General features: G+C 42.5%; 2 protein-coding genes and 1 long non-coding RNA gene across 4 annotated transcripts; all 3 read left to right on the forward strand.

Moving 5' to 3' along the window:
* Positions 1-4,433: 4,433 nt before the first annotated feature.
* Positions 4,434-18,763, forward strand: LOC105749602. 2 transcript variants are annotated; one of them, XR_004232706.1, is made up of 3 exons: positions 4,434-4,563; positions 8,548-10,704; positions 18,743-18,763. It is a non-coding gene; the product is annotated as an uncharacterized LOC105749602 (long non-coding RNA). The 2 variants fall into 2 exon arrangements; XR_004232703.1 differs by lacking the exon at positions 4,434-4,563 and having other exon boundaries at positions 4,570-10,704.
* Positions 18,764-24,576: 5,813 nt separating this feature from the next.
* LOC100924466 (zinc finger protein 425-like) lies at positions 24,577-33,311 on the forward strand. Its single transcript, XM_023498290.2, has 4 exons — positions 24,577-24,782; positions 25,478-25,604; positions 28,954-29,112; positions 30,637-33,311. Exons 1-4 carry the CDS (start codon positions 24,759-24,761, stop codon positions 32,034-32,036), a joined length of 1,710 nt encoding a protein of 569 aa, XP_023354058.1. The 5' UTR covers positions 24,577-24,758; the 3' UTR covers positions 32,037-33,311.
* A 7,803-nt stretch (positions 33,312-41,114) lies between these two features.
* Positions 41,115-43,104, forward strand: LOC116422141 (protein ZNF767-like). The gene is made up of 3 exons (XM_031957299.1): positions 41,115-41,425; positions 41,720-42,061; positions 42,840-43,104. The coding sequence occupies exons 1-3, from the start codon at positions 41,402-41,404 to the stop codon at positions 42,864-42,866; spliced, it is 393 nt and encodes a 130-aa protein (XP_031813159.1). The 5' UTR covers positions 41,115-41,401; the 3' UTR covers positions 42,867-43,104.
* Positions 43,105-65,698: the final 22,594 nt, after the last annotated feature.

Consider the following 65,698-nt stretch of genomic DNA (forward strand, 5'->3'; position numbering starts at 1 on the left):
ATTTATATTTACAGATGATGTAATACAGATATTTAAAGATGGAAGAGATAGAGATAGATAGATAGATGGATCTATATAGATCTGAATGAATGAATGAATGAATCTAACAGACTGAATGGCAGTCAGGATCCCAAAGATCTGGATAGAGTAGGATCTAGTTGTTTTACTCTGTTGATATAAAATGTAATAAAGATACATGTAAAGTCTTGCACTTGGATTTGAAAAATTAGCTTCATAAAAACAAGGTAAGGAAAGCATGATTGGATGGACATTTATCTAAAAGAGAAATGGGAATTTAGTGAATCAAAAATGTGATTGTGATATGGCAGTCAAAAAAAGGTAATGTGATCTTGGGCTTTGATTCCAAATCTTCATCTGGATGTATCTCAAATTCAACATGTTCAAAGTGAAAATCATAAACTTCCATCACATTTCCCTATTTCTGTTAAAAAAAAAAAAAAAAAAAAAAAAAACTACCAGCTTATCCCTTTCCCAGGTTCCCAACCTTGGAAACTTAATAGATTCTTTTCCTTCTTAACCTCACCCATATCCCATTAGTTGCCAATGGCGGTGTTTAACACAAATCTTTTCTATCATGAGCAGGACCAGATCATTATAAACTTCAACAACAATACTTATATGATGACTAGTTCAGATGGACCTGGACATCCTCAGCAAGGAGATCAACCAAATCATTTCCAATGGACGTTGACGACCCTATCGAAAAGAACTCTGGGAGATGACTAAAAACCAAACATTAATTCCCAATCCCTTTTTGCCCCCTGCATTTTATTTCCTTCCAAGCTAATTTTACAAACTTCAGAGTCGTTCTTTTGTACACAAAAAACGGTTTTGGTCATTCTTTTTGTATCTAATTTATATTTTAATGTATTAACATCTACTGGTTCCTGCCATCTGGGGGAGGGGTGGGGTAGGTGAAAAATTGGAAGAAGAGGTTTGGCAATTGTTAATGCTGTAAAGTTACCCATGCATATATCCTGTAAATAAAAGGATATTAAATAAATTTTAAAAAAAAATCTTTTCTATCCATCCCCTTCTCTCTGCTCACTAGATTGTAAAGCTCCTTGAGGGCAGAGAACTGCCTGTTTTGTTTTTTTACTTTTATTTGTACCCCAAGCACCGAGCACAGTTCCTGGCACATAAAAGGCTCTTCAAATCGATGTGTAAAATAATACATAATAGTATATGTCTTTATTTATATATATGTATAATTCATAATTGTATTGTATTTTATTGTCTCTCCCACTAGTAGAATGTTAGCTCCTCAAATGTTTGCTTCCTTCCCTCCTCCTTTTCCTCCTCCTGTCCACATAGGGCATTACACCCTTACCTACAAATGCTTAAAAGCATTTTTTCTCTTTTGCACCTCTGAACCATCCCAAAATATTTGAGTTTACTGGCTTGAATTCTTTCTTAAGGATCTTGCCTTAAACCAAAACCAAGGAATCTAGAAGCCACCCCAAAGTCTTGGAAGCAATGAGTCCTTGTTTATCGGGTCTCATTTGTGTAAATGAATCTCTTCTGCTTGGGCCAGGCTTTAGGGTTTCCCTCCCAAGTAATTTTTTTTTTGGGAGGGAGCGACTAGATAAAAGAGATTCTTTGCCCCAATTGCTGCCCAGCCCGAATTACGGAATGGGTGGTTACTTCCGTCAATTTGAAGTCTGGCTTGAAAAGACCCAGGTCTCCCACTGCATGCGGGTCATCTCCGGTCCTCCTGATCTCTGTCTGGCTGCTGGACTCCAGCGACTCTGGAGGGCAAAATGAGGCAGGTGCTCTCGCACAGCACTGACTCTCTGCACCGCTGGCACCACCTCCCTGACGTCACGGCCCTCATCCAGAACAAAGGACGAACAAGACTGAGGCAGGTTTTCTTCCCCACAGGGAACATCATTCTGTGTTTTGCATGTAGTAGGTATTTTACACACTTGGCGTTTTCAATAGAAACTCAAACAGCTTACACAGCTCAGCAGCGAATCCCAAGTGAAAGAAAAAGTTCCTTGGCCCTGGAGGGACCCGGGCATGAGGGGGGCGCCCAGAGGGGCCCGGCCAGGAGGAGAGGGGCTCAGAGGGGCCCAGCCAGGAGGAGGGGGGCCCAGAGGGGCCCGGCCGGGGGCTCAGAGGGGCCCGGCCAGGAGGGGGTGGGCCAGGGGCCTGGCTGAGGCCCGGCCAGGAGGGCAGAGGGGCCCAGAGGGGGGGGGCCCTGGGAAGGGCCCGGACAGGAGGCGGGCGAGCCCAAAGGGGCCTGGGCAAAGGGGGCGGGGCTTAGAGGGGCGTGGCCGACAGGCGGGAGGGGTCAGGGGCCCGGCCAGGAGGGGCCCAGGGGGCCCCGAGGGCCAGCCAGGAGGAGGGGCCCGAGGGGCCAGCCGGAAGGGCCGGAGGAGGGGCCAAAGGGGCCTGGGCAGGGGTTTCCCAGAGGTTCCCAGGCAAGGGGGGGCTTAGGCAGCGTGGCCGAGGGGCTTGGGGGGCAGGGTGGGCTGGAGGGCCAGGGTGGCCCGAGGGGAACCGGGCCGGGGGTAGGGGGGACCAGAGGGACTCGGACAGGAGGCGGGCGAGCCCAAAGGGGCCTGGGCAGGGGGACCCAGAGGGGCCCGCCAGGGAGCCCAGGGGGGCCCTCAGGGGTTGGAAAAGGCCTGGGGAAGGGGGTCCCAAAGGTTCCCTGGGGGGGCGGGGCGTGGCCGGGAGGCGGGCAGGGGGTCAGGGGCCTGGCGGGGGCGGAGGCCCCCAGGGGCCCACGGGTGGGGGTGGGGACCAGAGGACTCGGACAGGAGGCGGCCCCAAAGGGGGCCTGGGCAGGGGGCCCAGAGGGGAAAAGCGGGGACCAGGGTGCCCAGGAGGGGCCCGAGGGTCCCGGCCAGGAAGCAGGGACAACGGGGCCTGGGCAGAGGGTCCCAGAGGTTCCCAGGCAAAGGGGCGGGGCAGGGGGCGTGGCCAGAGGCGGCAGGGTGGGCCAGAGGGGCGCCAGGGTGAGGGCCCAGAGGGGCCCAGGAGGGGTGGGGGCCCGGCCAGGGCCCAGAGGGCCCCCCAAAGGCGGCCCCAAAGGGCCTGGGCAGGGGGGTTTAGGGTTCCAGGCAAAGGGGCGGGGCAGGGGCTGGCCGAGGGCCCAGGCAGGGTGGGCCAGAGGGGCCCGCCAGGTGAAGGCCCAGAGGGGGCCCCCAGGAGGGTCCCAGAGGGGCCCACCAGGGGCCCAGAGGGCCCTCCAGAGGTGGGCGGCCCAAAGGGGCCTGGGCAGAGGGGGGTCCCCAGAGGTTCCGGGCAAAGGGGGCGGGGCTTAGAGGGGCGTGGCCGACAGGCGGGGAGGGTGGGCCGGGGGGCCAGGAGGGTGGGCGTCCCGCCAGGGGCGGCAGCCAAAAGGGGCCTGGGAGGGGTCCCCAGAGGTTCCGGCAAGGGCGGGGCTTGGGGGCGTGGCCGGGAAGGCTGGGCAGGGGGAGAGGGCCCCAGGGGGCCCAGCCAGGAGGGCAGGCCCAAGAGGCCTGGGCAGGGGGGTCCCAGGGTTCCCGGCAAGGGGCCGGGGGCTTAGAAGGGGCGTGGCCTGAGGCCCGGTCGGTGGGGGGCCCAGAGGGCCCCCAGGAGGCGGTAGAGGGCCCGCCAGAGGTGGGCCAAGGGGCCCGCCAGGAGGGTTTGGAGGGGGGCCAGGGGCCAGCCAGGAGGGGCCCAGAAGGCCCGGAGGGGGCCCCAGAGGGCCGGCCGGGGTAGGGGGACCAGGGGGTTCGGACAGAGGCAGCGAGCCCAAAGGGGCCTGGGCAGGGGTCCCCAGGGTTCTGGGCAAGGGCGGGCTTGGGGGGGCCAAAAAAAAATGGGGAGAGGTCCCGCCAGGGGCAGGCGGCCCAAGGGGGCTGGGCAGGGGGGTTCCCGGGTTTCCCAGGCAAGGGGCGGGGCTTAAGGGGGGCCGGGGCGGGGGGGCAGGGGCCCGCCGGAGGGTGGGGTTCAAGGGCCCTGCCAGGCAGGCACCCGGGGCCTGGGGGGGTTCCCTAGGGTTCCGGAAGGGGCGGGGCAGAGGGGCTCACAGGCTGGGTGGGGGTCAGAGGGGCCCGGCCTGGAGGGGGGGGGCCCAGAGGGGCCTTGGCAGGTGGGGGGTCCCTAGAGGTTCCCGGGCAAAGGGGGCGGGGCTTAAAGGGGCGTGGCCGAGCCCCGGGAGGGGTCAGAGGGGCCCGGCCAGAGTGGGGCAGACAGGCCCCTGAAACAGGCGAGCCCACAAGGGCCTGTGCAGGGCGGCAGCTTCCGGTCGAAGGAGACCCCCTAGTCCCGGAGTGGCCTGCTCCGGTAAAGCCGGACCCCGCCTCCCGGGGCTGGGCTGCAGAAGCCGCGGGTGGGGCAGGAGGCCTGGGACCAGTGGGAAGGAGAGGGCTCAGGGGATTCGTCTGGGGGGACTTCCCCAAACCTCCGGCCCTACGGATCCCCAATCCAAAGGGGGGCTCAGGAGAGCCCGTCGGGGCTCCATCCCTCCGGAGTCCGCGCTGACGTCGCCAGAGTGACCGGGCATCGGCGTCTCCGTGACCCAGTGGCCCATGTGCTGCCCCAGAACTTGGGAGTGGGTTGCCGGAGGTGTGGAAGGGGGGGAAGGGAGAGAGGGACCTTGGCCCCACGCCTTGGTGGGGAGGGGCTGGGCCTGCGGGCCTGGGGTGGCGGCCACGTGCACATGGCCTAAGCAGAATGAAACACAATTAAATGACCCGCGGCCTGCAGCTGGGGGGGAGCATGGGAGCGGCTTTGTGAAGCACCCGCTTCAGGGGGCGCGGACACTGACCCCGCCTCCTCCAGCCGTGGGCTCTTAAAGAGAATGTCCCCGGCGCGATGCCTGCCCTTGGTGTCCATCGCAAGTTCGCACTTGGGTCAGCCCTGGGAGGCCTTGGGTTCGGGGAGCTCCTCAGGCATCAGCTGGGGCTTGCCAGGCTTACCTCAGAGGAGAGAAACTGGCCCTTCTTAGCCAGGGGAGCAGATCTCTGTTGCGGAACAGCACCCAGCCCGGTCCAGGGGGCGTTGGCTGATGCTATCCCGATTTTGTCCAGCCCCAAAATACCACAGGGGCAGAAGGAGCTAAAAACCATCCTCTCTATAGATCGTGAGTCGAACTTAGCTAGTGCTTTTATTAAGAGATTCTTTTCTGAACGCCAGCAAGGTGCTCAGAGAAACTGGATTCTGTGGGTTCTGGCATTCTTGATCAGAACAAGACCCAGTGTAGCAGAGCTATGGACGAGTGTTGCACACATGGGAGCTGGCCTGATGTGGAGAGCAGCGGTAAACCAGCGCGTGCAGGGAACAGGAGCTGGCCAGTTTAAGTGGAACTTGGTTGAGGTGGAAGCCTGATTACTGTTTCTGGATTCACTGCTTTGCCATTGACACTGTACACTCCTTGGCTACTCCAGGCAGGAGCACGGGTCCCTAAAACCGACGCTACCCCCCCAAAAATGAAATAACATAACGGGGCAGCGTTCCCGATCCCATCCAGGTGCCTTGGGCAGCGGGAGGTTCTGAGACGGGGGGCCCGGGCGTTGCCCACGCGGTTCGCACTGCGGTGTGATTGATGCTTGTCAGTACAAGAGCTGTGGCACCGGGCGCACACAGCTAGTCTCCCAGTTGAGCGTCCTCGACTGTATAGCCCTCCGCAGGGCCCCGGTGCAAGGTCCACCTCTTCAGGAAGCAGCCCGCTGTGGTCTCTCCCTGTCTATTCCCTGTCTTGTGCTCCCCATAGAGTCTGCCTTTCAGATGAATCCCGTTTTTTGCTTTCTGCTTTTCGAGTGCCAGGCACTCTGCTCAGCCCTAGAGTTACAAAGACCAAAGTGAAACAGCCCCAGACCTCAAAGAGCTTGTCTTCTAATGGAAGGGGCGGTGTACACAGATATGCATACAGACAAAATAGAGACAGAATACTTGGTGACGTTAAAGGAGAAGTCATCCGCAACTGGGATTTGGGGTTTCAGGGGAGAAATTGCAAAGGGCTCTCGCAGAAGATGCACGCTCCGGCTGAGTCTTAAAGGAAGCCGGGGATTCAGAGGCAGAAATGAGGAAGAAGGGCATTCCAGGCAAGCGCACAGCCCAGTGTGAAGACAAGGACCCTGGTACCCTGAAGGGATGTTCTTCACAAAGGAGGCTCTAAGCCGTGGAGCCTCCTTCATGAAGAACAGCCCTTCAGGGTACCAGGAGGTAAGTAATGTGTATCATTAAATTAATAGGAAGGGGATAAGTGAAGCTTATGTCAGATATGTCAGCCAGAGAGAATTTCAGGCTTCGTTTTAAAGATAAGAGGGCACCAATGGAGTTTTTATAGGTAGTGGGCTACTTGAATATGAAAAGAATAAATTACTAAACGTTGAACACAAAAATGATGCGCTCCTTGGATAAATACTACTGGGCTCTGAATAGTGAATCAGCATATACACAGCAAAGAAAATAGAATTCCTATTAGAGCAGAACCACATTTTAAGGCTTTAATGAATCATGATTTGGGATTTTAGGAGAAGCAATCTAAGTAAATTACTTGCCAAAGGCTATTGGAAAGTACTCAAATCTTTTTTAGAAACCTCCCCCCACCCTTTAAAAAATATGAATTGTCTCCTACAATTTTTGTGATTGAGAATTTTAAATCCACTTTCTAATCTGTGAATCTGCTCAGGATTCAATCATTTCCTTGCCAAAAACTTTTTATTTCTATCCAATTTTCTTACTTGCATAGATCAGTTTTTCAGAATACTTAAACTATAGCTGGCTTCCTAATGGACCATTCTACAATTTTAAATGCTTGTTATTTTGGTATCTGTCATCAGCATGTTAGATTTGATTGATGCTGAATAAGGGAAGTGGACTATTCTGTTCTCACCAGAGAACATTAGCTATTTGGGGACTGAGAAAGATTGAAGAGTCAGGATTGACTGCAACATTGCAGACCTAGGTTTTCTGGGAAAATGGTCATATCCCCAAAAGAAATAGAAGAATAGATTTGAGGAATGGAGGGGTGGATAACTAATTCTGTTTTAAGCATGCTTAGTTTGAGATAACTATGAACTGTTTGAGTGGAGCTCTCCTGCAAGCAGATAATATGGAATGAGAGGTCAGTAGATGCAGGATTGTATATGTAGACATGCAAGTTGATAAGATCAACAAAAGTATAGAACAAGAAATACTCAGGACTAAAATTTAGAATACTCTTGCACTCATGTGGAAGGACTCGGATAACAATCTTACAAAAAGACAAAGAAGTGAAAACCCTAAGGAGATGGTAGGATCAAAGGAAGGTTGTTCTTAAAATCTGAATGGGATATAAACATTCTTACTCGGCAGGAAAGGTCAAAAAATTTGTAGGACTAAAGGAACAAACTCTTAGAGAAACCTTGAGGGGGATTATGACCATGGCATAGAGACTTTGGTCTTAGCACTTCTCCTAGGACTAGAAAGTTGAAGGACAGGGCAGATGCCATATTGTGGAGATTTTAATATGTAGGATGTAGGCTGATATAAGGATAAATGGTCTCAGAGGTTTCAGGATAGAGGTCAGATGACCAGAGAATTAGTGTCTGGGCCCTGGACCTGGATTGGGCTTGATAGAGAGGAGCAGATGGAGAAGTCAAAGAAGGATTTTTAAATTTAGAGCCAAAAAGGAGCTTTAATGATTGTATAGAACAATTGCCTCATTTTATAGATGAGCAAAGAGTTATGAAGAGACTTTCCCAAGACTCTCAGATTAGTTTTAGATTAACAGTTCTTGGGTTTTTTCACAATGTAAAACACTGAGCATCTGCTATCAGTGTTATTGGCATTTTTAAAAAAGAGTCCTTGTGTCTTGGAAGATATATTTACACCCCTGCCTTCTTGTGGGCCACAGTCAAAGTCAAATTTAAAATGATTTTTCAAAAATACATCTTGTGGGAATCAGTTTATAATATCCACCATGTGTGAAAGAAAAGCAATTAAAAGCAAATTACTGAACTGATGCAGTGAATTAAGCAGAAAAGCATAAGTAACAACTTAAATGGGATAAATATAAAGAAATTAAATTATAATAACCCCAAAGAAGAACTGGGAAAATCCGTCCCTCTCCCCTTTTTTTCAAAATTAGGGGATTAAAGGTGTCATATTGTCAGATACCTTTGCTATTTTCCTATTGCACTGCCCTCTTGCCTTAGATGTAGCACTCTAGCTTCCACCTTGGAGTCCTGGATTCTATTGCATCAATTAATTACCCTATGATCCACCATCCCAATGATTTTCCCTACCAAAACACTTTTCCTTGTCCATCTGTCCCCTTAGGGGTTGTCCTCCCTTAGGAGAAAGTAAGTACTTTTTGCATTTTTATCCCCAGTGCTTGGCACTATGCCAAATATATCATAAGCAGTTAACAAATATTTTTCATGGGTTGGTTTTACTGGACAGTTGGGTTTTTTTTTTATTCTTTGTTACTAGAGATGGTTTGCTGAGTAAGGGAAAGGAAGATTCAGAAACAGTAGTAGGAAAATGAAAGAAATGGAATTTTAAAAGTTTCTGAAGTAGTAGTGAAGAGTGAAGGTAATGTGTTTCACACATTTGTGGTTCCAGATGCCTGTGACATTTGAAGATGTGACTGTGTATTTCACGGAGCAAGAGTGGAATATCTTAGAGGAGTGGCAGAAAGAGCTTTACAAAGATGTGGTGAAGACCAATTATAGAACCTTAATCTCACTGGGTAAGATGTTTTCATGAGGAATTTTGAGGATGTTTTACAGAATCAGATCCTGAAGAGACCTCCAAAAGTCATCTAGCTTGAATGCTTAGAGCTTACAGTATAGCTAGATAGATAGTTCTTCAATACAGGTGATTGTTCTGTTCGGTTCAATTCATTGCATTTATTGAGATAGTAGGGACTAGGAGTACAAAGACAACCATGAAACTATAACTGATGACAGCTGCCATCAATATTGACAATGATCCCCTCAAAACTGGAAGTGTTGACTACTGTGAATGCTCAGACTATCACACTGATTCAACTTGTCTCCATGCCAGCTCCAATATCTCAAGGGATGTAGCTGCTCTATAGCATTTTTCTAGATTTTTGCTGGTGTCTGGGGCTTTTGTTGGTTGATAGCATTGACCCTCAAGATGTCATCTCAGGCCAGTCTTAGTTGTCTTCTTTCTCCTGTTTGGAGTCATCATCTCCTTTTCAGTTCTATAAATATTTCATGAATTACCCACAAGAACAAATTGACAACTTGGAAGTTTTCTGTCCCAAAGTGCATCTCCTCATACTTTCCTTTTAACAGCTTTATTCTAAATTTTAGGATCCTTTTTGTCAAAAACAGAACTAGAATTTTACACAGGCCTCCTGCTCTGCTTTGTATAGCTGACAAATGTGTCCCTACTGTGTAAAGAGTGCTAAATTCAGTTTTGTGGGAAATACAGAAATCTATGTACGTATACATATATGTTTGTGTATGTGATAAGGAGGGAGGGAGGGAGAAATGGAACCCAGGACTTCCTGACTCCAGGCCTAGCTGTCTCTGCTGTCAATAGGTCTCAAACTTACTGCCATTGGGGAGCAGGTTAAAATGGAATTGAGAAATGTTTGACAAAATAAAAATATGGCACAACATAGATGATGTTAATTTGTGGTTTTCTATGGCAGTATTCTGCCAGCTAGGATCTGTTTCTATTTGAGTTTCAACACCCCTCCTCTCAGCCACTCTGCTTTTCTTATTGGTATAAAACAAACAGGAACTAGTAGTCTTTTTGCATACAGCATTGGATATAAATATACATTTGTAAATAATAGTTGAGATTTTTTGAAGATGGGGAAATGCATGGCTTGAGAATTCCCTACACATGGTTGTGATCTAGTAGATACACTTTAGAGAATTGATCATGTTCCCTATTGTCACTTATACTTCCAAATCCAGCCCTCTGCTCATTCCATTGCCTCTGGTACCTGAACCTCTAGTCTAAAAGTATTATGTAAAACTCAGGTTAGCTCCCCAGATAGTCTCAGTGGTATGCTCTGACTCTTGAGACTTCCCTACCTAGCACTGACCAATCTGCCACACTTTGTTCTAAATTATGTTTAAAATGGCAAATAGTAATATTTGATCTATCTTATAAGGTTTTTATAGACTTAAAAGCACCATATAAATGTGACTTGATGTGAGGCAAGTCCTTACCTCTGAGCAGGACAGTCATCCATTTGAGCCAGATGGTAATGAAAACTTATTACCAAGAGCACTGGGGAATGTTTTACCTAGAACCAGTATTTTTCAAGGCACATTCATTCAAAGATTGATTTTATGACAGTTTCCACATTTTGAGTCAACCCAAATAGCTATCAAGGAACTCAAAAACCAAAAATAATTATAATTTAATCACCATACATAGTACTGAACTTTTAAGAGAGAAGAAATTAACTTACATGCAGCTTAGAACCAGAGATATATAGGGTATCACTCCAGGAACCCAGTATTAGGATATGGACATCTCCATTTGTTATAAGTATTCCCAAAACTTGTGCTTCTAGGGATCTTAAGGAAAATAAGCTTACTTGCTGTTTTGTGACCTCTTGTCCAGGCTATGTCATTCCCAAACCAGACTTGATTGATAATCCAGATTGAACAAGGAGAAGAGCCATATTCATCAGAGATCAGGGACACTTGGGCACAAGGAAACTAACTGTTGGTTCCAGGACTGATGAGCCTCGTGACTTGAAGAACACACAGGATCAACTGTTTTCTTGTGAGTGAGAAGAGGTGAAAGGAGTGAAACTAAAGAGGCCATGTTCAAATTTTCCTGTCCACCTGAGCTTTGATTTGATGTCAGGGCTGCCCTGGGTTTCACCGAGAGCCAGTAGAGAGATCAGTACTAGAGCTCCAGGCCCCAACAAAAATAAAAAGGCCTATGATGTGACTGAGACAACAGACAAGATAAAAGAGAAAAAAAATTCTTAAGTTTTAGAACACAGGTGGTCATGCCATCCTCGACTCCTCAGGGAGGTCAGAGCCCCCAAGAGGAGGTGATCACAGCCTCCCTAACTTCTCAGGGAAGGAGGTGAAAGCACCGAAAAGGAGGTGATCACAGCCTCCCTGACTTCTCAGGAAAGGCGGTGAAAGCACTAAAAAGGAGATGATCACGCCCTCCCTGACATCTCAGGAAGGAGATGAAAAGCACCAAAGGGAAGTGGGGGTTGCTAGCGGGTTTCTGGGCTGAAGGTGCTATATGCACAAACCCATCAGCATGGGAGGTATTACACAAGCACATAGCAATAACACAGAGGCTATTAGGGATGACTCTCCCCACAGTCAGTGCAGGCTCGATGTGGTGTAACAAACATGAATTGTACATTCAAGTAGCAGAATAGCAAACAATATAAATCAACATGGTGTTGGAAAAGATCACCAGAAGTCCTAGAAGGAGGGTATGTAAACAACAGTCCACATACACCTTCTTCAGCAACAGAGATAGTCAAAACCAATCTATTGTCCATTGTTTCACATGTCAGAATCAATGATCCCCTGAGTTTTTGAAGTCCTGCAAAGTCTTTTTTATGTGTTAGGAATCCAATGATTCCAGCAGATTTTGAAGTGCTGTAACAGTCTTATCATTTCTCAGAGAATCCAATGATTCCTGAGGGTTTCAGTCCTATGTCTCAGAATCCAGTGATTCCTGAGGTTTTGAGAGATCCAACAATCTTTGATGTCCATGAGTCAAAGCATGCTGCCAGCTCTTTCAATGGTGAGCACAATCAGCAACAGCACCACCGATATTTCTTGGGTCTTCTCCCTTTGTTTCAAGGGTCTGCTCCGTCTCTCTGTGATGGACAAAGCGAATATGAGCTCGTTAGCACCCATCTGATTCCTTCTCCACCTGTAGAGATACAAGCAAACCCTCTCCCCAAAGCAGTTAGCCTATCTGGTCCTTTCCATTCACCACTTTCTGGGTCTCTCCACATCACCTGGCGATTATCTAAAGATAGTGGAGCTGCTCGCACTGGACACTGACCTTCAGGTGGGTTATAAAACCTGTCTGCTGGAGCCAGTGCATCTTTGTCAAAAGTCAAGAAGTTAATAGTATAAAGAGCTAGATTTAGAAGTTCTCTGGGTTACCTGTGGCTCCCCTTTCTTTTGTTTTGGAGGGCGTCTTAATATCTCTGTTTCTCCTCTCCACTATTGCCTGTCCTTGAGGATTAAAAGGATGCCTGTGGTGTGTAAAATCTTATACTGTGCACAAAGTGTGCAAAATGTTTAGTATAAGCAGGACCATTGTCTGTTTTTTATTGCTTGTGGCACACCCATAGTGGCAAATGCTTGTATGAGGAATTCAGTGACCACTCAGGCTGTCTCTTTTGCTGCTGGAATTGCAAAAGTGAATCCCAAAAAGGTGTCTACCACAACGTGGATGAAAGACAGACGACCAAAAGATTTATAATGGGTCACATCCATTTGCCAGATTTCATTGGGTCTCAAACCACGAGGGTTCTTCCCTGGAGCAGTGTAGGAGCGTGGAAAGGAAGGCAAGCCGTACAGGCTTTTTACTATGCTCCTAGCTTCCTCTCTTGTTATTCCAAATTGTAAACGTAAAGCTCGACCAGCCTGATGATATTTAGAATGAGATGCCTGGGCTTTGTGGAACAAAGGGGTATTGACAACATAGTTAGAAGGCTATCTGCCTTTGAATTGCCATCAAATATGGGACCTGGAAGTCCACTATGAGAATGGACATGTAATATATAGATCCTACCTGGATGCTTTCTCACTTGCTCTTGAAGTTTCTTAAAGAGCTGATGTATATTAGAGGCTGCAAATTTTATTTGGGCTGTGGCAATTCTTTGTACCACACCTACTGAATAGGCCGAATCAGATATTATATTTATGTCTCCTGGATAATAAGTAAGAGCTAGAATGATCGCATACAATTAATTCTGCTGAGTAGACTGAAAAGGAGTTCTGACTACTCTCTTTATAGTTAGATCATGAGAGTACACAGCACAAATATTATGTTTGGATGCATCTGTGAAGATAGTTGGTCCTTTAGAGGAACTTTAGAAACTTTTTTCTTCAAGAATCCATCGTAATTAGTAATAGTCTAGTTATCTTTAATGGAGACCCATGTAAAAAATTTGGAGCCATGGCTAATAAAATTTGCCACTCTGGGATGGTCTCACAGCACACATTAATTTGTGTATTGGTATAAAAGGTGTCTATCTTGTCAGGTCTTGTCCCAGATAATTGTACTGCTCGCTTAGTGGCCTTTAATAAAATTCTAGCCACAAGCACTGGGTAAGGAGTAAGGCTTTGTTCTGGTTGTGCCGGGAGGTTCACCGACTCTATCACACTGTCTCCTTGATGAAGGACTGCTGTGGGTGCCTCTTGTGTAGCAAAACTGATATCTCAAGGGTTTTGAGGTGACTCTTTCAACCACATTGAATAAAGCCAGTTCAACTTCTCTCAAAGCCTCTTGAGCTTCTTTTGTAAGCTGCGTGGTGAATTTAAAGTACTGTCTCCCCTTAAAATGTCATATAATGGTTGTAACTGATAGGTAGTCAAACCTAACACTGGTCGCATCCATTGGATATCTCCTATCAATTTCTGAAAATCATTCAATGTGTTTAGCTTTTCTGTTCTTAAGGACAGTTTTTGTACTGTAAGCACCTTAGGGTATACTTCATATCCTAAATATTGAAAAGGAGCATGTCTTTGAATTTTTTCTGGTGCTATGTATAATTTGTAATTCCTTTGTGTTTCTATGGTCTTTTGTAGACATGCTTCTAACATTTGTTCCTCAGGTGCACATCCCAATATGTCATCTATGTAATGTAATAAGCAACTTTTTGGGAATGCTTTTTCTTACTGAGCAAGGCAGCAACAACATACATTTGACACTAGTAGGCTGTTTTCATTCCTGTGGCAAAACTGTCCATTCATATCTTTATAAGGCTCAGCTAAGTTAATGCTGGGCACTGAAAGAACAAATCTTTTCATATCCTTCTGATCAGAGGGATAGAATAGAAACAGTCCTTAATATCTATGACTCAAGAGGCCATTCTCTAGGCAACTGAGTAGGAGATGGAAGTCTAGGCTGAAGAGTTCCCATGTTTCCATCTGTTCATTCACTTTTCTTAAATCCGTTAACATCCTCCATTTTCCAGATTTCTTTTCACAACAAACTGGAATTCAAGTTCTTAGAGAAGGTTTTAAGTGTCCTTGGTCAAGCTGCTCCTGTACTATATCTAATAAGGCCTGAATTTTATTGTTACTTAAGGGACACTGCTCTATCCACACTGGTGTATCAGTTTTCCATTGGATAGGAACAGGTGAAAGTGTTGGCAGGCCTTCAACAGCAGCCCTGCTTAAAAAACCGAAGTACTCATTTTTAACCCTAATTGCTGTAAAACGTCTCTTCCCCACAGATTGATGGGATTTTTCAACTATAAAGGAGTAAAAACTCCTGTTTGCCTTCAAAGTCCATCTCATAGGAGCAGCACTACTTCAGCTGCTAGTGATCCTCCTACACCGACATGTAGGTGTCTGCTTTAATCTTTGGCCAGTGACTGGGCCAGCTGGCCATCTAATGACGATGATCTGCACCAGTGTCTACCAATCCTTCCAGTGGAAGGCCATTTATATAGATTGTGAGCATAGGTCAGTCAGTTGTTACAGCTGCTGTCCAGTAAATTGCTGGATTTTGTGATCTGAAATCGGAATCTGGGTGACTATCACCAAGCTGCTTATTAGGATTCTGTATGTGTAAACCTGATGCTACTATTTCTCCTGGGTGATAAGTCACATATTGTCTGCCTGTATTGGTGACTGGGATATTATCTACACATTCCCCAGTTTCCCACATCAGTGTGTGGATGGACACTGTTTTGTACGTGCTCTCAGGAGGTAAAATGGTCAAGCCTACTGTGCCTGGAGGCAAGGGATCCATAGGCTGGAGAGGAACAGATTTCACCTCTCCAGGGGGTAGGTATCTCAGTTGTCTCAGCTGCATACAACTCTATTCTCCCTAATTGTAATCCCTTTCTTCCATCAGGTTGCTTCCTGGCTGATTGATTGTATAATCCCTTTCTGCCATCATATGGCTTCCTGGCTGATTGGTCATATTGGGGTATTGGCCGTCTAGGCACTCTCTGGGTGCACCATTGGCTGCCATCATGCCCCAAGTGTTTTTTGCCTGGGGCCCTGGGGCTGGGCCCCTCATCCCGTTTCCCTGAACCTGTCTATATCCTGAGGCCCAATGGAAGCCTCTGTTGCATTTTGGACATGGGGTACTGGGTCTTGTTCTCCCACCCTGTTTTCTCACTCTGCCTCTATACCAACATTGAGCTTTCAGATGCCCTACTTTACCACACTGAAAGCATTGACGTATCTCTCTAGAAGTCCCTTGCCAGAAGGGACCCTGTCTACCCATGTTGGGATCTTGGGAAGTCTGCATCATAGTCTGGCTATAAAAGGCAGTTGTGCCCACTGTGGCTGCGTCTTATGAACTCCTCTAAAGACATCCTTGTGCAGTCTAAGTATAATCCTTCTGCACACCTCATTAGCATTTTCCTTAGCAAGAGTTGCCTTATTAAAACATCTGTTGTTGGATTTTCCCCATTAGTTCTTGTGATAGCAGTCTGCAAGCGTCCCACAAGAGTCACAAAGGGCTCATCTGGCCCTTGCATTATTTTATGAAGGCCTCACCTTTGTCATTTTATTGTGATCGAAGCCCAGCAGCTTTGATACCGTGCTAACAATTGCTCATATGCTGCTACTGAATAATTAACCTGTGCTGTGACGTCTGCATATGGACCTATACCTTGTAATAGGTCATAGGTGATCGCAGCATGAACAGCATTTTGACTATTTTGTTGAGCTTGTATCCTACAGAGCTCACTATATTCAGAAAGCCACATGTAATTTTGTCCAGGTTCTAGGCATACTCTTGCTATAGATTTCCAGTCATTAGGAGTCAAGATTTCAAAAGCCAAATTCTGTAATAGCATCTTAACATAAGCTGATGTAGCCCCATAAAGAGTGCAGGCCTTTTAAGATCTTTAATGATTTCTATGTTAAAGGAGTATCTTGACTTTGTTGACGGAGGCATTAAACTGAAATTACAGGAAATATATGTGGCTGGAGCTCCCTGCGTCCATGCCCTTTTTCTTTGGCCTTCATTAAGCCCTCTTGTAATCTACTCATATGGATGCTGAGAAGGGATGCTGGGGGAGGTGCTTGGTGCTGTCACTGGCCCCCACTACCATTCTCCCTCCATCCGGAGGTGGGTATGGAGGAGAGTCAATCACTTGCTCCTGAGGTGGGGCTGAAGCTGCCTCCTGAGGGGAGAAGTCACCACACCCTTGCTCACTTAAGTCTCCATGCACTATGGGGATATGGTCATTAATCTCTTCATTGTCTTCTCTCCTTAATATCATGGCTAATTTGAAGGAGTAGGAAGAGCCACAGGTTTTCTTTCTTCTAGGGATAGGGTTTCTTAGTGCTAACTGAATTATATTGTATAAATAAAATGCCTCGATGGAATGAATGAGGACCGTTTTCACTGTAATCATTGGACATCTCTTGTCCAACCAGGGACCAGTTCTCTCAAAGAGATCTGCTCCTGCCTCTAGAACCAAGGGGAGATCTGCGGTTTAATGTACCCAGAAGTCCTGCTACCTGTTCCCAAGTTAAAGTAGCCCTTGTCCTTCTATCAGCTTCAGCATGCTTTCTATAGCACCACCACTGGTGTTGGGAGTTGAAGGGAGTTGAAGGGGTTGGGGCAACGAGGGATGGAGAGTTTTTAGCTAGCATTTGTCCCATTTTAGCCAAAAAAAAGATTACTGGTTTAGTTTTTAAGAACAATACTCACCCAAGTTCCTGGTCACCGGAGACTTCTTCAGTCCTTGGTTCCCACCGTTGGGCGAGATGGGGCCTGGATTCCATTCTCCTGGCTTCTCTTCCTGTTCCTCTCTCTGCCTCCACCCACCAAAATCGTCATTTCCTGTACAACTCATCAGGACTTGCACAGAGAGTGGGCAGGGACCATTCTTTATCCAATCATGTATATTAATAGAGTATAGCCCAATTACTATTTAGCCTCATGTACTTGGGACCTAAGTGCATCAACTCAAACTTCAGCCCATTACACTTAAGCATCCAATTTCCTTTCCCAAAGAGTAGTTCCATTTCCTTTAATAGCCATAGCATTCTACAAGAAACATTTGTTCCAGATCAGTAAGAATTTGGGAAAAATTCATTCTTAACAGGCAATTAAATTTTCAGCTTTGAATCTGCAAAGGAAGGAGAATATAATATAACTAGGTAGTTCTTCCTTTTTTTTCATTCAATGTCCCTAAAAGAAGCAATACAGTATTATGGAAGGAGCTTACTGTGCCCAGTAGAACTTGTTACATTCCCACCTGTACCAACTACTACAATCCATTTAATCTTTCTAAGCTGTAATTTCCTCATAGATGAAATGGGGATAGCACTGTTTGCACATATGTCACAGAACTACCATAAGAATAGCATGTAGTCTGTGTAAAGTCCCAAAGACTCACCATTCTTCCAGAGTAAGATCTTTGAGCAAACTTTGTGATAGCATTTTTGAAATTAACATTTTCCTGGAGTCTCCTTAGGTCTAATCTCCATGAGTCACATCAGAGACTGGGGGATGTAGAGGGCTGAAACTCTGAAAAGGTGTACTTGAATCTAAGACAGCAGAGCACTTAAAGCTAATTACTTACTCGATGTGAGATTGGTTTTATAAGCATATATTTATATGATACGGTGATGTGATGGCTCTCCTCACGATTGACGCTTGCTGAATATGTGGTGGAGAAATAATCATAGGCAAAGATAGGAGGGCCAAGGGAGAAAGATCAGATTCTCTCTGCCACAGCATGATGAGGAGAGAAGACTTCAGGCTTCAGACTCCAGAACCCAGGATTCATCCTTGATGAGTCCTGTGGAGATTTGCCTACCTCCTTCACTTCTCCTTCTAAAGACCAAGGACTTTGACTGATCCTGAGGCATTCCAGAAAGATAGTCTGGACATTATAGGGGAAGATGTATCCTTGCAGAATATTTTAGTTGCTATGACTAATTGTCTTCAAGAGGAGAATCTTTGGACTCAGATTTAGAGCTTAATGTTATGAATTAGGTATATTTCTTTACTTTGTATGTGTAATGAGGGATAAGAAGTAGAAAAAGGGGTCTCCACAATTTGTTTGTATTTAGTCATGATAATGAAATAAAAAAGATGAATTTTGTTGTTGTTGTTGAGGCATTTGGAGTTAAGTAACTTGCCCAGGGTCACACAGCCAGGAAGTGTTAAGTGTCTGAGACCAGATTTGAACTCAGGTTCTCCCAACATCAGGGCTGGTGCTCTATCCACTGCACCACCTAGCTGCCCCCAAAAAGATGAATTTAGGAGCAAAGCAAAAGCATCTTGGGCAGTGCACATTTTGTTTTGTGGCCAAAAAATTTGGAATTTTAGAACAGCTTAGAGTCAGTATCTAACTTTGCCAAGGACAAAGAGAAGTTAATTTGGTTCAAAAAATATTAATGCCATATATTTATATAGTGCTTTATAGATTATAAAGGATTGTGTGAAGTCTACTCTTTGATTCACACAGTAGCCCCTTGAAATCGGGAGAGTGAGTGTGTGTGTGTGTGTGTGTGTGTGTGTGTGTGTGTATACATTCAAAATATATGTTTATAATGCTTTGTCCCATAGATTTGACATGGCACAGCCATGAAAAGTAACAGTATTTTTTTGTTTTTAATTCCAGGGAATTCTACATCTTCAAGTTCAAAAGATCAAGAAAATCTCCAAAAACAGAATTCTTCTTGGCTTTTACCATTCCGTTGTAATGAGTGTAATAAGGGTTTCACCCACAAGTCTCAACTAGCCAATCACATCAGGATACACAGATTGAAGAAACCCTTCTTCTGCACTGAGTGCAATAAGAACTATGGCAGGAAGGACCGACTACTCCGGCACCAGCGCCTGCACACAGGGGAGAGGCCCTTCCAGTGCCCTGAGTGTGACAAGAGCTTCCACCAGAAGGGCCATCTGCTTAGGCACCTGCCCCTGCACACGGGGGAGAGGCCCTTCCAATGCCCCGAGTGAAAGCCGACATGAAGGCCCACCAGCGCCGGCACAGTGGGGAAAGGCCATTCTCATGTTCAGAATGTGGCAAGGGCTTCACCAAACAATGCCATCTTACCGAGCACATCAGACTACACACTGGGGAGAAGCCCTTCCATTGCCCCGAGTGTGACAAGAGCTTTCACCTGAAAGCAGACATGAAGGGTCACTTGCGTACTCACAACAAGGCCAAATCATTCTGCTGCAGCGAGTGCGATAAGGCCTTCTCCAAGCAGTCCAAACTCACAGCCCATGTTAAGGTGCACACCAAGAAACAGCACTACAAGGGCCTGCTCTATGGACTGATGGACCTGGACTGGAGTTAAAAGCAGACCTCAAGCACACAAGGACTGGATGTCAAGTGTACACCAGAGCAATTCAATGAGAAAAGATTTCAGATATCATCTAATCCAAACTCTCCAGTTTAGACCAGTAGTCTTTAGACTTCTGCTGGAACATCTCTAGTAATAGGAAACTTACTACCTCATGAGGCAGGTCATATTCCGTTCTGGAATAGCTCTGATTGTTGGGAAGTTCTTACTTAGATTGCACTACAGCCAGGTACCCCATATCTTCCACCCACTTTTCACAGTTCTTTCTGGAGCCAAGCAGAAGTAAGTACCTTATTCATAAGGCAGCTCTTTAGCTGTTCAGTGAAGCCTGGCCAGTAAAGTTGTGATCACATTATGATGCTATTTTTTGTTCAAAAACAAGGTATAACTAAGAATGAGATTGATGTTCTCATGTGCTTCATAAACTAGCTCAGAAGAAGTTGTCACCTTTTCAAATGACACAGTACCCAGCCATTGGCAAATCCCTTCTCACTATCTGCTCCCTAAAAACCAAAGAATTTCCCTTTGAAAGAGTGAGAGAACCCTGAACACAGAATAGTTAGACAGGGACAAGGATCATCCTCTTGCCCTCCTCAGGCCTCAACAGGGAAGACTGAGTCACATGGGAATTTAGAGCCCATAAAATATATAGTCTTGAATGGACATAAGTGCATTCATTGGTTGCTGAAGTTGTTTTTTATTTTGTTGGATTTTTGACTGTAATTTGTTAGATATAACGATAAAACATCTCTGAATTTAAACTGATTGCTATGTATGAAGAGTCAATGAAAGTTTCCACAGTCTCCTCAACTTAAGAAAAACTACTACACTAAGCAAGGAAACAAAGAAAATAGGAGCTAGTCCCTGATTTCTCAACCAGCTGTTAAATCATAGACAAGACACCCAAGAGGTAAATGTGGGGGAAGCACTGGAGTACTCTTGAGCTACATTGAAAAGGACGATAAAAGACATTTCGGGCAGAAATATTGGCTGGGAAAATTTATCAAAGTTCACCAATGTGTCTGAAGAAAAAATATAAAAATTTCCACAAGGGACCTATTGAGGAAACTAGGTTTTTTATAGGGAGATTGGAAGAACAAGCTAGAAGATAGTAAAATACACTGGATTTGAAGTCTGAGAGGCATGAGTGAATCATTTATTTTACTTTGTTAGCTCTGCAACTAAAGGAAAGGCATTGAACCGCAGAACTTAATTTCCTCACCTACGATGCAAAAATACCCGCATACCTACCTCACCAGTTTGTAGACATGATTAATCAAGCAACTGTGAAAATAAAATTAATATTTCATTAACAATTCATTCTTTTCATATTTATGGAGTACTCCTTGTGATCCAGGTCCTTCAATGAACTTAGTACAGGCACAGGCTCAAAATGATGGCTGTCCACAAGCTCTGATCTACTCTGCCTTAAATCTCTTCTTGTGCTAGCCCTTTGGAATAAAATAGCAGGAATGATTTTTCTCAAGCATTTTTATCACATCTTTCTCCGCTTCTGGATACTTCAGTGGTTCCTGGTTGTCTTCATGGCCAATTTGCCATGACCTGTCTTCCTCCATCACCCTAAGTCTTAACAGTCCATTTTGTTCTTCCTGCTTCTGGGACAATGAGTTTTTAGAGAAAATTCTGTCTTATTTCTCATAGCACTTGTTTCAAACTTCCAAGTGTTCTTCATTTCCCTATATATATTCATCCATCAGCAAACATTTATTCTCCTGTGTCAGAAACTGCTCAGCAGAGGGGAGACAAAAGCCCGAGATAGTGCTCACCCTCAGAAAGCTTGTATATCACACCATTCCAAGGAGCAATCATTGGATTTTTGTGTCCTCAGCATTAAGTGAAAGCAGGGATAGGAAAAATATTTGTATAATGATACAGCACAGAGCAAGATGCCCATGATAGCTAGGACCTGATGGGTAGTTATAGGGGATGAAGCTGTCTGGTCTCAAACCATCCAAGGCAGTTGAACTGCTTTTATACTATACAGATTCATACCATCTAGTATGAGGCCCTTCAAAATAGTTGTCTGTTTTCTCCTAATTTATGTCCAGATTGATTTGTCAGGGCTTCTTACATTTTTTTCCATTTCACCCAAGAAATTCTTACTTGGCCCTGGTTATATAGGTGCATAAAATATGCATACAAATGAAACAACCCCCATATTCAGTTATGAGACCCCACATGGGGTCACAAACCACAGTTTAAGAATCTACAATCCATGTGTGTTATGAACCAGAACTTGAAACAAGGAATGGAATTGGAATTCCAATGGAATTGATAGAAACAATGCTAAAGTCAACACCTTTGAGAGTTCACATATTAGTTCACACGTTTGGGAGATTTCAAGGTTCAGTATGAGATATCCAAATTCACACCTCCCATAATCCCACTCTCAGAGGAGAAGTCAACCTTTTGAGTAGACACCTCTAAAAGAGCATAAAAAGAGCTGAGTTAGTGAAACCAGTCAGTTCAGAAGATTGCCAGGAGTCAGAGTTGAGCTAGAGGCGGAAGCTGTCAGAGGCAAAAGACTAGCAACAAGAGCTCTCGGAACCAAAAAAAGCTCAAGTGAATTCAGTTCAGGAGATTGACAAGCTAGAGACTGCAGATGGGCAGAACGAAGGATTCGGAGGAGTAGAACCAAGATTCAGAGGGAGCTGGAGGCGACAAAGGACAAGCTGCAAGAGCTCTTAGAACCAAGGAGGGAGATAAGCCTCTAAGAAAACTAACTGGGCTATTTTAGAAGAGAAAATAAAAGACTGTACTTAAATCCCTGGCTGCCTTTGAGATGATTATTGATCTGAACTGAAACTAAGGCTGCCTCCAGAAACCTCCCCAAGAAACCTGCTCCCAAAGAGAACCATCACGTATTCTAGAAAAGAAGAAAACACCACAGATGTGACCCCTTCAAGCAGCCTCATTTATTCTCTTCACTGATAACACATCTTAAGTTTATCCCTCACTGACCACCCAGAAGCCGTCTCTTCCACCTTTAGTCCAATGTTCACTTTCTTCAAGGTCTAAGTTAGCACATGCAAGTTTAGGGGACTGCCACCTGGGTCAAGTCAGTTACAAATTACACAGTACTAGAACGGGACCAGAATCAGTGACAATAGAATAAAGGAACATGGCCTGCCCTCGGGGAGGGAGTGCAGAGCCAGGAGAAATAAGCAAAGGTGGGGCGTTCTGCATAATAATAATAATAATAAATAAATAAAATATAACAATAAATAGTAAAATTAAATTTTATTAAATTTTTATTACTAATTAATTGGTTAATTAATATTAAATAAAAATTTAAAATAATAATGATAATAATAAAATATAATAATAAAAAAGAATAATAAAGCTGAATGGAATTTAAGGTACAAAAGAGTGTGTAGAATGAAAGGAAGTAAAAGATAAAAGTTTTGGGTTCAAATAAAACATAATAAAATAAAATTCCATTAAATTATTATTAATAATTAATTGGTTAATTATTATTAAATTAAAATTAAAAATAATAATGATAATAATAAAAAAGAATCATAAAGCTGAATGGAATTTAAGGTACAAAAGAGTGCGTAGAATGAAAGGAAGTAAAAGATAAAAGCTTTGGGTTCAAGTAAAACATAACAATAAATAAAATAAAATTTTATTAAATTTTTATTATTAATTAATTGGTTAATTATTATTAAATAAAAATTAAAAATAATAATGATAATAATAATAAAGAATCATAAAGCTGAATGGAATTTAAGGTACAAAAGAGTGCGTAGAATGAAAGGAAGTAAAAGATAAAGTTTTGGGTTCAAATAAAATATAACAATAAATAATAAAATAAAATTCCATTAAATTATTATTAATAATTAATTGGTTAATTATTATTAAATTAAAAATAATGATAATAAAATATGATAATAAAAAAGAATCATAAAACTGAATGGAATTTAAGGTACAAAAGAGTGCGTAGAATGAAAGGAAGTAAAAGATAAAAGTTTTGGGTTCAAATAAAATATAAAAATAAATAAATAAAATTTTATTAAATTTTTGTTATTAATAATTAATTGGTTATTATTAAATAAAAATTAAAATAATAATGATAATAATAAAAAAGAATCATAAAGCTGAATGGAATTTAAGGTACAAAAGAGTGTGTAGAATGAAAGGAAGTAAAAGATAAAGTTTTGGGTTCAAATAAAATATAACAATAAATAATAAAATAAAATTCCATTAAATTATTATTAATAATTAATTGGTTAATTATTATTAAATTAAAATAATAATGATAATAATAAAATATAATAATAAAAAAGAATCATAAAGCTGAATGGAATTTAAGGTACAAAAGAGTGCGTAGAATGAAAGGAAGTAAAAGATAAAAGTTTTGGGTTCAAATAAAATATAAAAATAAATAATAAAATAAAATTTTATTAAATTTTTATTATTAATAATTAATTGGTTATTATTAAATAAAAATTAAAATAATAATGATAATAATAAAAAAGAATCATAAAGCTGAATGGAATTTAAGGTACAAAAGAGTGTGTAGAATGAAAGGAAGTAAAAGATAAAGTTTTGGGTTCAAATAAAATATAACAATAAATAATAAAATAAAATTCCATTAAATTATTATTAATAATTAATTGGTTAATTATTATTAAATTAAAATAATAATGATAATAATAAAATATAATAATAAAAAAGAATCATAAAGCTGAATGGAATTTAAGGTACAAAAGAGTGCGTAGAATGAAAGGAAGTAAAAGATAAAAGTTTTGGGTTCGAGCTGTGGCACAGGAATTCAAAGACAGTATAGCAAATTGGGGAGGGGGCGTCCCTTGGAGGCTGGAAGAAAGCCAGAAGGGTGGCGATTTGGGAGCTGTGGAAATGAGTTTATCTGACTGACTGCAGCCAGCCTGCCTCTGAGGGAGAGCCGCTGCGCCTTGGCAGAAAGAAGTGAGGGAGTGGCGAGAGGGAAAAGGAGGGACCGTACAGAAGTGGGTGGGACGGAGCCTAGAGAAGCCCTAGCAGGAGGGGATGGGCGAGGCTAAGATCCACCCCTGGGTAGGAGGGGCATAGGAGAGGGGGCGGGGCCTAAAGAAACCTGAGCAGGCAGAAGTGGGCGGGAACGAGAGAAACCGGGCAGGAGGGCGGAGCAGAAAGGCGTTCCCCCTCCCGCCCGCAGGCGGCGCTGTGGGGGCGGAGCACGGGAGATGGGGCGTACCCTCCGCTAGGCGGGCGGGGCGGGGCCCCGGATGCAGGTCGCGGCCCGGACCCGAGGCCCCATCTCGGTACTCGGGGCTACCCGCCCGAGGAGACTGGGAGGCCATGGCCCCGGGGGCGCCTGCTCGGGTAAGAGCGGCCTCCACCCGGGACCCAGGCCTCCAGGAAGCTGGGCCGGTAGCTGGGGACGGGGGGGCTGGGGCGAGGGTCGCGCCCACAATAAACCATTTACCTGGAGATTTACAGTTTGTCCCGTCTGTCCTCTACCCGTCATCCCTAAGTGCCTTATCGGGCCCGAGTCATGGATGGGGCTGAAGCCCTTGGGCGGGATGACCCGCGCCCCCCCCCCCGCCCCCCGCACGCTGGGTCCGCGCTGAAGCGACCGGTCCCCGGAGGAGGCCTCGCGGTGCTGCTGCTGCTGCGGGGGGGGAGGGGAGCGCTCCCAGGGGCTCGCGGGCTGTGGCCTGGAGACCTGGGGCACCGGAGAAGGGCGCCCCTACGCCCGGGGACCCGCCGGGTACACGCGCGGGGTTCTCAGATCCCCAGGCGCCCCAAACGGCCGAGCATCCCAGTAACGGGACCTGGAGCCTCCTCCCGCGGGCTCCTGCCTCATGAAAGTCGGCCTGGCTTGCGCTCCGGCCACCAGGGGTCGCATCTGAATAGGAAAGAGGCCCACGCCCCGACAAGAGGCAGCCGGCTTTCTCTTGCCTAGCCCTGAAAACAGCCCTCGTGGGAATCACGCGTAGCCCCCCAGCGAACTGCACGCGGGTGCGCCGGAGTAGCGATGAGAAGTAAAGTGATGCGTTTCCCATCTGTGGTTCCAGGTGCCCGTGACGTTCGAGGACATCGCCATGTACTTCTCGGAGCAAGAATGGAGGAAGCTGGAGGAGTGGCAGAAGGACCTTTACAAGAACATCATGAAGGCCAGTTATGAGGCTCTGATCTTCCTGGGTAAGGGCCTTCAGAGAGGAGCTTGATGGGTGACTCGCGCGGAGTCGGAGGCAGAAAAGAGCGGGAAGAAGCGCCACTGCTTGGCTCTCTCAGTAAGAAAGTCGGAAAGATGGCTGTCAGTATTTGCAGTTTTGCTTGGGTCTTCGTTACCCGAGAGACCGCACGCGATATCCCGGTATGGAGCACGGCACCCATGGTGCCGCAAGGCGGCTGTTGTTCTCTGGACTCTCTCAGGGTTGTCAGATGGTCTGATGCAAAGAAAGGCTTCCGCCACTCACCGAGCGCTTACTCAGCTCCACGGGCCGGGGCACTGTGCTAAGGGGTGGGATGCACAGACAAGATAAGAGAATTTCCGCTCTGCAGGAGCTCTGCAGGAGCTCTGCCTGTGTGTGAAGTGTGTAGCCAACCATGGATGTATGTAGAGCCTATAAATGGATAGACGTATTACTTGTTATACATGGCGTCTGTTCACTTGGGTATGCATAAATCTATAATACATGTTCAGCATTTTTCTTTCCACTCATGTATGCATACACATATTTGTTACATGTTATATAAAATGTCTGTTACACAATTGGGGATGCGCATACACATTACATGTGATATTCATACAATGTGTGTATCCCCTTATACACACATTATGTGCATGTTATATTTTAGTGGATACATACTTTTTTTTGTTATTCGGTCACTTTTCAATAGTATCTGGTACTTCATAACCCCATTTGGAGGTTTTTTTGCAGAAATTACTATAGTGGCTTCTCATTTCCTTCTCCAGCTCATTTTACAGATGAGGAAACTGAGGCAAACTGGGTTAAATAACTTGCTCAGGGTCGCATAGATAATAAGTGCCCAAGGTTGAATTTGAACTCGGGAAGATGTCTTCTAACTCTAGGCCTGGCACTCTATCCACTTCATTTCCTTGTTGCCCCAGGCAGACATTACTTGTATATCATTCATAATATCTATCACCAGTAGTGCATATTATACATAACATATTATATCACTTTGAGAGTGTAAATGGAACCAAAAAGATTTGCTGAGAAGTGCCAGGGTACTAAAAACATGTTGTTGTTGTTGTTGTTGTTGTTGTTGTTGTTGTTGCCATTTTATATAGTGACATTCCCTTTTCTCTCTTCTTCCATTTTGGTCTCTTCAGCACACAGATATTTGAAATGAAAGGAACAATAATGAATAAACAATGTACAATAAACAAAAATAAAATAGATATAAATAAAATAAAAAAGAACAAATTTAATAAGAAAAGAGCAATAATGAATGAAAACACAAAAGTGAGGAAATTTCAAGCAAGTCAATAGATATTTATTCATTGCCTCACTGTCTAGCTAAGAGATAGAGAATTATAAGTCTCTACCATTAAGTAATTTATCATCTTTCTAAATTTTTTTCATTTTCTTTCATACTAGCATCTTAATAAGCATCAATATCCAAACACTTCAGTATACAAAGGAAAAACAAAAAGAGGATCATATAAGAACTGTGAACTGTTACAGAGTTTTGATTTTTTTTCTACTTCATCATTCAACTTGAGGTTTTTTAATTGCTTACTTAAAATTTAACATGAGAGTTTCAATATTGTCGTTCTTGGCTATGACCTATTCTGAGTTTTTCCTTCTGCTTTCTTCCGTTTATTTTCTTGTGATGAGCCATTGACTTCCTTATTTTCTTCATTTTTAGTTTTTGTTTAGCAGTATTTGAAAATGTCTTTTTTATTCTGCACCTATTAGTCTATCACTGATCTTGCCAAAGGAGGGGAGGCATGATACATCATCAGTCTTCTAGAGTCATGATTGATCATTGCATTGACCATAGTTCTTCTCTTTCACAGTTGTTTTCTTTACCATATATAATCATTGTATGAGTCTGCCCAGAGTAACTTACAAAAGACTTACATATATGAAATCTATGGCAAACAGTACTAGAGAGTAAATTATGCAGTGTTAAATTTTGGTGGTAGAGATTAAAAGTTTTACAGAAATTCAAAGGAAGCACAATCTATAATAATGTTAGCTGAACTGGTCAGGGAGAGTTCAGAGAGAAGAAATGGATTTCAAGGGAGCTTTGAAGGAAGCAAAGTCAATTTATGCTTGAAGCATGAGGTGATAAAAGAATACAGAGAAAAAGAAACCAAAGAAACATTCTGAAAGAAAATCATGAATACCATCTGGGACTGTTTCTAAAAACTTCGGAAAATTTACATGAACTGATCCAGAGTGAAATGAGAAGAACCAGGAGAACCATTTTTGTGATTTCTTTTTATAAAGAAAGACAACTTTAAAAGGCTTTAGATTTTTGGTCAATGCAAGGCCCAGTCACAATTCCAGAAGACCAATAATGAAGAATACTTCTGACAAAGAAGTGATGGACTCAAAAAGATATATATGTTTTTGGTTAGGGCCAATGTGGGAGTTTTGTTTTTTCAACTATGCTTATTTATTACAAAGATTAGGTTTTTTCTTCTTTCCCCCATCCCCAGCTTTGATGAAGAGTTAGAAGGTTTGAAAAGTTCAGGTAGCAATAGAATTCCCTCTCCCCACCAAAAAAAAAAAAATTTAAGAGAATAAAAGATTTTTTAATGGTCAGAAGAATAAGCAAGCAAAAAGTTATGTATTAAATTTATCACCTACTTAAATGGAAGAGCAATCTATATATAATAGAGATTCACAGTTTTGGGTATAATTGTCTTTTTATGTACTATTTTGTATATGGAAATAATCATTTTGTTTGGTGTTTAAGTTTGATTTTTTTTTTAAAGAAGACTGTGACTGGTTGGGTTCCAGGGATAAAGGAAGAGGAATTAAATAATATATACCTCTTTAATCCAGGAAACTGAGAAAATGGAGATGCCAGAATTACAAAAGCCATTTTAATGTTCTTTTTAAACTACCATATACCAATAGGGGGCAACATGGTCTATGGAATGAAAGATCATGTTTAGTGTCAAAAAACTTAAGTCATCCTGAATCTTCCATATATTGGCTGTGACCATGGACAAGTGGCTTTCTCCTGTGCCCTAGGAAACCCTCTAAGACTAAGTTACAGAAGAGGTGTTGATTTGCATCAGTGAAGTGAGTTTCCACACTAGTAATTCCCTCATTCCAATGAAATCCTTTATCTGGGACCAAAAGAAAATGTACCATGTAGCACATTTCAAGAAGTTAAGAGCATGAGAAGAAGTCAAGTAGAATATTCAAATAGGTTCAATAGAGCATTGGGATGAGATACCTCAGCAACCTAGTTTTAAAAATCTTTCCCATATTGCTTCACACTCAATTTAAGGACATTCAATTTAAGTAAATGTGATTCTTTCTTTGTGGGCTGTGTGCAGGCTGTGCCATTCCCAAGCCAGACTTGATCACCTGGATTGAACAGGGACAAGAGCCATTCATCAGAGATCTGGAAAAGTTGGAGAGAAGAGACCTGGCAGTCAGCACCAGAGCTGATAAGCATCCTGACTTGAAGAACACAGAGGGGCAGCTGTTTGGGGGTGAGTGAGAAAGAATGAGAGCAGTGAAACTGAATATATATTTTGATATCCTCCTAGTTCTGAGACTTAACTCTTCCCCTCATGTTGGGCTGAGTTGTGGTTTGGAGTCTTAAGAGACACTAAATGGACTTGAAGAGGACACAGACCTCAAACAACTTCACTGTCATACTAGGGTCTGTCTTCTCCCACTGAACCTGTAGATGAGCTCTCTTCCGAGATTGGAATCCCATATTTTACCACATCATAACAGTTCTCAATATAAGAACTCTATAATTTCCAGAACACTTTTGCCTATCTTATGCTAGTAATTATTACAGGAATTATTTGATTCTCATAACAATCCGAAATGTTAGGACAGACATGGTTACCTTATAGATGAGGAGGTGGAAACCTAGCAATTCATATTTTTTGCAAGATTAAGCAAGACACAGAACCCTGTATTCTGGTCAGAAATTGAGGGAAACAGCAAGTTCGAATGGGCCATCACCCTAGGGTATGATTAAATTAAGAGAGCTCAGAATTTGAAAAGGTAGGGAAGATGTAGCTATTCATTCCCTGCTTCTATATATTTTTCCTTCTCTCCATGTCCTTAATTTAGGAACAGCACTTTCCTATTTACATTATAAGAATATGAATACCTTAAAAAGTTCAACTATGTTATTCCTTGGGGAGTCCTTGAATTTATTTCTTAGGCTAATATTTCCCCTTTGAAGATCCATACCCATTTTGAAGCTGTTTCGAAATGATAGATGAATATGGTTTTCAAAATTCTTTTTTATATTAGACTGAAAAAAAAATGTAACAAGGATTCAACACTTCAATTCTACGAGTATTTATTAAATGCCTTCTCTGTCCCCTGCATTAGACAGTGAATACTCTGCCTACCATGCAATCTAATTCCTGCTCTTCCTTGAGTCCTCTGGGAGAACCTCTATTCACAGAGTCAGGTTTTTTTTAATAGTATATATATATATACACACTTTTATGACTTTATTGTTCTCTATCAGTTCCCTGAGTCTCTGTAGTCTAGTATTTTTTGATTATGTTAATGAAGACTGAAGTCCCACTTTGAAAAATACCTCATTGTAGTATATGGTTGACCTTGCAAAGGTTAGCTCAGCTGAGCACATATTCTACCACCTAGAAAGGCCTTGAGTGTTATACTGACCTAGTGACATAGAATTGATTTTAAGAGCCACCTACCTAATTTCAAGATTTCGCTCCAGAAGGTCGACTGCCAGATGATAATGCTGGAAGTTCTCAGCAACTAATGACACTATCCATTAGAGAATGAAAGGGTTACCTTGCATTAAGAGAGAGAAAGAACCCACATCAGTAAAATCAGAGACCTTTTGACGAAATATAGAAAGACATTTGAAGAGAGAGAGATAGCTGCCCTAAAAGTGAGATCAAGAACTGGATTCTTCAGTTATCCCAGATCAGAGTCTAAAATGAAGGTGTCTAGAATGTATAATAAATCACCTAGAATGTATAATGATTGTATTTTTTATTTTTTCATTCCAGAGGACCAAAAATCTTTGAGTTTACAAAAGGAAAAGCAATTTTTTTGTGATTTTCAAAACCAGGACTTATCTGATTTACTATTGTCAAGAGAAAAAAGAGAAGATTCCTCTATGTATGATCAATCAGGCTGTTCCTTAAAGAGCCCATGTAAGCAAAATTCACAGTCTTTAGCTCCAAACGTTCATAGCATCCACTTGAACCATAAAACTGGAGGATCCCCTTCCTTCCAGAAAATTCCCACAAGGCAGAGCATCTGCCCCTGTCCTGACTGCAGGAAAGCCTTCTGCCTAAAAGGTCATCTAGGCAAACACCTAAGCTACTCCAGAGACCAGATGGGCCAGTGCCTGAAAGGCAAGAAGCTGTTTAGGAAGCGATCTGCTCTCCAGAGACCCCAGAGCATCCATGGATGGCCAAGGTACTTGCTACAGATGGAGAACAATGAAAAGGACTGCTGCTTAAAGAGTCACACAAAGGCAGAAGAGGGCCTGTACAAAACAGAGGAGGCATTTGTCCAGGACCTTGCCCACTTTGTGGAACATACCAGATTGTACAAAGGCAAGAAGCTCTTCGATTGCCCCAAATGCAGCAGGAGCTTCCCTGGGAAGGGCCTCCTGAAGACCCACCAGCGGCTGCATGGCAGGGAGAGGCCCTTCTTCTGCCCTGAGTGTGGCAAGGCCTTCACTCAGAAATCTAGGCTCACTGAACACAGGAGAGTGCACAGCGGGGAGAGGCCCTTCCAGTGCCCAGAGTGTGACGGCAGCTTCCACCTAAAGGGGCATCTGCTCCAGCACCACCACCTGCACACGGCCGCGAGGCCCTTCCAGTGCCCCCAGTGTGACGGGAGCTTCCGTCTGAAAGCTGTTCTAAAAGCCCACCAGCGCACACACAGAGGGGAGTGGCCTTTCTCTTGCAGTGAATGTGGCAAAGGCTTCACAAGGCAATTCCACCTCGCAGACCACCTCAGAATGCACACCGGGGAGAAGCCCTTCCAGTGCTCCCAGTGTGACAAGAGCTTCTGCCTGAAGGGCACCCTTAAGGTCCATCAGCGTGTGCACAGCAGGGACCGGCCCTTCTCTTGTGGGGAATGTGGCAAAGGCTTCACCCACCAGTATAAACTGACTGAGCACTTCCGAGTCCACAGTGGTGAGAAGCCCTTTCAGTGCCCCGAGTGTGGTAAGAGCTTCCGCCTGAAGAGTGGCCTGAATTACCACCAGCGCTTACACCATAAGGAGAGGCCATTCTCCTGCAGTGAGTGTGGCAAGGGCTTCATTCATCAGTCAAGGCTCTCTACCCACATCAGAGTGCACGCCAGGGGAAAGCCCCACGGTAACCTGAGTGACCCTGGAAAAGCCAAGCCAGGCCAGCTCTTTAGGCTAATAGAGGAAGACTGGAGCTCATAGATCCTACAATGTGAGGACCTTAGAAATCATGTAGCCTCAACTAAGACGGGATGCTGCCCAAGCATCACATAGCCAGTAAGAAGCAGAGATGGAACTAGAACCCAGATCTCTTGGCTCCTGCTATGGCCAGCTGAGCTGCCCTTACAACAGACATACATTCTGTTGAAGGGTCAGTCGTACTTCAGCTCTAGAAGTTTGTGCCCAAAGGCAGCTAGGTAGAGCACTGATAGAGTCTTGCACTTGGAATCAGCAAGATCTGAGTTCAAATCTGGCCTCAGACCCTTACTGTGAAACCCTGGACAAATCATTTAACCTTGATTGCCTCAGTTTCCTCAGCTTTAAAATGAGGATAACAGCCTCCTTCCTCGAAGGGTCATTGTGAAGATCAAGTGAGATAATAGTTCTAAAGTGTTTAGCACAGGGCTTCCCAAACTTCCATATCTTTGGCATTATCTAAATGCTGACTCTCTTCTCTTTCCTGCTTGATTCTTCCTGTTATATTGTTTAAAGACTTAAGATGTTGACCCTCAGATACTGAGGACCAATCTGAGCCTGAGTGAAGAACAGGGAAAGGGTCCATGGATATGGGATGGGAGATTTTCCCCTGCCAGTCCCAAGTTTAAAAGGATGGAATGAGCAGCTGTTTGCCTCTTTTGTTGGCCCAGCAGAATGTGGTCCCAATATCATTGCTTAATCCCTTTGAAAGTCTTTGCAGGCATGAGCATAATTGGCAAGTCTGTTTCTTTAATGTAGTTTGTCAACAACAGCAATAATAAATGGAGTCATTCTGGAAAACTAGGCTGATGTGCATAGTGAATAAGACGACTCAACTGACCCAATGTCCACTCTGTAGTTTCACCAGACAGCAACCCTGCCATTGGCTGGATCCCAAATATACTAAGCCTCTAATGATTTCAATAGTTCATAAAACCTGGAAAGCCCTGATTGTTCCTGCTTGCGTAAGGGAGTGGGAATGGGGATTAGAGCCTTAGTAACAATTGTCAATTAATAAGAAATTAACAAAAGATTGTTTCCCTGTAGTCAGGACCCGGTTGCAGTTAGTATAAATTCTTAGTAGACCCATCAGCAGCCTTTTATAAGAAATATTCAGGGCCAGGACCAGAAGACACACTACTGCTTGGAACTGAAGCTGATCAGACTTCTCATGGACAAGCTGGTCTTTTTCATTCAGTATGACCCATATTTTCTGAGTGCTTCCTCTGGGCAGAGATGACTATGTATGCTGCATCTACCATTCCTACTTTTTTGGGGGGAGAGGGCTTTTTAAATTAAAACTTTTTATTTTTCAAAACATATGCATAGATATTTCTGCAACATTAGCCCTTGCAAAACCTTGTTTCCTCCCCTTCTCCCACCTCCCCCCTCCCATGGCAAATAGTCCAATATATGTTAAACATGGTAGAAATATATGTTAAATCCAGTATATGCATACATATTTATACAATTATCTTGCTGTACAAGAAAAATCAAATCAAACCAAAAAAGAAAATGAAGGAAATAAAATGCAAGCAAACAGCAATTTAAAAAAAAAAAGAGTACCATTCCTACTTTAGTCAGAGGAATATGGTGTCTTGAATTTCCAAATTAATTCTCTGGTAGCTCTTTTCAGAAATACATTCATCAGGAGTTAAATTATACCATGTTTATTCCTGAAGATCTGCATACTCTCTCACTACATAGACGCTCTTTGCTCTGTAGTGACACAGCTTTTCCTCTTGGGCCAGAGGAGTTGTCACAAGCCCAGTCACCCTGCCCTTTGCCTCCAGTTCTAGAGAAATGGAGACTCATTGATGGTGGATTATGGAAACCAGTATAGAAAAATGTGGCTTTCAGCAATTTCCCTTCCCACTTTGGAATATATTTTAAGAATGTTTTTTTCATCATTTAAAAAAATCTTTACAATATTATGTCTATCATTATAGCATTTAGTCATTTGGATAGTAAAAAACAAACAAAAAAATGACCTGTGCCTTCTATTCCTTGTATTAATAGTTAATCTGACTTTCTACTTTGCCAAGTGTTTGATCAAAAACATGATCATGCCAATGGCCTGGAAAAGAGACCAAATTATTAGTAATTTCATAGATGAGAGTACTAAAAAGAACTTAACCAGTCACAGCCACCAAGGGGCAGTAGTTGAATGCAGTGGAGAGTTATGTGACCTCACTGGCTTGCCCCTGACAAAGAAAAGGATAGACGAACCTCCTTGCTTGCCAGCTTAGGCCCAGTCTCTGCTGTCTGAAACTAGTTTAGGCCCAGAGCAGGAGGTGAGGTGATTTCAAGCTGCTTAAAGGCTTTCCACTTAGAACCCACTGTACAAGGGAAGGTAGCCAACACAGACGGGAAGAGATACACAGACACCCCTCAGAACGTCTGAGGACATGGCTTCTCTCTCAAATGCTCAAACCCTGCGCTCCTCCTTGGAAGTCAGCCAGGTTAGAATTGTTCTCTTCAGGAATAGCTTCCTATGCGATTTAAAAGGTCCCTCACCTTTATTTAGTTGGCCAGAGAAGTAGTCCTGTATTCAGTGTTGCCTTTCTATCTGGTGTCAATAATCTGAGCAAAAGAGCCCTGTTAAGGGCAGCTAGAGTGGATAGAACAGCTGGAGTCAAGAGCACTTGAGTTCAAATGCGGCCTTAGACATTTGATACTAGCTATGTGACCCTTAACCCAATTGCCTCCTCCCAAAAGAAGAGCACTACTAAAGTGTCCCACCAAAAAATTATACTAATGTATTCTGTGATTGGGGCACATGTATGCCAGAAACAATTGAATAAATATCCTAATAATTACTACATTGGAGAGAGAGATATTCAAACTATCGTGGTCATGGCTGCCCCAAGATAATTTCAGGTAATATTTATAGGAATCTTGAATAAGGAATAGATCATAATATATTAAAATACAGTTTGGGGTTAACATTCTTGGATGTGGAGTCAGGAAGACCTGACTTCAAATCAAGCCTCAGATACAGTAGCTATGTAACTTTGAGCAAGTCACCTAACCTCAGTTTCCTCATCTAGAAAACGGAAATAATTGCATTTACCTCTCTAAATTGTAGTGAGGATAAACCAAGATGCTGTTTGCAAACATGAAAGCTATTTAAATACTAAAGTTACTATTCCATAATTGAGTTCCTTCCTGGATTATTCATAGATAGATTGATTGAAAACATTCCTAATGGGGCAGTTAGATGGTGCAATGGAGAGAGCACCAGCCCTGAAGTCAGGTGGATCTGAGTTCAAATCTAACCTCAAACTCTTAACACGTCCTAGGTGTGTGACCCTGGGCAAGTCACTTAACCCCAATTGTAACAATTGTCAATAAGAAATTAACAAAAGGTTGTTTCCCTATAGTCAGGACCCGGTTGCCGTTAGTATAAATTCTTAGTAGACCCATCAGCAGCCTTTTATAAGAAATATTCAGGGCCAGGACCAGAAGACACACTACTGCTTGGAACTGAAGCTGATCAGGCTTCTCATGGGCAACCTGGAAAAAAAATGTTCCTGTCATCAGTATCTTAAATTTTGATTTCAAAGTACAGTAAAAAATGACCGGTCAGTCTGAGCATTAATCACTCCCAGTGAGTAAGAAGGCAATCTTTTACTTAAATGAGATCTACTTGGTTATTACCCTTACTCCATTTCAAAGGAAGGCCCTAGCCTTTGTTATTCTTTCCTAAAAGGAAAAGTCTAGAAGGGGTTTTAGGCTGGAGAAAAAATATTTCTTAATAATTCTAGAAAAACTAAAAAGATTTTTAAAAATATGCTTCCATACTTTGCATCCCTTCCATAGCTTATTCAGAATACATTAAAAGTCAAACTACCTTCATCTGGAGGTTAAAACCCATTATAAAAGTACACATAGGAAACAAGACTTAAAAAGTCTGAAGTTCAAAAAAAAAAAAAAATAAGAACTAATGCACATTCATCCTGAAGCAAGGAGGCTGAGGGAGAGGAAGGAATTGGAGAGTGGACAAAGTCTCCCAGCAGCCAGACAAGCACAGCCAGAAAACAGCAAGTTCTGTCCACATAGACTACTCCGTAAGCAGATATGTGAGCCAGATAAGGTTCCAACTGCCCCAAATTCTGTTAATGGGGATTGCAGTGCCTTGGCTGTCAGCTCCCACCAGTGGCAGAAGTCTACCCTCCACACCTTTTTTGTAGCTCTCAACAGCCTGGACTAGAGATATAGGATTTCATGCCACAAAAAATACAAAAAGCACTCAAACCAAGTTCAAATATAAATTTTTTTAAAACTGTTATCTGGAGGGCTTCACTTTCCCAGGGACCTGATTTACACTGCAACCCTAGAGCTGAGTCCTACACTCTACCAGATGAGAAAAAAATTTAAGGTTTCTAGGGATTCAAGCAACCGAATCATCAAGTGAACCCCATCTTCTCCAGGGATTTAGGTAGTCTTTTCAAATTAAGGGTGCTCCCTTGTATTGATTATATAGAGTTCTCCTTCCCCAAAATGAATATAGATCTTGGGTGGTTAAAAAGTTGGATATCATTCCCCAAGATGTGAACACTCATGGGTACTAGTGAAGGAGGAAAGTCTAGCTTTTCAGCTTCACTTTATTTTGGGGCTTCCTTAGCTCAAGTGATGATTCAAGTGATGAAATCATAGTAACAATTCCTAGTTTGAAATATCAATATGACAAATTCACAATGGCCATTCTCTTTGCCAAAAGGGACATCTATTTAAGAGAAGAAGTTACTGACAAAGTGAAGAGATAAATTAGGTACCAGGAGTGGTAAATGTGAAATAGATTTGGGTGGGCATTAGGGTTGCCAAAGGAAAGGAATTTGGAAGAATTCAGTAAAGTAATATGCCATGAGGGGTGAGAGGCCCATCAACTGGCAGGCTAAATGCATAGAGTAGGTTAGCAAACTAACCAGAATTATCTCTAGCAATGAAAAAAGATTCCATTAAATGGAAGACTATGAGGAGGGAAAGAGTACTCCTTAGTAGGTTTAGTCTTGAAAAGGATTTAACAGTCATCATTTATAGGGGAAATATACCAGGGCAGAAAGAGGGATCAATCAAGAGCCAGGCAGATTCCACCTGCCAGACCATGTCCCAGACCTGTCTAAAGATATGCTAACCAAATATCTCAAAAGTTGTTTAAAGATGTCCAGAGGTTGGAGACATAGACAATGGAAGCTAATAAAGAGTTTCATCCTTACAATCACTCTACATAAACAAAATAGTCTAGGTCTTGGCTATACCTGATAATAACTAGATGGGCTTCTTCCTGATATGGAAAGAGAATAAGCTCCAAATCTACATCATAAATATATATTTTGAGTCAAGAACTCGCTGTTCTGAATAGCCCCAAGAAAGCACTAAAAACAACTGAAGAGGAAAGGACAAAGCTGAGAGCCTGGTAGCAGTTGGTCTGGAGTACAATAGCAAAGGCTTAAATTCCTTTAACATATATACAAGATAAATCTGCACAGCCCAAGATCTGGCAGGGTACAGTCTGTGATTGAATACAATAATCCACAGTATCCTTGAAAAGATAATGGAAGCTCTAGAAGTATCTTTTGTACAGTCAAATGGTTGATAGCTTGTTTTTTATAGCCTGTAGAAAGAAACAAATCAAGAGGTTATATAATATGCAGACAAGAATTCATGTCAGAAGGAGAAGGAGAAAATAAGGCTGAAGAAAAAGATTGGAGTCAAGGCCAAGATTTGAATTTCAATTTTAGCTTATTGGATACTAAGAGCCATTAGATGTTTTTGAGCAAGAGAAAGAATTATGTGATGAAAGAAAGTTTTAGATATCAACAAAATGTTGAATGAATGATGCTATACATTTGTAGAGTATTATTTAAGCTACTTTCACATACAATATCTTTTTTGATTAAGGCAACCCTGTAAAATAGGTAGGTCAGCCTACTTATGATAGATAAGGAAATTGAGTGTCTGAGAGACTGATTTGTCCAAAGACAAATGACTAGTAGAGTCATCAGAATTGAAACTCAAATATTCTGACTTTTTGTCCAATGTTCTTTCTACCTAAACACTGAATGAAGGCAAGTATTTTTGGTTTTGGTTTTGTTTTTTTTGGCTGAGACAATTGGAGTTAAGTGACTTGTCCAGGGTCACACAGCCAGGAAGTATTAAGTGCCTGGGGCCATATTTGAATTCAGTCCTCCTGACTTCAGAGCTGATGCTCCATCTACTACACCAACTAGCTGCCCTAAAGACAAGTATTAAAAGTGACTACAGTTTCTAGCCTGTTTAGACATAAAAAATAACTGACATTTATTTATCACTTTAAGCTTGGCAAAGTACTTTACATATGTAATCTCATTTGAAATCCACAACAACCTCAACAGGCAGGTCTTGCACATATCATCTGCATTTTATAAATGGAACCAAGGCTCCAAAGGGTTGTCTCTTGCTTATAGTTACTTAGTATTAGAACCAGAATTCTATTGTAGGTCTGCCTAACTTCCATTCCAGCACACTATCAACTACTGCCTCTTATACCACTTTAAAATGTGGCAAAATCTAAAGAATTAATTTGGAGGAAAAATTGAATTGATTAACTTGAGTTGGTGGGATGCAGGAGAAAATAACCCATCAGACATTTAGAAATAGGAGAGCTTAAATTCAGATAGGATGCAGGACTGGAGAGGTAGACTGGAGTCATTTGCAGAGAAGCAATAGTGCAAGATTCAAAAGTGGATGTGTTTGATCTCTTTGGGAGAGACTGTAGAGAACTGGTGAAAAGAAATCAAAGGGCTGAAATCCTTTTTAACAACTAGAAGGAGAAAGTGGAAAGGAGACAGAGAAAGAATGGATCTAGTTGTATAATCAGGACCACGTCCTGGCATGGGAGGCCTGGGAGGACAAAATGTCCAGAAGGACCCAGTAATCCACAATCAACCAATAAACATGTCAGTGAAAATCCCTATTTCTTGGCCAAGGAATAGAATAAAGGTCAGTGTTTCTGGATTGCAAAGTACATTGGGGATGGGGGATAGTTATGAAAAGTGTAAAAAGACTGGAAAAGTGTGGACACCAAACAGAGGTTTTGTATTTGATCCTAAAGATGCCACTGGAGTTTATTCTGTAGAGTGATGGCATGGTCAGACCTTCACTTTGGGAAACTCACTGGCAGCTGGAGTAGATGGACTGGCGTGGGGAGAGACTTGTGGTAGACCCAACAGCAGATTGTTGCAATGGTCTAGGTGTGAGGTGACGCACCAGGACAGTGGTACAAAGGAGAGAAGGGAATATATATGAGAGATATCCTTGGCAACAAATAGGGGTAAAAGAGAAGGAGATTTCAAAGATGGCATGTAACTTGTGAGCCTAAGTGATGGAAGTTAGGAAGAGGAGAGAGTTTGGGAGGGAAGATGGGTTCAGTTTGGGGTATACTGATTTTATTCATCTAGAGGACTACCAGTTGCCTATGTGCAATAAGTAGCTGAAATTGGGAGCCTGGAGGTGAACAAAGAGAAGCAGGTTTAAGAATCATCAGCTTAAAGAAAATAAGTGAATCTATTGAAGCTGATGAGATCAGCAAGAGAAATAATACAGAGGGAAAAGAGAAAAGGGCCCGCAGGGCAGACACCCGTGGGACATTAAAAGTTGGCTGCTGTGCTGGGGAGGAAGATCCAGCAAAAGAATCAGTTCTGAGAGTTAGGAAGAGGCCCAGGAGACCGCCTCAATGTTGTGGAGACTCAAAGAGAAAGGAGCATCCAGTAAAGACCTCATTTCCAAAATATATAAAGAACTGACTCTAATTTATAAGAAACCAAGTCATTCTCCAATTGAAAAATGGTCAAAGGATATGAACAGACAATTTTCAGATGATGAAATTGAAACTATTTCCACGCATATGAAAAGATGCTCCAAGTCATTATTTATCAGAGAAAAATGCAAATTAAGACAACTCTAAGATACCACTACACACCTGTCAGATTGGCTAAGATGACAGGAAAAAAAAATAATGAGTATTGGAGGGGATGCGGGAAAACGGGGACATTGATGCATTGTTGGTGGAGTTGTGAACGAATCCAACCATTTTGGAGAGTAGTTTGGAACTATGCTCAAAAAGTTATCAAACTGTGCATACCCTTTGATCCAGCAGTGTTACTACTGGGATTATACCCCAAGGAGAGACTAAAGAAGGGAAAGGGACCTGTATGTGCACGAATGTTTGTGGCAGCCCTGTTTGTAGTGGCTAGAAACTGGAAACTGAGTGGATGCCCATCAGTTGGAGAATGGCTGAATAAATTGTGGTATATGAAAATTATGGAATATTACTGTTCTGTAAGAAATGACCAACAGGATGATTTCAGAAAGGCCTGGAGAGACTTACACGAACTGATGCTGAGTGAAATGAGCAGGACCAGGAGATCACTGTACACATCAACAACGATACTGTATGAGGATGTATTCTGATGGAAGTGGATTTCTTTGACAAAGAGAAGACCTACCTCAGTTTCAATTGATCAAGGACGGACAGAAGCAGCTACACCCAAAGAAAGAACACTGGGAAATGAATGTAAACTGCTTGCATTTTTGTTTTTCTTCCCGGGCTATTTTTACCTTCTAAATCCAATTCTCCCCGAGCAACAAGAGAACTGTTCGGTTCTGCACACATACGCCGCTGGAGCTGCCCGTACTCCTGGACCACCGACTCCAGCGCTCAATAAAAAGTTATTAAAAAAAAAAAAAAAGAAAGAAAGAAAGAAAAGAAAGAAAGGCGCATCCAGGAGAAGAGGCGGCGAACAGGTCTAAGGCTGCAGAGCCGCGAGGAAGCGCGCGGAGTGAGACACGTTTGTGAGTTTCACCAGTGAGGGATCAGCGATCACCAGAGGGGAGAGCTCCGGTGCGACGGCACCAGAAGCGCAGTTGTAGAAAATTAGGAAGAGAGGGAGGCAAAGGCGCAGGAGATACAGCGAGCGCCGGGAAGACGTAGGCAAACTTGGCTTTCAACTTCTGGCCAAGTCCCGGGGTCCAGCCCAGCCTGCTTTACACACTGCCCGCAGGGTCCAAAAGGAAGGCGAGAGGCCCCGATTGGGTAGCGGGGGTGCCAATCTCCGGAGGCGAAGGGCGGGGCGGGGCCCGGGGGCGGGGCGGGGCCCGGGGCGGGGCGGTCTCGGAGGAAAACGCCCCCGCCATCTTTGTTCCGCCAATCAGTGAGAGCCCCTGCCTTCCGGGGAGCTACAGGAAACAAACCCTGCGGCTGCCCCGAGGAAGCCCTGACTCGGAGCCGGAGCCCGGAGCGCAGCCCCACCTCCCAGCGCCCGGCCCCTCACTGCCCGGGGACACCGCGCCGAGACCAGCGGAGCCGCCGCGAAGGGAGCGGGCGGACCATGGCCGAGAGCGGCCCTTCCCAGGTAAGCTTCCCGGGAGGCCCGGGCCCGGTCGGGGGGCGTGGAAGGAGCACGTGCGGCGGCGGCCGTTTTCCCCGCCCCCGGCCTCGCCTCTCCCTACGTAGAGGGGGGTGGCGGGGCCAGCCCCCCCCCCCCCCCCCCCCCCCCCCCCCCCCCCCCCCCCCCCCCCCCCCCCCGCCTGAGCCATAAATAAGCGTGCGCCGCGGGCCGAGGTAACTGCCGGAGGGGAGCCCAGCGGCCCTGGCGGTTCTGCGAGAGGCCCCGGTGCGCGCGGCCCAGCCCCTCCCTTCCCCCCAGGCCCCGGAGAGCAAGGCCGACGGCCCCTTCCAGGCCCCGAAGCGCCCCCCGTGGCCCCTGGCAACGGCGATGAAGGCCATGGAGAAGACCCTCAGCAGCCAAGCCAGCCGTCTCAAGTCCCTGGAAGGGCGCGCGGGAGCCGTGGAGAAGAAGCTGAGCGACTGTGAGAAGTCGGCCGCCGAGTTCGGGAGCCGCCTGGACAGCAAGCGCGCCGCGCTGGAGTCGGTGGTCCAGGAGTACGGGCAGCTCCAGCGGCGGCTGGAGAACATGGAGAACCTGCTGCGGAACCGCAACTTCTGGATCCTGCGCCTGCCGCGCGGCCGCCGAGGGGGAGTCCCCCACGTAAGCAGCCCCGGGTGCCCGCGGGCCGGAGCCGGACTGCTGGGCCGCCTCGAGCCCAACCCCCCCTCCCCCCTCCTCCCCCCCAGCCAGAGGGAGCCAAGGAGAGGGGGAGGGGGAGAGGGTGGGGGAGGGGGGAGGGAGAGGGGGAGGGAGGGAGGGGGGAAAGGGAAGGATGGTAGAGAAGCAGAGAGAGGAAGGAAGGAGAAGGAGAGAAATAGGAAATAGAGACAAATACATCCAGAGAGAGGCATAGCCGGAGAGACAGAGAAACACACACACACCCCCGGGAGGAGTGGAGTGTTTGTATACATCTATTCTGGGTCCCCTTTCTTCCCTCTGTATCCTGGGGAGGCAGCTAGAGAAGCTCTCACTGGATCTGGAGCTAGGAAGACCTGAATTCAGATCCCTTTCAGTCTGCCTCAGTTTCCTCATTGGCAAAATGGGAATGATATTAGCACCTACCTCCCAGGGCTATTGAGAGGATAAAATAAAATCTTTATAAAGAGCTTTGGAAACTTCAAAGAATCAGAGAAATGCAAGCTTTATAATTTCCCACCTCCCTCATTCCTTACAAAACAATTTCATTGCATTTGTTTGTATATATGCAGCTAGTCTCCAATCCACAGGCACCATCACACACTTGGTTTCATAGTATTGTGCTACCACAAGTGCTGCTACAAATATTTTGTTATATATGTGGCATTTCTTACCGTCTGCGTTTTATCTGTAAAATGAGGGGGTTGGAAAAAGTAACCTCAGAGATCCTTTCCAATCCTAGATTTGTGATCCAAGAATCAAAGGATAGCAAGATCCAAGTAAAGTTTGGATGGAAACCGCCATCTGCATCGAGAGAGAAACATGGAGGCTGAATGTAAACCAACACGTGCTGTGTTCATTTTTTTTTCTTTTGCGGTTTTTCCCTTTTATTCTGATTTCTCTCTCCCAACATGATTCATGAAGAAATGTTTTTTTTTTTAGATGAATGTACATGTATAACCAAAAAAAAAAAAAAAAAGAAAGAAAGCAATAAAAATTTTTTTAAAGGATAGAAAGAGTTTAGTAACTTCTTTCACGTAATTACACATTGTTTTCCAGAATGGCTGGGCCAATTCAGAACTCCTCCAATAATGTATTGGTGTTTCACCTTCCCAGAGACCCTCTAGTATTGGTGATTTCTACCTCCTTATTAGTCTCTCTGCTAATTTAGTAGGTGTGAGGTGAATTTTCAGAGCTTTTTAAATTCACATTTTTCTTATTAGGGATTTGGAGAATAGATAACAAACTTTTAGAAGAAATAAGTGATGCAGATATGTATTTTCAAGAGTGTTTCTTGACAGGAGATGTAACAATTTTATTATTTAATAAAATCACTGGTTAGAATAGCCCAGGTAGCAGGAGGAAACCACATTGAGCACAGTTGCTCTAGATCAGATTAAAAAGGGATAGCCAGAAGGTAGAGCACTTATCACCAAGCACTGGTGCTTAATGAATGTTCATTGAACAAATGAATTTAGGGATTATAGTTCCTATCCTTGAGGAATTTAATGGAGAAGGCTGTATGTTCTTGACAAGGACATAATACAGAATGATAACAGAGCTACTGGAAATTAATTTGGTTATTAGCAATCTTAACTGACCAGTAAGGAGAAAATGAAGAGAATGGTAATGATTAGATCCAAATGAAATGGCATGGCAGAAGAGGCAAGTGTAGAGGAGGCTTTTTAATCTTTTTGGCATCATGGACCCCTTCTCCAATCGATAATTTTAAATGCATAAAATAAAATATATAGGATTACAAAGAAAGTCAGTTACAATGAAATAATTCTCAAAATAATTGATAAAGCAAATTCATAGACCTCTTGATTCTATCCAGAGGTCCATTAACCCCAGGTTAAGAACTCCTTAAGTAAAGAGGGAGAAGCTGGTGGACAGAAGATGTAGAAGGTAAGAATTTTAGGTGGAAGGAGGTAGGAAAAGCATGAAGGGCAGAGGCAATACAATATATATCTCTCCCGAGGTAATGTGTCGGGTATTTGGTTTTAGGTGCCTGTGACATTTGATGATGTGGCTGTATATTTCTCAGAGAAGGAGTGGGGGAACCTGGACAAGTGGCAGAAAGCTTTACAAGCACGTGATGACAGGCAACTATGAGATGCTTGTCTCCTTGGGTATGGGTTTTCTTTGTGATTTTTTGCTAGAAGGTTGGAAAGGCAGTATGATGGGGGTTAGATGTAGAGTGCCAACTTCAGGAAAACCTGGAATCGTCCCCAGCAATTCCTAGTGTGACTCAAGATTTTTAAAATGATATAGCTCAGGCTGGCTACTCCTTGGGATTTATGTCTCACACTTCATAGATGAATCCCAGTCTGCATTGGTTGGGGTGGGAGCCAGTGCCAGGCATTCCTGCAATATGGAAATAAATCCCAGACTCTTGGAATGTTTGCAGCTCAGACTTTTCCATGGTAGAGTTCAGATTACATTGAATTCAAAATGTAGGAGAGGAGGACAACCTTAGAGCCAGGTGCCCCTTTTCCCTTCTTTTCCTCCCTAGATCTAGAACCCTAGATCAGGGACTCTCCCATCTGCAATCTGTGCAGGGGAGATAGAGCAGGTTTCTTCCATCCACTTAGTCCACATAGGCAGCTCAACAGGAGCTCCACTGGGGAAACCAAATTAAGATCTGAAAGTTTGTCTGTCTTAATTTAAAAAGCTTGATTTCATTAACTGTCTCTTAGATTAGGCTTTAGACTTGCAGTGTTATCACTAAAATTTGAGTAGTTAAATTATACTTATTTTCTTAAGAACGTTTTGTGGATTCAGATATGAGTCTACTTTCTTCCCTAGTAGGATTACCTTATGTTTTATACTTATTCAACTGGACCTGTAATCTCACATATCCTTTTCAGGCAGGTTTATCTTATGACATCATGCTATTTTGTCACCAACAGTTTAATAAAAAGCAGTCATGTCACTTCACAAGTCACAGCAAAAGAAAGACTGTTCTCCTTATTAATTCTAACGTAGGAGTGGCCACAGATCTGGTGGGCAGGAAGACCATAGAAAATTTTGGGTTGCAAGCAGATCTCAAAAGTTCAGGACAAACTGAATGAAGCGATCCCTTCATCAGATAATCGTGTCAAGAGTTTAGGGATTGACAGACTACTGGACTAGCTACTGGTGGGGGTAGAGGTGGGGATGGGGATGGGGATGGGGAGAACTAAACCAAGAGCCTACAACTCTGACACAATTTACTCAGGACTTTACATGGGCTTGGTGTCCATTACATTTTGACTGGTCAAAAATAAAGTTATTCACAAAAAAAGTCACAGAAATTTACCACTGAAGGCAACAGAGAATCTCCAAAATGCAACAATATAAAGAGGCCGTGTGGGGTGATGGTTAGAGAGAGGGCCTCAAAGCCAGGAAGATGAAGTTTTACGTTCTGACTCTGAAACATGCTGGTTATTTGATCCTGGGGTCTCTGTTGTATTTTTACTTTTATTTTGCTTATAATTTCCCAGTTACATTTAATGTGGTTTGCCACTTGAGTTCCACATGAGGTCCTGCCAGTTCTACAACTTCTGTCTAGGAAACTCCCTTATCAATGCAACACCTCATCATTTCCCATTCCTGTCCCACGGACAGCATTGGGGAAATGAATTGGGGGGGGGGGTCCTTCATCAAAGGATGTGTGGAGAGATGGGATTCTTGGAGGACTGAATGAGAAAAGGGAAAAGGGCTAAGAACTGAAATTGGGCATTCCCAAGTGAAAGGAAGTGGAGGTGGGGAGAAAGAGCCAGAGGTAGAGGCAGGAGAATGAAATGGTACTTGCAGCCAGAAGAGACCTCTCAAAACTGAAAAGTCATCTAGATGAACTCCCCCTTCCCCTCACCTCAGTTCTACATTAATACCTTCCTTGTAGAGCCCCCCCTGAGCTTCCAGGGCAGAGCCAGGGGAGGGGACACCGATCTGGCAGGCTGTTTTTGCCCAGCTCAGAGCTTTCCAGGCCTAGACTTGTCCAAAGATAACCTACTGAGTTTAATTCAGCTTATCCAGGCTTACACTAGAATGGTGAGGATCATAATGATAATAGCATTTATAATTAAGGTTTACAAAGCACTTTACACATCTTAATGCATCTGATCCTCACAACCACCCTATGACTTAGGCGCTATTATCCCCTTTGACAGAAGAGGAACCAGAGGCATGTACAAGTTCAGTGACATGCCCGCACAGCTAGTAAGTGAGGTGGATTTGAACCCAGATCTTCATGATTTTAAGCCCTGCCTTCTCTTCCCTGTGCTGCCCACTTGTCCTGCAGAAGACTAGTCATCACTTAAATATTGTTTCTAGGCCAAAGCAACACACCGAGTCTGCTGAGAAATAGAAGCGCTGCAGCTGCATTAGTGCACAAAGTAGCCGTACCAAGATGGCTGCTCTTCCGAAGTTAAAGTTAGGTGGCTCCTTGACACCACAAGTAGGAAAAGGTAATTTACCTTCCAGACGGCACAGGCTCTATGACAAAGTCAGAGCCGTAGGAGCCCCACCTCGCGAGGGGAGGTAGTGGTGCTTAGCAGCAGCCCCAGCCTTTGCAGATGACATCTCAGTTGGGGCTGTCTGCAGAGTCGGTGGGCTGCAGGGGCCGTGGGTGCTGCCCACTTCTCTGGCATTTCATGTTGGATAGTGTCCCTGACAACACGGTTTTGTGACAGGAATGTAATGGAGCCTCTCCTCTCTTCCTACATCAAACAGACTATGCTCTTTCCAAACCTGAATTTCTGACCCGAATTGAACAAGGGGAAGAACCATATATCCAGAATCATTTGGACTCAGAAGAGACAGAAATAGCAGAAAATCTTGACCTTGGTGAGTCTTACTGAACTTTCAAGGCCAAAGCTTCATTTAATGAACTGAAATTCTCTAGGTTTGGGGGCTGATTTTTTCCTTCTCTTTGGGAGCTCCTTATCACTGATGTGCTGACTTAATAATCCCTAATAGCTTCTCAGCTAAGCCAGTTTCAGATTTTTTCTTTCCAATTTCCTGCTCTCCATTGAGAGATCTGTAATGGAATGGTCACTAGCTGCCAGAAACATGGAATATGATCTCCCTTCCCAAGGACAGGACCTCCACTTTCTACTAATACTGTACAACCGTGTGCTAAGCAAGAAGATCAAGGGCCCAGGGATCAGAACAACATAGAGGAAAGCGTCCCTAGTGTAGATCTGAACAGAGGTTAGAAACACAATCTGAGCTCTCTTGGTCTGAAGGGGAAAACTGGGTTTGCTAAGACTACCCTGTGGATGGCTTCTGTTAACAGGGCTCTGACATCTCAGGATTGAGAGCCAGTACTTGCTTGGTTTTTTGAGAGCTGATTTTTCATCTCTTCCCTGGGGACCCCCAGGAGATGCTTTCCTCCCTACATGGGGAACTGCTATATATGCCCTCTCCCAGTATGAGCTCCTAGATCAGGAACTCTTCCATTTTTATTACATCTCCAGCATTTAGCAGTGCCTGGCACACAATAAGCAATTAATAAATACTTCTAAAAAAAGCTTCACTAAATGCATTCATCATAGAGCAAGTGACCTATTACAGACTCAAGTTTTGAGAGTTTTTGAATCTTAGCTCTGATGCAGTTTCATTTTATGACAAGTCAGTTCAAAACATTAAATCCAGTTTCCTTTTCTGTAAATTGGGTGTAATAATGCATGCACTACCTACTTCATTGGGTTGTTGTAAAGAAAGTCTTGATCTACTTTGAAGTATTATCGAATGTGGGTGGCTGCTATTCTTTCTCTCCAGCTGGCTACACGTGGGGCAAGGACAGAGGAACTTGGGAACAGTATTTTTCTGGTTGGCTACTTAAGTGTCCCCTCAGGACGACTTGACCATCCTATAAAAGAGGCTTGGGGAAGGACACACTTATTTTTCCCCAGTTTTTAAGTATTGGTAACAGCGACAATTTTCACAATTAAAATATCCTGAGGGTAAAAGAAACCTGTAGAGGTTACATGTTGTACATGTGCTGCCCTTCATGTGTGTCTAATGAGGATGCCGATGACTCCTTGTTAGTAAGAAACATTCTGAGATGTTTCTGAAGCTATGGGGAAGGAGGGAAATGGTTAATAGCACGTTTATCCAATCCACATCCAATCCACAAGGTGTCTAACCAGGTCCAGAAAGCAACCTTAGGCTTTGCATTAAACCAGTCTGCCCCATAAGGAGATAAATTGATTGCAAGGAGTATAGAGACTAGAACAAGTTTGATTGCAAACTTTTACGTGCTTACTATGTGTCATGCTCTGAACTTAGCACTAAGGAAACTAAAAAAAGCTAAAGCTACTCTCTGCCCCAAGGTACCATCCTCTAATGGAGGAGACAACCAGCAAACAATTAGGCACATATGTGATAAATTATGGCCTGGAGAATGGGAAGTTAGTGGGGAGGAGGTAGGAACCGGGAAAGTCCTGCAGAAGGTAGGATTTGATCTCAGTTTGGAAGGCAGCGGTAGAAAAGGGAAGGAGGGAGAGCTTCGGAGGTACCTCTTAAAAGGCTCCCAGGAGAGAAGGTATCACGTTTGAGGAGCAGCAGAATGCTGGATCACTGGGATGTGAAGGGAATAAAGTGCAGGAAGAGTGCAGAAGCAGGAAAGTGCCGAGTAGGATTTTATATTTAACTGTGAAGGTAATCAGGAACCACAGAAGATCCTTGGGGATGGAGGCAGGGGCTAAGTGGCTTGTGACAAACATTCTTGGCCTTTAAGAAAACCCTTTTGGCTGTTACTGCAAAAAGAATTCAGATTATAGAATATAAAGAACTATAGTGGATAATAAATCTTAAGGACCACTTGAAAACAAGATGCCTTCAGGCATAAAACATAATCGATGCAAAATCTGTGAATAAGTGCCATAAATGGTGCTAACTGAAGAGGGAAGAGACCCCTCACCGTTAGGACTTTTAACAGGGAGAACAAGCTAGTCTTTTCCTGGCAAACTCTTCTGGCTTTAGAATACCACTTCCTTTTGTTTCCTGTTAGAAGGTAAACTTCTTGAAGGCTGGTACTTAATCAATGCTTGTTGATGGGCTGGAACTTAGTTGAGCAACTCTTGGGCTCCTGACTGTTGATTATTTGCATCCATAGACATCAAAATCGGCCCCAAAAGAAGTCATGGAATCTTCCCTGCCTGGCAGTGGTTGGTACTTAAGGGGTTTGGTAAACTTTGCAAAAAAAAAATATATATATATATATATATATATATATTCAAAAATAAAAAAGTGAAGGCCCAAACTGAGCCTGGTTACACCTTTGTGGTACATGCCTAGTTTTCTGATGAGGTTTTCAGCATAAAATGAAGGACGGAGTGATCTTTTCTGATCAGTTACCTGGTATGAATCAGTCTGCAATGCTTAATAAGCCCCAAGCACAAGGGTTACAAAGACAAAAACTACATCTATCCTGCTGCTTTTAGGGAGCTTACATTCTATCCAGGGAACTGTCACTTAAGCATACACAATCACTTAGGTTGGGAAGGTGCTTCTTTGGCAAAGGTGGGAGGTCCACAGTTCAGGTACATTGCATATATTTTTAGGCTTTTCTGTGATGATTCTATTTTGATTATTTTTTCTTCATCTTTTTCCTTTTTTTAATTTAAAAGTACTTGTTATGGGATAGTTTGGGAGGATGGGAAACTGGAAGAATTTCTGGTGATATAAAAAATAACACAAAAACAAAAATTAAAAAAAAAAAACTCATCCAGGCTTGTGTAAGAATGGCCTCTGATAGGGCTGCGCTGCTGCTAGTGCAAATAAATGGCATCTCTGCATCCTCTGGAAGTCAGGGAAAATCGAGAATTTCCTGACCCACTGATGGGAGAAGCCACAGAGGGGCGGCGGGGGGGGGGGGGGGGGGGGGGGCACCGCCGGGAGTTCGCTAGAAAGAGGGGTCAGGAGGAGCCAGGGGCGGCAGGTAAAAGAGGGGTTGGCCGGGGCCGGGAAAAGTCAAGGAAAAAGCAGCAAGTCCGGCGGCTCGGGCTGTCTCCTCTGACTCAGAGCGAGGGGGCTTCACGCCCTTCCCGGTTCCCCGGTGGCAGGGTCAGGGCTCACAGACTGAGTCGGAAGGATCTCAGGTCATTGAGTTCGCCTCATTTAAATGCGCGCCCCGGAGGGTGACAGACCCATCCCGGGCCCGGGTAGGAGCGGGTCAGAGGAGGGAGCCGGGCTCTGCCTCTAGATCCCGTCTCTGAAGCACCGCGCGCGGCCCCCGGAGATCTTGTATCTCCATCACTTCTTCGCCCTCACAGCATCCTGTCGGGCGGGGCCGTTATCCCGTGTAACCACCAGCCAGTGAGTGCGCAGGGCGGCACCTGCACCCAGCCCTTCCCGAGGCTAGAGCGGGGCCCGCGGCCCGATCTCAGGGACGGAGGCGTGAGGCGGTCCGGGAGACGCTGTGGGCTGTACCAAATTCCCAAGGACCTGGCCCTAGTTTTTCCCTGAGATGTAGATGAATCACGCAAATGCCCCGAGGCCCCGCAGGGCTGCTGCTTACAGGCAAGAGGTGATCAGTGTCCCGTGGTTTTTTTTATATATATATATACAAGTTTTCCTATGCAGTTTTAAGTGAAAAAAAGAAAAAGCGAGAGAGGAGAATAAGAGGGCTGAGGCTGCATCCACCCGCCACCGAAACCCTTTGCCGAAAACCCGTTTGCTCGCTTCAAGAAAAAAGCAAAGTAGAAGCAGCAAAACTTTGTTCTATTGTGAAGGGACCAAGGGGAAGAGACAACCTAGCCATACGCAACAGGGTGGAGAGAGCAGTGGAAACAGAAGCAGGAGGGTTGTTTTGATTTTAAAAAAAAAAGGATTTGTCCGGATGCTCCGAAGTAAATTAGGCAGCATCCTTGAGCATCTTCACCAGATTAGACTCCCTTCATCCTGACAGTGCCTTATCCATCTTTTATCGATGTCAATATGACAAGAGTTCTATAAGATTTTGACAAGCTAGAGCAGTGGTCTCTAGGGGTCAGCTATATGAACACAATTACAAAACACTTTTCATACAAATAAAGTCAGATCTAACCAATTGGAAAAATATCAAGTGCTCGTGGATAAGCTGAGCTAATATAATATGCTCAATGACAATATTAATAGCAATAAATAAATAAACAATACTAACAATGAAATGACAACACTACCTAAATTAATCTACTTATTCAGTGCCATACCAATCAGACTCCCAAGAAATTATTTTCTGGAGCTAGAAAAAAATAATAAAGTTCATCTGGAATAACAAAAGGTCAAGAATTTCAAGAGAATTAATGAAAAAAATTAAGTAGTAGATCAAGGCTTGATCTCAAAGGAGTTATTGCTTAATCCAAAGGGATGTGTAATCATCCTGAGAGCCCCAGAAATAGGTTGCCAGTGGGCTTTATCTCCTACAGATCCCTATACCTATCCTTGTTGCCTAACACTCTCCTACTCAGTCCCTCCCGTTAGTAACCTTCCACCTCTCCTCTTCTGAGCCCAACATCAGCCCCTGAGTTGTTCTGACCTAAGTACATAACACTTAGAGCTTAAATAGCAGCAATGTGGATTCCACTCCCTACCTACCTATTCCTGTCTCCCAGATTATCCGTTGACTACAGTGGAGAAAGAACTTTACCCTCTAGGGCAGTCACCAATGAATTAAAGCCCCATTTTCATTTTGAGTGGGATAGAGTAAGACTAATGGAAGTTCTGATATGAATTAACTTACATGAATTAACTTACATTAACTTACAATGGTCAGGCTTCAGAGTGAAAGAAAACATCATTTTATTATTACTATTACTATATTATTAATTATTAAATATTATATTATATTTTTATTATTGAACAGACAAGTGGGTAAAATTAATGGAAGTTTATTTCTTCCCCCACCCCTGCAAGGGTCATGAGCTGAAAACAAAGGTCCTGAATCATGGATGTTCTGGGTATTGGAGGTGATTAGTTCCAAGGTGATATATCTAGGCTGTGGTCTAGAACAAAGTGTCTTAAATAGTAGTGGGAAAGGGGTCGCATAACTGAATGTGGGGGTCATGAGATTATGATTTGTTATCAGTAAATATTTGATTTATATACTTGTTTTATATACCTGTATTCCTGGGGTCACATAAAAATTTCTCAGCTCAAAAGAGTCACTCATGGGAAAAATTTAAGAAGCCCTCATCCAGAGTCCAGAGCAGGCAAGTTCTAGAGCTGGAGACTGTGTTGTAAGCACTGAAGCAGTGTTGTAAGAACTTAGATGGTCCGGACTCAAAGGTGGTGACAGCCAAATCGGTTCAGTTCTACATGCACGACAGGAATTGTGCTAGACTCTGAGGACACAAAGAAAAAAAAATAGATAACGGTCTCTTCAAGGAGAGAGGTTCACCTTCCTCCTCTATAATGGCCAACCCTGAGCTCACAAAGCACAGAAGGATGCAGAGGTCAAGCTAAAGACACTAGACCCTTACAGGTACAAAGACTCGCTGATTGAAAACCTAACTGGAAAAATATTCAAAGAAGCTTTTTCCTGAGTACTTTTTTGGGGTTTCCCATCCAAAGAAATTATGTGAGAAAAGTGGTTTCTCCTCCAGTTTTTTCATTCTTCCCCCCCCCCCATTTATATTCCATTTGTTCCAACAATAATGTGCAAGATATTATAGCAAGAAGATGCAAAAATAGGTAGCTTTTACCCTTCAATCTCTCATAAATAAGATCTGGTTCTTTCCTGCAAAGAGTTAACATTCTAGGCGCAATAAAGTTATACAAAATTCATTTTAAAATATTTTTAAGTTAACTATTCCTCAAGCTTCAGCTATCAAGTTCCCAGCCCTAAAGCTATTGTTTAAAAGGAAGAGAACACCACAGCAGGAATCAGGGAGGGAGCTGGACTGTGCTTATCTATGTAGGAAATGACTGTTATTCTCCAGTTACTGGCAGTCTCTTCCACTCCCCCAAATTGTTTTATTTTTGCTTTACTTGTGTTTCATATTTATCTTTTCTTACTCTAAAATGTAAAACTTCTCAAGGGCAGGATTCATTTTGCCTAGCACTAAGCTTGACACAAGATACTTTGTAAATGCTCCTTGGACTGAATGTTTGGGCCAGCACATTAAACAGCATTATAAGCACTTTATGTCCTTTTAGAAGGAGGCACTGTGTACCTCCTAAGTAGGTTGCATTTGTAATAAAACAGTGAAATCAGTGTATAACCATTACTTTGTGAATACAAAAGTTGAATGGAGAATAATAGGTCATGGCTTTCCTTTCAAAATGCCAACTTATACTTATTAACTTACATAAATAAGAGAGACTCTGTGTTTTTAGTAATGCACTTTTCCTAGGATCATACATTTAGAGCTGAAAAGAAGCTTATAAGCCATCAAGTCCAATCTCATTTTATAGATGAGGGAACTGAGAAGTAGGTGAAAAGTGTTGCCTTCTACAAAGGAGAAGTAAAGCAAAGAAATTTCATAAGAAGGAAATTTAAATTTTTATTATAATGAATGGGTATATGTTGGTATTAAAAGCATGGATTCTATTGATGTAGGCTATAAAAGTAAATTGTAAATTTGATTAAGAGGCCATTTTTGGCTTTCTCACAGCCAACTATCAGAAAGGGACTAGCTGTGATAAAAACCAACATTTTTCTCATTTGAGCAAGCTTCACAAAATGAATTGAGCAAATAGCATGAAAGGTGCATTCAAATCATTAATTTGGTTGTGTTTAGGCGTCCAGCCTTTAGGAGAACCATCCCTGGAAGACGGGCCAGGTCCAAAGGGAGCTATTTGCCCCCTTTCTGGGGGGGGTGCTGACGCCCACTGGACGACAGGAATAGTGCTCAGGACTGTCCACTGCCTCCTATAGCGAAGGGCAAGCTCTCAGAGGAGCTGCCCCTTGGCCCTCCAGGGCCTTCGGGGGCAATTTGGCCCTGAAACCCCGATTCCCCGGGGGGTAGGGGTGCTGATGGTAGAGGGCCCGGGCCTCAAGGCCCCGAGGCAGGGACCACCTTTTACAAATGTGAGAACACTGAGCCTCGGAGCTCGCAAAGGCCGGGCCAGGGGTCATGCAGCTATGAAGGGTCAGAGGCAGATGAGTCGTTCCGGGCGGGAAGGACCCGACTCTCCCCCCCCCCCCGGAGCCGGGCCTGCCCCCCCCCCCAGGCCTTCTGCTCTAGAGCCAAGAGAGAATCGCCCAGGCTCGTGGGGCTTCATTCGACGAAGGGAGCAGAGGCACGAATGAACCAAAGGAAGCTCTTTGAAGGAGGAACGTTCTTCTAATCAGCCCTTCCTCTCCTCCTTCCTCTTTGACCATTTGTTTGGCGGGGCGGCCGAAGACTGGAGGCTGGAAAGGAGAGGATGGAGCCCTTGCTGAGGCCGAGGCCGAGGCTAAGCTGGGGAAAGGGATTTCTGGGTCCAGCCCGGGATTTCCCGGGGATCCGTGTAATGTTTACCTACATGTTATTCCCCCTCCGGAATGTGAGCTCCTTGAGGACAGAGACTGTTTTTGCCTTTTTTTTTATTTTGTTCTCAAGCTCCTAACTACATTTATTGTGGAAAATATTTAATAAATGTTTGTTGAACAATTGAGTGATTGACATAACCTTAAACCTTCGTTTTCCCCAATGAGGCCCAAGTAGCTGTTAAATGTTTGACCCAGGTTTGCAGGTAGTAAAACTCAGGATTCAAACAGCTCCTCTTACTATAAAAATCTTTCCCCCGAACCATTGCTCGTGTGCTGGCTAAATTAATGTTTCAATAATATAATGTCTATTTAGCCATCTGCCCACTGGCATCTCTACAATCCATTCATGGTCAAGCTTTCTCCAGAGATCCCCCAGGTATTCCCAGGTGCTCTTCTGGATCATTTCCCTTTGCCCTGCGGGTCAGGGAGCAATAGTAATTCAGGGCTCCTGCAAACCAGGGGTTTCTGCCTAGGGTCATCCGGATATCCATAACATCATTCCTAGGGCCTGCAAAATGATCATCTTCTAGAACTCCAGCGGGGGATGGTTCTTGTACCCAGCTTTCATCTCATTATTGCCTGCAGTTGATTATGTCTTAGGCAGGCCAGGAAGTTCAGCACCCCTGCTGTAACCCCACTGAGATCCAGTGAATTTGCCCCTGACCTGTCCACTCTGTTAACTCTTCATGCACTCATCAGTCTGAAATTTTTGTAAACTCTTACAGACTATATCAGCTAAATACGGGGAGGAAGGAATAGTGGAAATCACTGAATTTGGGAAAGGACTGGATCCTAGTTCTCCTCTCTGTGTGACCTTGGATTAATCATATAATCTCCCTATGCCTCAGAAGAGTATTGGACTAAACCTTTAAGATTCCTTCCACATCTAAATTTATACTAAACTAATAGTCAGAATTTTAAGATTTTAAAATGAGCACACCCCAGTGATAGATAGCCCTGGGATTACTGCTGTAAATTCCAGAGCCTTTGCTCCAGTCACTTTGAAGACAGCTGCCTTGAAACCTATCCTCTGAAAATGAAGAAAAATAGGCAGCTGTTCAAAGGATCAATTCCTAAGAAATTCATTTGGGGCCAACAAAAAAGAGACAGACTCATATCCCCCAGAACTTGGTGGTCACCTACATGGTATCATCTTTCTTTGTATTTGTGCCCTGAGTGTACTCATCTCAAATTCAGCTTAGTTTGAAGAAGTCTAGGAATGCCCAGACCACTTTTTAATCCCATATCTTAGTGTATCTGTGTGGAATCACTAAATTCATCACTGACACTTATTTTTATTTTCTAAATTATTGTCCATGTCGCAGAAACATGACTGGCTAAGATTAGGTTTAATTTTCGTCCTTTCTTTGCCATCATTTCATGTTATCTACATTTGATGAACTGACTGTACTTGTGTATGATTAGTTTATATGAAAACATCCTAGCTGAAATTTTCTTTTTGACCATTGCAGAGAAATTTTTAATGACAGTAATGAATGTGAATACAAAATTCTTCATAAGGGTATGGGTATTATGTAACATTCATAGGTTCACTTTCTGTGCCCTTTGAGCAAAAGAAAAATAGAAAAGGAACTGATAGGTAGAATTTTAAAATAGGCAACATTGGATGGTAGAATACAATACCACCAAGGTATAAGACTTGGGTTGGACCTTCTCTGTTATTAGCTATGGGACCTTGAACGAGCTTCAATCTCAGTTGCTTCCTCTTACAAAGGTTAAGGGAACCAACTTTTCTCAGGAGCCAAGTACTATGCTAAATGCTGGGGATACAAAGAAAGAATAATCTCAGCTCCCAAGAATTTTGAATTACAGAGGGGCAGCGAGCTGGCACCATAGTGCACAGGGTGCTAGGCCTACAGTCAAAAAGATTTATCTTCCAGAGTCTAAATCCAGCTTCAGACACTTCCTAGCTGTGTGACCCTGGGCAAGTCATTAATCAAGTTTGTCTTGGTTTTCCTTATCTGTAAAATGAGCTGGAGCAGGAAATAGCAAAGCAATAATTTTGCTAATAAAACCTCAAATGGGATCACAAAGATTTGGATATGATTGAAAAACAACTGAACAGCTATGTGCAAGGCACTGGGGATATAAGATAAAATGAAAAGCTGTGTCTTTGAGGAATTTATTAGAGGAAAAACATAAAATTTAAACAAATAAGTAAGTAGAATACAATTTGAGGAGGGAATGATCACTAACAGCTAGGGGAAGTAGAAAAGACTTCCCATAGAACAGGCAGCAGAGAAGAGCCTAGAAGAAAGATCCTGTTATGAGACTTCATCTGCCCAAAGGCAGTGGCTTAGACCAAATGATCCCTCGAGGACCCATCAGTGTTCAGATCAATTATTCTGTGAACTTTTTCATTCAGATAGTGCTCAAAGGTTTGAGCTAAAGTACAAAAATTTAGCATTCCCATTTGGCCTCCTTGCTACTCTAAATCTCACATCATCACCATTTAGAAATGAGAATACAGGAGCATTCTGTCCTTGGGATCCTTTTAGATGTCCTGTTTGGTTTGGAGAACAACAGGCCATGTATCTCACCATTTCCTGCAGCCACTGGCCCTACTAATCTTCAGTCCTGATAACTTGATTGGCTGGAAATGCAGCCAGATTTGGATTTGAGTCCTGCTCTTCCATTCTATAGCTGCATAACTTTGGGCAAATCACTTCATCTCTCTAGGCACCTCAATGTCCTTATCTGTACAATGAAAATAATATTTAGGGAGCAGCTAGTTGGTGTAGTGAATAGAGCCCCATCCCTGAAGTCAGGAGGACCTGAGTTCAAATCTGGTCTCAGACACACTTAACATTATTAACTGTGTGACCCCAAGTCACTTAACCCCAATTGCCTCAGCAAAAATAATAATAATAATATTTATACTGTTTCACAAAGACATAGTTAAGATCTAATATAATAAGGTGCTTTGAAAACTTAAAGCACTATGTTATTATTGCCATTTTCCTGCCTCAGACTATGTCACTAAAAATATTGGAGGACACTAGCACATAGATATTCTTTCCTTTTACTATGGAGAAACATTCTTCCTTTCCCTGAATAAAACCATCCCCTTTTGTTTGTAACCTGGATCTTCAGCCCTTAAATAATAATATCAAGTTTATTTCTCTTTGATTTAGAAGTTACTGAGAATCTCATTCCACTGTAGTTCTTAATTTCAGAAGCTAATGATTGTCAGTGAAGAAATTAAATTTCTAGCACAGTTTTTATCCATGCAATAATTACTCAGTAAAAGATGCTTGTGTAGATAATTGTTGGAAGAGGTTTTTGAGTTGGAAAATAAATTATTAATAGTTCAGAGATTTTTTTAATGAGTATGCCAGAAAAGTCCATCTAGATTACACTGAGAGGTAGAATTTTGTATTTCTCTTAGTAAAATAAGAGCTTATTGAAAGTTTATCTTTCAACTCTTATTATATGCCTTTTTTTAATCATTACACATTCTTCTCTCTACTTTTCTTTCTTTTCAGCTTTTGTCAGCCTTGTTATTTTGTGTCATTTAGCAGATAAATCAGTAAAGAAATCAGACATCCCGGTGTAACCATTTTATATCTATCTTCTGGTTCCTACCAGAGGGTACAATCTTGTGAATCTTTAGGAAGAACATGTTATTTTTATAGTGCTTTTAATTTTTTCAAGGCATTTGCATGTCTGCTACATTTCTTGATCCCCTTTTAACAATTCTAAGAAGCAGAAAAGGCAGATGTTATCCCCATTTGAAAAATGAGGAAACAGATATAGAGAATAAGTGAAATGATTGATAGCACAGTCAAAGCCCAGATGGGAACCCAGATCATCCAGTTATTTCCATTAAACCATGTTGTTTCTAGACTCCCACTACATCAGAAACTTTTAAGAAGAGTAAGCAGGAGATGGTAAAATATTACCATTTTGAATATGTAATGCTTTTTTCTAGTAATTTTATTTATTTTTAGTACATATTGCTTTATGAATCATGTTGGGAAAGAAAAATCAGAGCAAAAGGGAAAAACCATGGGAGAAATGAAAAAAAAAACAGAAAAAATAAGTGAACATAGCATGTGTTGATTGCATGTAATGCTTATTGTTCCAGGATTCATGTACTAGACAAAATATCCAAGAAGGAAAAATCTTAGATGAATGATGGAAAAATATTTACAGAAAAGTGATTAGAGAAACAGTAATTATAAATCTTTGATTTCACTTGGAAAAGGTCAATTTTCACCCATCTATACGAAATTTGGTGATTTTTAACTTGAATTGGCTCAAAGGAGATTTCATAACAGAAATTCTTGAATATTAGGAATGTTAAGTTTCAAAACTCCAAAAGCATCCCCATCCCCTTGTTTTTTCCTGTAAAGTCTTTTTTTTTTTTTTTTTTTTTTTAATAAAATGGCCTTGTTTCTTTGTGGGAGCCAGCACACAGGAACTAATTTTTTCTCCATATTATTGAATTTGAAATGTCTGCTTTTAATGAAATGTGATCATTTACTCTTTGACAAGGATTCTTGTGATTTTTAGTTCTGATCCCAGGAGAAAGAGGTTTGGCTTCTTTATCATTTGAGTTCTGAGAACATAATGTTCCAGGACTCAAAAAGCTATATGACACCACCATGTTGATGTTCTGATGATAAAAAGAAACAAGGCTTTTAGCCTTCTTCCTCCCACTTACTTCTAGGCAAACTCATTCATCTGTAGCATTTTCCAAAGATAAATGCACTCAGATGAGCTGCCTGTCCAAGCTGTATATCAAGGTTCTGTTGTTCGGTTATTATATTACCTTTTTGAGAAACATGATAATTAGTTGTACAATTTTCCCTCATATTTTTTCCTTCACTATCGTCACACAGAACTCTATATTTTAATAAGCCTTATTAAATAGAAACGTACATTTACTTATTTATTTCAGCCATGTCCCCAGGAAGAGCATGAAATATAACCAAAGCACCAGGTAGAAGAAAGGGGCTTCTTGAGTTCTAGCTAAATAGACAAACCTACAAAACAATGGAAAAGGGGCATTTCTTTCAGCACACTCTGGCCTTCCTTGTGGATTATCCTTCTCCTGATCATGGTTCACTTTGGCTCTACTTGAATGCTAGCCGATACCTTCTATTACCTGCATGATAAAAAATGTTTTATCTAAAAAGTTACCAGGTTTCAGTGGAATTATTGATGCTTTCTCAACCTTCCTAACTAAAATCAATATCCACTATAAATAAGCTAAACTTCTGAATGTTGTTTACTTTGCTGTTCTTATCCCTAAGTTATATTCTCTTCCTTCTCATGTTACTCCTATATTTAACTCATAAACTTGCTGTCCACAAATCCTCTTCTCACTTTTCTAATTGTTTTGAGCTGTATCTGTAGATCTGAGCTCATAATAAGTCCTCTTGAGCTTTACCATTTATGCCTTTGCTTTATGTAGTCTGGCTGTAGTAAATTATCCCAGAGCCTTTTACCGGGCTAATATAGTATTCATGATTTTTTTCTGACCTATGGCAACTAGTTTTGTAATTCTTTAATGTACTCACCATTATTGCCCACTATCACCGTTACTATTTAATATTGTATTAGAAACGGTAGCTTTGGCAATAAGAGCTGAGAAAGAGATTAAAGGAATAAGAATAGACAATGAGGAAACCAAATTATCACTCTTTGCCAATGACATGATGGTATACTTAGAGAACCCCAGAGATTCTGCTAAAAAGTTATTAGAAATAATCCACAACTTTAGCAAAGTTGCTGGTTATAAAATAAACCCACATAAGTCATCAGCATTCTTATATATCACTAACAAAATCCAACAGTCAGAGTTACAAAGAGAAATTCCATTTAAAGTAACTACTGATAATATAAAATATTTAGGAATCTATCTGCCAAGGGAAAATCAGAAACTTTATGAGCAAAATTACAGACCACTTTTCACACAAATTAAGTCTGATCTAACCAATTGGAAAAATATTAAATGCTCTTGGATAGGGCGAGCAAATATAATAAAGATGACAATATTACCTAAACTAATCTATTTATTTAGCGCTATACCAATCAGACTCCCAAAAAACTATTTTAATGACCTAGAAAAAATAACAACAAAGTTCATATGGAAAAACAAAAGGTCAAGAATTTCAAGGGAATTAATGAAAAAAAAATCAAATGAAGGTGGCTTAGCTGTACCAGATCTAAAATTATATTATAGAGCAGCAGTTACCAAAACTATTTGGTATTGGCTAAGGAATAGATTAGTTGATCAGTGGAATAGATTAGGTTCAAGGGATAAAACAGTCAACAAATATAGCAACCTAGTCTTTGACAAACCCAAAGATCCCAGCTTTTGGGATAAGAACTTACTGTTTGATAAAAATTGCTGGGAAAATTGGAAACTAATATGGCAGAAACTAGGCATTGATCCATACTTAACGCCGTACACCAAGATAAGGTCAAAATGGGTTCATGACCTAGGCATAAAGAATGAAATTATTAATAAATTAGAGGAACATAGGATAGTTTACCTCTCAGACCTGTGGAAGGGGAAGGTCTTTATGACCAAAGCAGAACTAGAGATCATTACTGATCACAAAATAGAAAATTTCGATTATACCAAACTGAAAAGTTTTTGTACAAACAAAACTAATGCAGACAAGATTAGAAGGGAAGCAATAAACTGGGAAAATATTTTTACAGTCAAAGGTTCTGATAAAGGCCTCATTTCCAAAATATATAGAGAATTAACTCTAATTTATAAAAAATCAAGCCATTCTCCAATTGAAAAATGGTCAAAGGATATGAACAGACAATTCTCAGATGAAGAAATTGAAACTATTTCTAGTCATATGAAAAGATGCTCCAAGTCATTATTAATCAGAGAAATGCAAATTAAGACAACTCTAAGATAGAACTACACATCTGTTAGATTGGCTAAGATGACAGGAAAAAATAATGATGATTGTTGGAGGGGATGCGGGAAAACTGGGACACTGATGCATTCTTGTGTGTTGTGAACGAATTGTGTTGTGGATGTTATGTTGTGGAGTTGTGAACGAATCCAACCATTCTGGAGAGTAGTTTGGAACTATGCTCAAAAAGTTCCAAACTGTGCATACCCTTTGATCCAGCAGTGTCACTACTGGGCTTATATCCCAAAGAGATTATAAAGAAGGGAAAGGGACCTGTATGTGCACGAATGTTTGTGGCAGCCCTTTTCGTAGTGGCTAGAAACTGGAAACTGAATGGATGCCCATCAGTTGGAGAATGGCTGAATAAATTGTGGTATATGAATATTATGAATATTACTGTTCTGTAAGAAATGACCAACAGGATGATTTCAGAAAGGCCTGGAGAGACTTACACGAACTGATGCTGAATGAAATGAGCAGGACCAGGAGATCATTATATACTTCAACAACAATACTATATGATGATCAATTCTGATGGACCTGTCCATCCTCAGCAACAAGATCAACCAAATCATTTCCAATGGAGCAGTAATGAACTGAACCAGCTACGCCCAGAGAAAGAACTCTGGGTGATGACTAAAAACCATTACATTGAACTCCCAATCACTATGTTTATGCCCACCTGCATTTTTGATTTCCTTCACAAGCTAATTGTGCAATAGTTCAAAGTCTGATTCTTTTTGTACAGCAAAATAACGTTTTGGTCATGTATACTTATTGTGTATCTAATTTATATTTTAATGTATTTAACATCTACTGGTCATCCTGCCATCTGGGGGAGGGAGGGAGTAAGAGGTGAAAAATTGGAACAAGAGGTTTGGCAATTGTCAATGCTGTAAAGTTACCCATGCATATAACCTGTAAATAAAAGGCTATTAAATAAAAAAAAAAGAAAAAAATGTACTCACCATTAATATTTTGTATTATTGTTATCTGTATGCTTGACTAATTATCCTCCTCAAGTATAAGGACAGGGTCTATATCTTCTCCAAACGTCCTATCTCTTTCAGTGACTAGCACAGGGTTGTGGACGTAAGTGATTGATAAATGTTTATTGAATTGAATTTGTTTACCTTCTAGACTGCAGAGGAAGCTAGAAAGTGTATTCATGTACGGTATGTAACACATATTAAGTCCTGATGTCCCATATCCTGGTTTTGACAGTATATCTAGAAAATTGATTAAATTAATTTCATAAGACTTTTTTCCACATTTCTGCCCTTTCTATGTCCAATCTGCCTTTTTGGATACCCCAGGTCAATTCAGGCTTGTCCCCAAAGTTTATTATCTGTAAAAAGGTCCAAACCTGTTAAATTTCCCTGTGTCCAAAATCCATTCCTATTAAAAGGTGATAAAAATGAGAAGAAACAATGTGAATTTTCATATTGTTTGGGTTTTTTTTTATTTCAGTAAGAAGAGATATTTCACTTTCCCTTAACAGATTTTTTAGCCTATTTCCATTGTGAGCACTATTAGACAAAATTATACATTCATCTCTGACTTTTTTTTTTCTTGAAACAGACTACTACACTTGATGAATCAATAGGGTTCTGAGAGAAGGAATGTATCTATAGGCCACTGCAGAGGTGAGAACTGTAGCTAGAAATCATAACTTCTGAAAAATAAATTCTACCAGACACAGAAATTTTCACTGTGGCATAGAAAAATCAGGAGAGGAATCTAATTAATTGAAATCAAAGGTTTATTTGTAAACTGAATAGTTCTTAATGGTAAGGGCAGACCAATAAACCAAGGGAATTGATCAACTCAGTAATAAGTATTTAGCACCTATCGAATGGGTGCTAACCCTGAGTAAATGGAAGCTATCAAAGAAGACAGTTTTTCTACATTATAAAGCAGCAGTCACCAAAACCATCTGGTATTGGTTAAGAAATAGATTAGTTGATCAGTGGAACAGGTTAGGTTCACAAGACAGAATAGTCAACTATAGCAATCTAGTGTTTGGCAAACCCAAAGATCCTAACTTTTGGGATAAGAATTCATTATTTGACAAAAATTGCTGGGAAAACGGGAAATTAGAATGGCAGAAATGAGGCATGGACCCACACTTAACACTGTACACCAAGATAAGATCAAAATGGATCCATGATTTAGGCATAAAGAACGAGATTAGAAATAAATTAGAGGAACACAGGATAGTTTACCTCTCAGACTTGTGGAGGAGGAAGCAATTTGTGACCAGAGATGAACTAGAGATCATTATTGATCACAAAATAGAAAATTTTGATTATATCAAATTAAAAAGCCTTTGTACAAGCAAAACTAATGCAAACAAGATTAGAAGGGAAGCAACAAATTGGGAAAACATTTTCACAATTAAAGGTTCTGATAAAGGCCTCATTTTCAAAATATATAGAGAATTGACTCTAATTTATAAGAAATCAAGCCATTCTCCAATTGATAAATGATCAAAGGATACGAACAGACAATTTTCAGATATTGAAATTAAAACTATTACCACTCATATGAAAGAGTGTTCCAAATCACTATTGATCAGAGAAATGAAAATTAAGACAACTCTGAGATACCACTACACCCCTGTCAGATTGGCTAAGATGACAGGAAAAAATAATGATGAATGTTAGAGGGGATGCGGGATTACTGAGATACTGATGCATTGTTGGTGGAACTGTGAACGAATCCAACCCAGAATTATGCCCAAAAAGTTATCAACTGTGCATACCCTTTGATCCAGCAGTGCTACTACTGGGCTTATACTAAAGAAGGGAAAGGGACCTGTATGTGCCAAAATGTTCATGGCAGCCCTTCATGGCAGCTAGAAACTGGAAAATGAATGGATGCCCCTCAATTGGAGAATGGTTGGGTAAATTGTGGTATATGAATGTTATGGAATATTATTATTCTGTAAGAAATGACCAGCAGGATGAATACAGAGAGGCTTGGAGAGACTTACATGGCCTGATGCTAAGTGAAATGAGCAGAACCAGGAGATCATTATATACCTCAACAACAATACTGTATGAGGATGCATTTTGATGGAAGTGGATTTCTTCAACAAAGAGAAGATCTAACTTGGTTCCAGTTGACCAGTGATGGACAGGAGCAGCTACACCCAAAGAAAGAACACTGGGAAATGAATATAAACTGTTTGCATTTTTGTTTTTCTTCCCAGGTTATTTTTTACCTTCTGAATCCAATTCTCCCTGTGCGACAAGAGAACTGTTCGGTTCTGCACACATATATTGTATCTAGGATATACTATAGCATATTTAACATGTATAGGACTGCTTGCCATCTGGGGGAGGGGGTAGAGGGAGGGAGAGGAAAAATCGGAACAGACATGAGTGCAAGGGATAATATTGTAAAAAATTACCCAGGCATGGGCTCTGTCAATAAAAAGTTATAATTATTTTTAAAAAATGTTTTAAAAGATACACAATTCAATGTAGGTTATGCATGTGTGGTCATTAAAATTTCCCCCTGTTAGTCATATTGTAAATGAAACCATGGACCAAAACCAAAACTAAACTGAAATACATAAGAAAAATAAAATTTAAAAAAAAAGAAGACAGTTTTTTCTATAATTTGTCATTTATGTGGAGAATAAACTAGACACCCATTATGAACTTTACAAGTATTACAAGGCTTTAAATCTGGGTTTCCCTGAGCAAGGTTTGACCTTGGGCGCCTGCCCAACAAATCATATCTTGCTGTTTGTTCTCAAAAGTTTCAAAATCTAAACTTGTTCTTGTTCTCCCCAGAAATGGGTGAGATGGCCCTGATTCTCCTTCAGTCTAACATTGGGTAACATTGTATATCAAAATATAGCTTTTATTTCATGGAAAATGTAAAATCACCAAGGATTCCCAGGACACTCCTCTATCCTCTGGTAATCCCCACAATTACCTTTTTTTATAGACCTTAGGGTACTACCCTTTAGGGCTTGAATTTTCAGGGTGCTCTGCCTCTCCAGGTGTTCTCACAGTGCCCCTTTAACCTGTAGCAAGGTCAGAAGAGACTTCTTCTGTTGGCCAGATTTGCTCCATCTCTCAGCCCAGAGGTCCCTGGCTCCTTGGGGGCACCCTTGGCAAAAACTGTGCCTCCAACCCCCAGACCTAGGGTACCCAGAGGTTTTCAGCCAGCCTTGCCACCGCCATAATCAAAGCCTTTCACCATAGACCCTGGCTCCCTGGCTGGAAGTGGGTT

The sequence above is a fragment of the Sarcophilus harrisii genome, chromosome 1 (assembly GCF_902635505.1).
Source record: "Sarcophilus harrisii chromosome 1, mSarHar1.11, whole genome shotgun sequence".
In the NCBI taxonomy this organism is placed as follows: domain Eukaryota; kingdom Metazoa; phylum Chordata; class Mammalia; order Dasyuromorphia; family Dasyuridae; genus Sarcophilus; species Sarcophilus harrisii.

Coding starts and splice junctions, on each gene's coding strand:
- LOC100924466 (XM_023498290.2), top strand. CDS start 24,759: ATGGCCCCGGGGGCGCCTGCTCGG. Junction 24,783..25,477: donor CCCCGGGGGCGCCTGCTCGG/GTAAGAGCGGCC, acceptor CTGTGGTTCCAG/GTGCCCGTGACGTTCGAGGA. Junction 25,605..28,953: donor TGAGGCTCTGATCTTCCTGG/GTAAGGGCCTTC, acceptor GGCTGTGTGCAG/GCTGTGCCATTCCCAAGCCA.
- LOC116422141 (XM_031957299.1), top strand. CDS start 41,402: ATGGCCGAGAGCGGCCCTTCCCAG. Junction 41,426..41,719: donor CCGAGAGCGGCCCTTCCCAG/GTAAGCTTCCCG, acceptor CCTTCCCCCCAG/GCCCCGGAGAGCAAGGCCGA. Junction 42,062..42,839: donor GCCGAGGGGGAGTCCCCCAC/GTAAGCAGCCCC, acceptor TTCCAATCCTAG/ATTTGTGATCCAAGAATCAA.